This window comes from Homalodisca vitripennis, chromosome 7 (genome assembly GCF_021130785.1).
Source record: "Homalodisca vitripennis isolate AUS2020 chromosome 7, UT_GWSS_2.1, whole genome shotgun sequence".
Classification (NCBI taxonomy): domain Eukaryota; kingdom Metazoa; phylum Arthropoda; class Insecta; order Hemiptera; family Cicadellidae; genus Homalodisca; species Homalodisca vitripennis.
The window spans coordinates 56,517,314-56,589,402 of record NC_060213.1 but is presented as its reverse complement, the minus strand read 5'-3'; the positions used below and the strand labels follow the sequence as shown (position 1 = coordinate 56,589,402).

Genomic DNA, 72,089 nt, shown 5'->3' with positions numbered 1-72,089 from the left:
TAATTCAGTCGATTGAGAAGAAACAGCGCGTATTGCTAGTCAAACATTTAAAATAACAAATTATAACCTCTAACCTGTCATAACAGTGCGACCAAACAAACGAACTAAACCGACCAATCACCACGCGCGGTGTTAGAATTTAACTGTGTTTAGCAAGAATTTCAAATTCCAATTTTAGTAAATGTTTTATTCAACTTTACCATTTACAATAACAAATTTTAATTAATTTCAAATTATGTACAATGTTTTAGTAAACAAAATATATTTCTATAGTTAAAATTTGTGCAATTCTTATTTTCATTCAATTCCTTGTTCCTATTGTGCAATTTAATAATATTCATATCAATAAATATTCTACCGAGAAAAAGACGTTGTCACGTAAAATCTTCACCCGTAAAACCGACTTTACAGGCAACCATAATTTTTGATGACATTTAATATGAAAGTTCTAGTATGAACTCTATGAAACATTCTCGTAATATAACACTAATCGAAAAAGTTTTATAATCGAGGGTATAATCCTTTACCAGAGCAATATATTTGCTATGGGTAAAGTTGTCAGAAGTCGACCAAATATTTTTATTGAATATAAACTAGTTAGAAAGGAACCTTTGCAGATTAATATGCTCCATCCTTAGCTACCAATGTCTCATCCATCAGTTTTTGACCACAGTGTTAAGTTCACTAATGATACATCTTCAAGTTGACAGCCTCATGTGAAATATACCTTTATTCCGAATTAGCCGGAAGGGATATTTTGTATTTTGTGTTTCTATATCTTCATTGAGAAGTATAGTTAGGCATGACTCTATAGACGATATTTTACACGTAAGCAATAGTAATACTTATTGACGTAACCTTGAGATATTTTTGTGAATACCATTGAGATAGTATTCAGTCTGTGGAGCTGTTCCATTGTGCAGATGATCTACGGTACCCGTAATAGTTCGCAATATTAAAAAAATTATAATCTATTTTTTTTACTGCAAATAGTATCAAATAAGTATCGAAGGACATATGTGCTGAAAAATTATTTTGGTTTGTAATAAATGGCAGCTAAAAAACTGCAATTTTCATGCTTCGTATGTTTAGTTCCATACAAAAAAATTTTGAAATGTAGTTATTAAATTAAATATGAAATATTAAATATATTATGTTTCAGTACATATTTAAATGTCAATAAAATAAAATAAGTTTAGTCGTACATACAATATTTGCTAAGTACAACAATTTTTCCCACAGCCATTTAATATTTTACGCAGAGGTGTGTCCTTCTTAGATCAAGTTTTGGGCTATCCGCAAAATTCTGCAAAGAACAATTCTATACTCTAAAACGAACTCTCTTGTCTAAAATACAAGCCTAAATTTAATGCCGGGAAACATCTGCAAGTAAACAAAATTATATTAGTTTTTTAATTTAAAATAATTAAACTTAAAAAAAAACACTCCATTTTCGTGAAGCTATTAAATCAAATAAATAATTTAATTATGGCTTCATATACAAATAACGTAGTTTTAATTATATCCAGAAACATGATCCATTAAGTTTTTACGGTCGGATTAAACTTGCACTGATAATGTTCAGTGAATACCCTTAACTAGACTATCAGTAGATTTTCCATTGAAGGGTACGCCCAATATGCAATGCCTGTACAATAACAATGACACAGCATATACTTGACTAACTGTGTATTACAAACCGCAATTACATTTTACGTTCAGTAATATTCCAAAAATCGTCTTTTATCCTGCTAAAATAACCAAACAACCCTATGTCAAAAAATCAGATAAAAACAGCTTATATTTTCACAAAAATGTATAAATGTACATACAGCATCTTATATTAAAGAGGAAAAATGACAAATGATGGTATTCTTATAGTTGACATGAAAGAAAATAACAATAATAAAATGAATATACAATAATACAAAATATTATATCTCAAAAAAATGAATCTATTAGCTTTAATTATTAATATTAGCTTTCTTAATAATTTCTTAATTATTAAGAAAGCTAATTAAAATTTAAAACAAATAAAAACAGCATTTATCGTTAGTTTTAAATTGCTATCTAATTACTGTATAGTTAAGAAACTTAAGGGAAAAGAGCCTACATGGTCTTTAATGACCTTTGCGTAGAATCAAAGTTGAGAATTTTAAAAGCATTGAAAAAATTAGACAACTCCTTGGAATTGAATGGAGGTCCATTGTCAGTGTGTATAGACACACTATAAATTAAATCTAAAATTAGCAAATAACTGTATCAATTAACGCTCTATAGCTTCCTTGATATTGCACTAGTTTCAAACACTTCAGGCCACTTCTAAAGAGCATCCACTATAATTAAATACATTTTGCCCATAAATGGTCCTATTTAGTCCAAGTGTAAACGTTCCCAAAGAGTAGGCCTACTAGGATAATAGCAATTATAGAGTTCGCTTTTGGCGGTATTAGACCCCACCAGGTCATATGATCTTGGTCTTGCCACAGATATCATTATGCCCAAATGGCTTCTATGTAGCTCATTTAACATATATGTACGTAAAATTGATGGTATTATTACTTTATAACACTACATTAGCACACCTTGTTCAACAGATAATTCGTCCTTCCTCCGAAAAACTGTAACAATTTCCTGGCATGATCAGGTAAATAACAAGGCCATCCATACCACACGTAGCCTATAACTTTGGCTAGCATAGGGTCTTTGAGAGTGTCTGACTTTATATGATCACAAGTTACTACGAACGAACTTTCTTTGAAGCACTGCAAATAAGTACCTGTAACTTACATGATTCATCATCTTCCTCTGGAACTTTTACTTTTAACGGTAACATAGATAACGCATCGGCAATATTAATGCTTACTTGACGTATTCTGTGTCAAAACCATAATCTGACAAAAAACACATATCTCTAAACCAACTTGCTGCAAAGATCGGTGGCCCTTTTTTGGACCAAAAATGCGAATTAGAGGTTAGTAGTCACTGTAAAATATAATGCCCACTATACAAGTACTGATGGTATTCTCTTACTCCATCACTACAGCTACAGCTTCTTTGAATCTGAGAATAGTTCAATGCCGTTGAAGACAGAGTTTGTGAACTGTAAGATCCTGGCTTTTCAACACCGTCTTTAGAAATAGTTCTCAGAACAAAACCTAGATTCATGCTGCTGGCATCCACAGTCAATACTACAGGGACTTGACTGTCATAGTGAGCTAGTACTGGAGCAGTACTTAACAATTTTATTGTTTCACATCATTGAAAACACTCAAGACAGTTCTTATCAAAAACAAAAAGAAACATCTTTCCTTAAACATTGCACAGAGGACATAGAACACTAGACATGTATTTTTACAAATGTACCAAAGTAATTAACTAATACGATAAAGGACAACTTCAGTTACATTCTTCGGAATGGTGCGTCAATAAACGCTTTGACTTAACTACGTTGAAAAACTTACATTTTTGTTTTTTTTTTACTCTGAACCCAGAGTCGCTTAAAAACTTCTCTAAGACGTTCTACATAAGTCTCGTTATTACTCGCAGATAAAAGAACATTGTATAAGAAGATCAAAACACAAGGTAATCTTTGGAGTGTTTGTTTTATTTCCTTTTTAAAAATGCACGGAGCTGAGCAATGCCGTATGACATCCGTACGAAAACAACCCTTTATGAGTGCTTCGGTACACAACTTCTGAGCATTGCAATCTAATTTTAATTGTATTTACGCAAGACTGAGATCAACTTTATTGAATAAATCACCTTTCTGCAACTCCTTAATTAAATCATTCACTCTGGGGATTGGGTGACGATCAATCATGAGATATGGATTTCAAGTAACTTTAAAATCTCCACAAATTCATATACTACCATCTTTTTTCAAAATCAGTACGATTGGTGTGCCCCAATCCGAACTTTTTACTGGACATAAAACATCTTCATCTAGGTACTAGATGTGCTATTTCTTTCTCCAGGTTAGCTTTGATAGTAGAGTAGAGTGTAGGGTTAAAATAATTAAAACACAAGATGCTTTTAGATGTAGCTTAACTTGCTCACACTTGTATTCACCTACTTTGTCTGAGAAACTTCAGGAAAATCTTTAATTAACTGATCTACTTGTTTATAAAAAGAAACAACTGGTTTGCCTACCATCTACACTTTTTGCCACATACAAGATGTTATCTCTAAAGGATATGTGTACATACAAAGCTGATAACCAATCTCGACCATTAAAGGATGAGCTTCATTCTTAATGACCTATAGTTCTAAATATTTACTTATTCCTTGATACTTGACATTCACATTTATTTTGCCAATAGACTCAATCGGTTTGTTTGTGCGAGAACTTAAAATAAGAAATTACTCTGTAACAGATCATTGACTATACACTATAATTACAGCACTTGAAATATCTTAGACAGAAAGTGAATTTAAAAAGATCAAAGTTTACAGTTTTGTATCAAATTATGTTTTTGAAGTATATGTATATATTTTTTTCATTCAACAAAACGGAAAATAAAAACTGATCAGTCAAAATTGTATATAACTTTTGATTCTCTTAACCTTGGATACTGAAATAATACGCATCTGATGTGTGTACTCCTATTTTAAAAATATACGGCTCTATCATATTACATGGTAAATACTAAGAAGGCTACGCCTTTCCATTTTGAGAATTGTGAATAGACTGGACAATTTTCCAGACCATTTTAGAATTTGCATAAATAATGATAATATTTATGTTTCACAATACAATTTTATCTGACATTAAATAGCTATTGACACTTTTAAACCTTCTTTGATGTTTCTCAAAGAGACTGAAACATTTGTTAACATTTTACTTTTGTAAAATATTAAGTACACCAGTAGTGGAATGCAGCACACGTAGACAAATTTACCCTATAACTTTTATTCCAGATTGTGCTAATAGAAAATCTTAAACATCTCATTCATTGGAAACACTGTTTAATTTAAAAAAAAAAAAAACAACACACTATTAAAACAATGTTATAAAACCCACTGGAAATATCTGAGACCGAAAAGAGATTGCAAGAGCTGGACATAGACCCTTTTTGACCAAAGCAGATTTCTGAGACCAACATATTACATATATTTGTATATATTGTCTATCGGACAATAAGACAAATTCAAATTTGACACTGTAAAAATATTATGCTAGAAATGAATTTGAACGGCCTGACATAAACGATTTTTGACAAAAGTAGGCTTCTCAGCCTTATATACGCAATTTCCTGATGAAAAACAGTACACTATATTCACGTATTCTTTTTCTATCACGTTCTAAACACTCCTGAGATAATTGACAGTCTTTCCTTCGTGAACCTCTTGGGCGCAATATGAAGGTATGTACCATATTTCCTGCCTCAATCTTTCGTGGTTTTTGCTAGGTGTTTGTAAGTTATTCAGTACATTTACTTTATATTATGGACGAATCTCAATAAACTAATTTGGTTATAAAGAATCAATATTATTGTGGAATTTGCCTTGTGCTCCGATCAATAAAATGTATCAACAAAAACCAATTTCTATCATAAAGCGTCTTCTTTCGGCTCTTTTCATTTACCTTCGATCTAACCAAATTCGATTACCTTATGTGCAATCATTCACGGCTTTGTAGAATGAGGTGGTTTTTATACCAGTGTTTAATAGTATTTTCATTGCATTAGATAGTTTATTGATCATTGGTGTAATCTAAATTTAAAATTAGGTAATAACTTCGTCTATGCAATCTGTATTACACTACTGATCAAGCACTTTACAATAATAAGTTTCTAAATTTTAAATGTAAACGAATGTTTCTGCCTCTTTGATGAACTTCAGCTGAAAGTGTTAACAGCTGTTAAACATCAGTTCACTTTGTCTTATGTGTTGTAGTGCAGTCTGCCGGATCCAATGTAAAACACTCCAAAATCAACAACTACTTACAAATGAAAAATTAATTAAAAAAACATTTTCCAATGGACCAAATTGTAAATCTAAACCATTCTCGAATTCCACTGAGAAAAAAAAACATTTCATCAAAATCGGTCCAGTCGGTTAGGAGGAGTTCAGTCACATACACACGAACACAAGAAATATATATATATATATATAAAGATATATATATATATGTATGTAGATCACATTATTTCCTAAATCTAACTTGTGATTTATTTTGACCTCCGACCAATGGTTTCGCCGCTATCGACCTCAAAAACAAACTTTTCACGTAAATATTACAAAAAAAATTGCACATAATCACGTTTTTTCGGCCAAACCAATGGAGATAGGGCAAAAGGTCACTGGACCTTTTCTGTAGATCGCGCAATTTGCTAATTTGATGGGTCAATCAGATTTGAGCTACGACCAACGGTTCGGCCGCTATCGGTCTCGAAACAATATTTTTATCGAAAAAATCTCTGGAATTTCAAATGTTCGAGCGTTTTGTCGCTTAACCATGGAAGATACAGCAAAAAGTCACTGGACCTTTTTTGTAGTTCACTTCATTCCTGACAATGAATTTTTCGTCAGATCCGAGCTAGCTCCAACGGTTCGCCCGCTATCGGGCTTACAAAAAATGCCTGCAGGGGTGAAGAATGCATGAATTTTCTCGAATTTTTTTTGAGGGGTTTAAAAGTAAAAAAGTCCGATTTTCAGACTTTTCCTCCGGGTCATATTGCAAAAGGTACCTGCATGCCAAATTTTAAGTTTCCAGCACTTCTAGAACTATGTTAGAATTTGTATCTATATATCAGTGAGTCAGTCAGTTTCACATGCGGCTGTATAGTATATTAGATATATATATATATATATATATATATATATATATATATATATATATATATATATATATTTATCTAGACAACATGGTAAACTGTACTATGGCACTGGAAATATTTTAGACTTTAAGACAATTGCAAGAGCTGGAAGCAGATCCTTTTTTTCTGAGATGTACATCATGACACAAAATGCAAAAGTCTGCCGCTTCCCTGCGCAATGGACGTTAACCGTTCAGCAGCAGTAAAAGACACAGTTACTAATTAATGTCTCAAACTTTGTAGTTGTGTTAAGGAAATATACCCTTATTTTAATAATATTATAAGTGTGAAAGTGCATCTGTTTGTTTGTTACACTTTCACGCGTAAAATATTCAACCGATTGAACTGAAAATTTGACATAGACATTTTTAAGGTTTCTGTATAGCATAAAGGTCTATTCTTATTTTAAATATTCCTTCGGGCTACGCCTCACTGGTATCTACGAAGGGAAAAATCCTATCGTGGTCTCTAAAGTTGCATCACAGCAAAAAAAATATTATTAATTGAAAGAATCTGTGAAATGTAATCAACTGTTCTGTGTAAACATGGTTTCCTGATATTACAACCATATATTTAATTAATTTAACCACTATTTTCAATTTGTTTACATTTTTATAATCTTTAAAGCTAAGAGTAAGCTTGATAGTAACATCACTTCTTATTTTCTGCATCCACTGTTTAACAAAGAGTAAGAAAATTTCAAGTTTTAGTAAAAATATACTTTTAGCTGCACATTTGAGCAAATATTAAGTATGCAGCACTTAGAAAGTACTGTAACAAAGATTAAGGCCAAGGTCAAAACAAAGTTACTTAGCAAAATCATGGAACAAAAAATGCTCAAAAAAGTTACAATGTTAATCTTATAAGAATTCTTTTGCTTAGTTGAAAATAGCAGATTACTAAAAAACAAGCGTTGCTCAGGTCAGGCATTTATTCTTAATCCACTAACCAACTCAAGATCAGCTTATTTCTTTATGATGGTTTACAATCGTGAAATAAATTACATTTTTAACGAGATGCTCCATTATTTTAATTGTTAAATGTTTATTATTAGATTGAATGATTTAATTAATATATATGGAGTTGGAGAATGTTTTGTCAGTGTGGTATACAATAAAATTAAATGTTTTTATGAGTTTTCTTTAAATTTTAATAAACGTAATGTTGAATCTTGGATACACATTTTACACACGTATATCTGGTTCTAATAAATTGGATTACAATTAGAAATGGATAAGTAATAACGTGAAAGTTTTCTTTTAGTTTTATAGTCAGATGTTTTGTTTTAATTTCAAATTGGTGAAATTTAAATGTATGTTTATATTATGAGCGATTATGAGAAGGCAATTTGCTCAGACTTACAATTTATTGTATTTTTTTATTTTCCTTCAATTCGAAATCTTCTCAAAAAATTATGCGATTAGTTTGATTAACTGTGTCTCAGAATATACTACATAATATTAATATACACTTTAAATTAACCGAATATAAAACTGTGCCGATATAAAAAGATATTACAAGTACTGTAATAAAATTTAACTACGTGGAAGGTTGCGTGTCAGCAAGTTGCCACATGTACTTTTTAAGTATGTATATAAAAAAATTTGTTTTCACTTAAAAATAAAATATGTAATAGAGAGGGTGGCCAAATTATTAGACTAGACATTCAAATTTGGTACATTTTAAGTTATCTCATAATTATTATGCTATATAATCCTGAAATATATTGTTATTTTTTCATATATTTGCATTCAATACATTATATTAGAACTTTATATTTCTATTTAAGGTATTGAAGTTGAAGTAATAGTCAGTTGGTAGCACTTCAAGTTCAAACTCATTTATTTAGAAAAAATACAGTAACATTTATGTACTACCCCAAGGCACCTTGCAAGGTGCCTGCAGGAATGCAGTTTACAAGTAAATATGTTTATTCTTTATGTTGGTAGGCCAATAACAATGCAAACTAATTTTTAATAAATAGATACTACTTATAACTAAGAGATATAAAAGATACTAACAAATATAACAATAAATATGACTTACAATAGTAAACAACAATATTTAATTCATTTGTGTACATGAGTGTAAATTAAAACTGCAACAACTAATAAATAAATAATAAAGAAATAACAGTAACAATAATAAATACAACATAGAAATAATTAACAGGCATATGCATAATATAACATAAAGTGTGATAAACATGCAAGAAATAAATAAACAATTTTAATAAATATATCAAATAGAAATAAATTATCAAGGATCAAGGTTTAATATAAACTGTACAGCTTTCATTTTTAATTTGGGTTTACAATCAAGAAATACACTATTACCATATACTCTAATAAACCTGTTAAATAAAGTTAACCCTGCATAACAAAACTGGTGTCTACATTTTTCTTTTGCATAATTTGGCAAATATAGGAGATCATATTGAGCAGCTCTCGCTAATCGAGATGTCTGTCTTTTAGGATAGTCATCTAAATATTTGTAAATATACAGTATACAGTAAATATATATTTGTATATATAAGTATACAGTAAATATATATTAGTAAATATAAAATATATCATCTAAATATTGTAAATATTTATAAAATTATAAATACACATAAACTATACAACCGAGAAAAATTAAGAATATTAATATTATTAAAAAACTGCTTATTCTACCCATACGCCCAATACAAAAACTGTTCTCAATGCATTTCTTTGACACATAAGAGTAATTATAGGATTCAGTACAGTATCATACGTGCCACCATAATGTATGATACCATATCTTATCATGCTTTCAAACCAGGACACATACAAATACTTTAAAAATTGGCTATTAAAAAATCCTCTCATATGGTATAAAGAATGATTAATTTGTCTTAACTTTTTCCCCAAGAACTGCTTGTAGCTTGTTTTTACTTAAATCAGCTGATGCTTTTTAGGCAATTGTAACTGAACATTAACTCAACTTCTGTCTGTATCTAATATTGGTTATTCTTGTCTGCAGTGGTTTTTCCTTGTAATATGAGCTAGTAACAGTGTTAGTTGTGTCTTCAAGGTTGTAAACCGTCAAAATATTGTGTGTTATTAAGACTTATAATATTGTGAGAGTACTTCAAATGTGTGGGCACTTTTTAACGGTCATGGGAACATTTTTTGATTTATCTCCTACGAAAACAGCTTCAGTAAAGATACTTTTGGAAAAAAGGTGTTATTCACAAACTGAAATAACAAAACGGTTTGGTATTTCTAAAAAGTCAGTAAGTAGGATCAAGTTAACCTGTGATTAAAACTTAAGTTATCAGTCCCATCGAGTTGGCAAATGTGGCCACAAGCCCAAAATGAATGATAGATTGGTAAGGAAACTAAAGAATATTGTTTAAACAAACAGGAGACATACTACAAAATAACTCATTGACTAGATAAACGAGTATGGAGCCAATATTTCCCCTAGAAGTGTGAGAAGAGTGTTAAACAGAGAAGGACTCAACGCTCGCAGACCAAGGAAAAAGCAAAAGATCACGTCTACCATGGCAAAGAAGCGATTAGAGTGGGCTAAAGGCTTAAGCAATTGGACTACAGAGGAGTAGGAAAAAGTAAATCATAAATATATAATAATTTTACTCTATTTATTTATAGTTTATCTAAATTATTAAAGCTTGTTCCAAAGGTACTTACCCTTCCATCAATCTTCCATAATCTAACCTTAGTCTGATTATTGAACCAAATTTAGTCTACTATACCTCAGCCTAATGTAACTTTTTGTACAATATTTTATTTTCATTCAGATATGCTTCTCAGATGAATTAATGTTTCAAATCAGCAATAAAAGCTTGCAGTACATTTGCAGAAATGTGGCAGAAGAATTTGATGAAAATTGTATCTAACAATTTGTGAAGTATCCATCTTCAGTTATGGTGTGGAGTATGAGGTCTGCCTATGGCCGTGAAGGCTACGTAGTTGAAAAGACATTAAGGCAAAATCAATACTTGAATGTGCTACAAAGAAGGCTAATTCCACAGGCTCAAGAATGGTTTCCAAATGGGGAGTTTATTTTTATGCATGATGGTGCTCCATGCCATAAGACCAAGACAGTAACAAGATTTCACAGTGAATCAGACATTAATGTGCTTCCTTGGCCAGCTATTAGTCCTAACATAAATCAAATGGAAAATTTGTGGTCAATTGTCAAGAAAACAATGCTAAAGGAGAAAGTAATCACACATCAAGGGCTGATTGAACTTTTAATTAAAGTGTGGCACCACGATGAAGAAATCAAAGAGAACCGTAAAACTTTAGTCCACAGCATGCAAAAAAGACTTAAAATGTTGATAAAGAACAAGGGTATGCACACAAAATATTAGTTATAGGCTACAATTTGATGTACATATACATTTAAAAATGATTTAATAAAATAATTTCCCCTGAAAACTGGTTCTAGTCTAATAATTTGGCCAACCTGTAAAAGAACAACAAGCAAAATGTAACTTGAATTTATAATAGGTGAGTAATTGCATTTATAAATTTAAATGTTTGCATCAGGAAAATACTGCCCAATTGGGTGCAAACTACAACTAAATTAGAATTATTTTGAAAACAAAGTGAGAAAAAGACTAACAGTGTCAAGGTCTTGTGAAGAAATATATGAGAAGAGATGACGAGTTCTCAAGCTGCTAATGTTTCTTTCATGATAATACTACAGAGTTTAAACACTTAAAAACTTAACACGGGTGCAACCCCTCTCCTTAAATATAGATAAATAATAACAGTGTAATGGTATAAGAAAATTGTAGTAACAAGTCGAATATTGAAGGGTACAGAAGTAGTGTTGAATGATGACTCTCACATTATCAGACATTGATAGCCAAAGTGTTAACATCATCAATACGTAGCATAAATTGAAGTCCCCTTTTGTGTTAGACTGTTTGTGCATCAATATTTTCAAAACTACTCAACGACTTTTGATACGGTTTTCACTGCCGGCTTCGTTATGAACTAGGACAGTTTCCTAGGTATAATACATCAATATTTTAATCAAAGAAAGAAGAGAAAAGAACTTTAAGTTAGATTCCAAAACCCACATATATGTTTATTTTCTTGGTCAGTGCAACAAACTCAACTGCAGAATAAATTAGAGTGGAAGTGAATTTAATAGGTTGTACCTGATATTTTTGTACCATAGTAACTTTTCAATTGTGCGTATGTTATATATTTTCATTATTGGAACAAAATAGCAAACCATCACAATGGCACTTGAAAAATCATAGACAGAAAATAAATTAAAGGAGCCAAGAAGAACGCTTTTTAATCAAAGTTCGTTTCTGTTGGTATATATTTCTTGATTGGGACACAAGTCAAAACTCAAGTATGGCACTTGAAATACCTTAGATAGAAAATGAATCTAAACAGACAAAAGTTGACACTTCAAATTAGGTTTCTGAGACTTGTATGCATATATTTACTTGTTCGGCTCACTGGGGGCAATGCCCCCAGGCCCCATTTCAGGTATTGGCAAGTTTGGGGATAAGAGGAATTAGGTTATATTGAATTAGGACATGAGATTTCCAAGTTTTGTGTTTACAACTGTATCCGTTCTTGAGAATTGTGAGATTCGTAATGCTTCGCTGACGCTCAGCCAAATGATGTATGGTATGTAAAAATAATTAATCGATTTTGTAGAAAAATTAAGTTGTGCGTTAGCAAAATTAGGAGACATGTAAATTTGGTTTGCCAGGAAGTGAAAAGTAGACCGTAGTTTAATTTTTTTTATTTAACCAAAGTTTTGAATTTGAGGGCCTTTTGTGGCTTAACCATTAGAGATACGACAAAATGTGACTGGACCTTTCTTGTCGGAAATTTAAAATTGAAAGGTGAGTCTGCTATTGGATTTCAGCTACGATCTAAAATTTAAAATCTATTGTTTAATTTGTTCTTGTAATCACCCTGTATGATAGGCTTTGTTATCAGGAAACCAAATCACAGGAAAGGATATGCATCACAATCAAAATCCATCTTTCCTATGTAGAAGTGAAAGTTGTAGGTCTATAGCTCAATTTTTTCTCGAGATTTGCGGACAGACAGAACAAAATCTCTTTCAGCACTCTGAATGGAAGGCTTCATTGAATATCACACAATTAAAATGAGGGACATCACCATCATCAAACTATCTATGTGTTACCTATGTACAAATGAATTTTCTTGCGCATAGTTTAATTTGATTTTGAGATATCTGTCAGAAGATAAACAACGGATATAACAAAAATCTTTCTAACACCAAGTGATAGATGGCTAAATTTAAAGATCAAATCATTCTCTAGATTTCCTGCGGCCAATTACGCTTCATTAACACTCAGCAAAGGCCCAAAAAGGGGCCCGCACCATCATCAGCTCCATTTTACGTACGTGAAAAGGACTTTTTCTATAGCATTTCAAGTCTATAGATCAATCTGTTCTCAAAATATCTTTAGAAACAGGTTTCACTAATTTTCAGCTAAATCTATGGGGGAATATGCACTACTGGAATATGCTTTACAACTGGAAGTTGCCTATATAGAAATTATGCTTTGTGCCAAATTTCAAGCTCAACTAGGTCTAAAGATATCATGCAGATATGACATATGAAAAAGTTTTCCAAAAGTTTAGCTAACGCTCAGCCAATAATTTTGTATTTATAACTATACAGGTTAAAAGAAGACCATATTCTGTATAACCATATATCATAGGATTTATAGTTCAACTCTTACCATATTTATTATCTGATTGTCGTATACTAATAAACTTTACTCCTTAGCTAACACAACCCTTAAATTTAGTAAACATCATGCAGAGAACTTGGTGAGGCTAAGCATGTTCAATTCTATAATACGAATAACACAAGATTAATAACATTTCAAAATGACTAATTGATGTAACAATGTTAAAACAAATACATTATGTTTATCATCGAAATACCTCTTCATTATATACCTAAGTGAATGGATAAATCAAATAAACATAAATGTTGTATGTTGAAAAGTCAGTTTATTGGCTTCACACAATTATTAACTAAATATTATAAAATAATTCCTACTATTTTTGGTAGCTAAACACAATTTTGAACAAAGTACACTGATTTCTCGTTTGTATGATAAAGCTACATTTTGTGACACAATAAGCTGTGTCTAAGTTTTGGATTACCAAAAACTAGCAATTATGAAATAGTTTTTAGAAAAATCATTAAGAGCTAACTTAGTACAGGACTTATTGACCTCAAAATAAGAAAAACAATTAGGAAAAAGTGCTAAAGAGTTCAAACATGTTACACTGTCAAACCTTATATGTCTTCCCATTTCCCATAAACTAAATTTCATCCCATTTCGAGTAATAAAAAGGTTGCTGCTTAGTGATTTTACAAAAACACATTCCTCAGGTTCATTATTCACTATTAATGATGTAATTAGTAATGTATTTGTATTGAAAATCATATTTAACTTTCGGTCTTCACTGAACAAAATTCTATCACCAATTGAAAAAACATTGAAATTATAATGAGCAGACAATGAGTGAGTTGGTGCGGATGTAGCAACCAACTGTGATGTTAAATAATTGTACACATATATGAAACCACAGAAAGTGATGGCAACGAATCTGTCTTGTAAAACACAATCAAAACTACCCTCAGTCAAGTATAATGACATGTCATGGCTTGCATTGAACTTGGAAAAGTCTAACTCTTTTAGACTATACCCTTTTAAAGAGTATCTAATTTGTTGAATTAATTCCGTTTCAAGAATTATTACAAAATCTAATGACAACTTTTCAGATTTGACTAATCTGTGTATCTTGGTGTGCGAGTCAGATATCATTGTACAATCGATTCTTCTTAATTTCTTTCCCTCTTCAATATTCCAGACATGTAAGACGCCCCTATCCCCATCTTCGTCGTCACAACCCACTAAAATATTTCCTATAATCAACATGTGCCTCAGAAGTAACCAAAGTCTGCTCATCTCACTGTCACTACGTGACAGCATCTCATCTTCGTTGACAAAGAACATATGCTTTAGATCCCACTTATCATCAAAAATAGTGTTGAAGTGGTACACTTGCACACACCGACCTTGGACAACACAAAAAATGTTATCACTGATCATCCCACACCAATTCACGATAAAGTCAAACGGTAAACAAAAAGGATCTCTTAAGTAAACAGGATTGTTTCTCACATCCCACAACATCGCTCTCGTACTAGTAAACTCTATGACATAATCATGAGAAATAAACGTATAAAAAAAGGTGGAAGAGCACTTAATATCTACTTTATTTACTACGTATCTAATCTCTCTCCAGTTCTTGAACAGGTGGTTCTCACGCATGAAGCACATTCTCCAGTGACAGATTGGACTTAACGTTTTGTTCTCCATGACTGGGGATACGAATCCTGGCTGCACTTGACACTCCGCAGTCTCCAGATAATCAGCAATACTTATGTTACAGTGTGGCTTCCACAGACTGTCCTGGTTGAAGATGTTTCTCCAGCTGACACTGACGGCAATGCACGCTGATAAATCCTTGGCTGTCAAATTCTCAGCAATCAACCGCACCATCTCTAGGGGTAACCACTCCATTCTGCACCTGCAAGTAAAAATTCTGAAATGAATAACATCTTCATAAACTAAATGAAATGGCAATTTGGAAGGAAACAACATAATTTAATCTAGGTTTACAAGAGATCATTCACTCTTGGATGAGTAGAGCAGAGTATTCAGAGCGAATAAAAAGTCAGGACCCCCTCTATTTGTTTCTAAAGTTTATATAAGGAGATATCCTTCGGGTAGTGGTTCTATGTGGATCTGGATGAAAGTTTCATTTGATGATTTTTAATATGTATGTCTCCCAAAAATTCAGGACTTTGGGGGTAACTAAAAAATTTCAAATGTAAATCCCTCTGAAGTGATCCCTCGTTGTGAAGAGCATAAACAAACTTATAGAATGGTGAAAATCAGATATCGCTATCCTTTCCAAAATAATAGGTCGTCAAAATTTTAATGAAGTCTACATTTACATGAATTTTCTTTGGTAAAGTTAACAAAGGATATCTCCTTATATAAACTTTAAAAAGAAATAAAGGGAGTGTCCTGACTTTTTATTCACCCCGTTTAACTATCTGTTTAGAGGAAGCTCTGATAGAAAAGTCATTGGTGTTAAAGACTAAAACATTTTTCTTCATATGACCACAAAACTTGTGATGTACTCAGAAAATTAACTTCTACATTAGTATCACACCAGTTAGGTCTGTTTCATAACATAATCAAACTTTGTTATCCCACTAATATTATAAATGCAAAGGTTTGAATGTTAGGATATTTGGATGTTTATCCTCGAATCACGCTGAAACTGCTGTGCGGATTGTGCTGAAATTTGGAACAGGTATACCTTTTGGTCAGAATTAACATTTAGAGTGCTTTTTTACCACCCATAACACATTCATTACATCAAATAAAGTCAAATTCAAATTGAAAAATTAGTTTGTTTACATTCGAATGTTATGATAATAACGAAACGTAATAACGTTTCATAATTTAAATTAAACTGGCACTAAACAGCGGTTGACAGCTATAATTCAACTAACTTTCTGAAACATCTGTTTACATTGCTAATGAAAATAAAAAGATAATAGCGGGCGATTTATTATGCCAAAACACCAGGGGTAAATTTAAACGACAAGAACAAGACCCATATTGACCGCAGCAACTTTTTAGTTGTACAATACACTTTCGTCATTGGGATAAAAAGGCTAACTCTTATTGTTACTAAAGCCACCGAAGAACTTCAATAAATTATCATGGAAATGTGGGGTGGAAGTAATAATCTTATAAAAACTGTTTCACTTTATGACTTCAGGATCCCAAACCTGTGTTCTTTAAACTTAAATCTAAATTGGATCAGGAGATTGGAATAGCTTTGAGTGACTATTGATTATCTCTAGACTGTTTATTATGTCATAGAAAAAGAATACATAGATACATTGTCCAGTTTTTCAACAGAAAATTGTGTGCAAAGCCGCGGGTAACTGCTAGTGTGTTGATAATTATTCTACATAAATATGTTTAACTAAAGACACATAATATTCTTCCAAGTGTTGACATACACACTAGTTATACAAATATATAATTTATACCATTATGCACCCTATGCACACACATTTGGTTTCTAGCACTTTATTTTTGATAACTTAAAACAAATTAATCAGAGTTTTAAGTGCAAGCGAGTATCAGAAAACATTGGAGTACTCAGCATTTAACTTACTATGTTTTCAGAGAAAATTTGACTGACTGCTATGTTATGAGGTGAAAGAGCATATATTGCAAGAAGGTAGCTACAAAAATATTTTGGGGAGTTCCAGACAACTGATATTTTCCTGCAGTGGACAGAGAGTAATGTTCCGTATTTTCCTTAAAAAGTTCTTGACCTGTTTCTTTGTTGAGAACAATCTTTCAGCAGTACATCTCAGTAATATTGAATTACTTAAATAATACTAACCGTTTACTAAAATAACAATTGAACATTTGGGGGGAGACCAGACCACTTGCTGCCTATGTCTTTTAAGGGGCCATTTTAAAGTGTTTTGTAGTTTTTAAGCCGCTGTGGTTTTAATGAAATTTATTAATTTAAAGTACAAGTTGTTATGTGTTGTGATTTAATTTTGAAAAGTACAGTATTTTACTAGTAAAAAATCTATAAGTCTATGTTTTTAACAAATTTTTTAAAGTAATTATTTACAATTAAAAGTGTACTTACATTGTACGCTCTGTAACATATGTTTTGTTTGAGCACATATATTGAACTTGCAGGGAGTGGATGTTTTGTATAGAGCAACTGTCATGAAGAGTTATTCATTTTGAGAAATTTTTACTGACTATAAAATAAATTAAATAAATACAATTGAATAAATAAAATAGAACTACTTTATTCAGCTATAACTGGTTATTCTGCCAACATCAAGCTAAAACTTGCCAAAACAGCTGATTGCCAATATTATTCAATTAGTGATTTAATCTATTTATTTTACAACTGATCACTCTGACTCATCTGGCCATAGACAGGTGACAACAATCAAACCCATATGACATTGACCTTGAACATATAAACAGGTTCATTATTAAATTACTTTCTGACAATATTATCACCAGTTACATTTTTACTAATTAACTTTGCTTGTACATATATTTTATAAAAGGAGAAAATATTATTGAAGAATATTACATATTTTATATAATTAACTGAACATTAATACTACAACTATACTAAAATTAATACTATAACTTATAACTGTATTTGATATAATTGGTAAAATATAATTTTTAAGTTATTGAGTTAACTCCACATACTGGCAATGAATTCTCCATTAAATAGAGTTATAGAAAATAGTGAGTTTTCAGTTGGAAATTTAGTCTTTGCCAAAGTGAAGGGTTACCCTCATTGGCCTGGAAAAATAATACATGTAGATAGTGAAACTTATAAAAATGTCACAAAGTACAAAGTTAAATTTTTTGCTTCAGATAAAACTGCAAATGTTAACAAAAATGACTTGTGTCACTATTACAACAATAGACTTAAGTACCCGGTTGAAAAAATATCTAAATCAAAATCAAAAACTTTATGATAAAGCTCTGGCTGAAATTAAAAACGAGTGGGAACGGAAACCTACATTATCTAGCCCAACAACTCTATCTATAATAAATGCCCAATGCTCAACACTTTAAACATACAAAAAGAAAATCCTTCTATCTCAAAACAAAAGACAAAATCTTTACCTCATACTAAAGATAAGGGGTCTCCTAGACACACAACTCCTATTGCAAGCAAAAAGGATATTGAGTCCAGCAAAGATAAAACTTCTCATACTAACAAAAACTTAGTTCAAACGGAGAAAATGGATGTTAGTTTAAATACGCCCTCAGTTCTAGAGGCACAAACAAGCACTATTTTTCAAACTTCGATGGATGCTTCTGTGAATACTATGATCGATCTTGATCTAGATTACCAACTTCATGCTGTCACAGATAAAAGTATCTCTTTGGGGAAAACCCTAGCTGAATTAAAAACAAATAATAATGATGATGATTTTCACACCCAAATCTTAAAGACAGAGTTAAATAAATATAAAACAGACAATTTAACTCTTTTGGGAGTAATTGAAGCTCTTGAAAATGACAATAAGTTATTAGCAGAGAGAATCACCAAGTTAGAGTCTGAATCAAAAATCATCTTAAATGTCTAAATTGTTACCCTCCAACAATAAAACAACATACTCTAAACCCATTACAGCCTTTAGGTTCATCTATAACCAAACCTAATCACTGCAATACATTTCAAGTTCAGAGACAACCACCTAAAGTTCAAGAAAGAAGGGAATCAGTAAATAAATCTAAACTCATCATACTTGCTGATAGCCATGGTAAATATCTTGGCAATCTCGTTGAACAAAAATCCTCAGTTAATGTTTGCTCCTTTGTAAGACCTGGAGCTAAACATGATAAAGTCACTGAGGATGTAGAGCAGCTGGCAGGAAAACTTACACACAACGACCACCTTCTGATCATTGCTGGTACAAACAATATCCAGAACACAAACATAAATAGGCTCACTGACGGTATTGACAAGTTGATAAATAATACACAACATACTAATCTAATTCTGAGCACAATACCCATCAAATATGACCAGCCAAACCTTGACCTCAAAATTTCCACTGTTAATTCAAAAATTGAAGAAATAGTAGTAAAACTCCCAAATCTAAAACTTCTCCCTCTTCATCTTCTTCCCAAACATCTTTATGCTTCTGATAGAATCCACTTTAACAAAAAAGGAAAAGGCAGAATAGCAGAATTGGTCTCTAAATTGCTACATACCAATAAAGGTCATTTGAAAAAAAAAACAGTTCTTACTACAAAAGATGTATCTGCTAGTCGATCTTCTGTTCTTGAGACTGCTATTACTGTTGTTGAAGACAATATGAGTAAAATCTTTGAACAATACAAGAATAATACAACAGTTGGCTTGGCACATACTGTGTCCCGTGACTTCCATATGTCGGCAGGTGTGGCGGTTAAATTTCGTGATAGATTTGGCCGCCCATGTGAATCTGACCTCATCTACAAAAACTTAGCACACCAGAAAATCAACAATGGCCCATCTGTGTACATCTTGGTGAATAAGGAGGTGTACTGGGGCAAACCAACTAAGGAAGACTATAATAAAGCTTTCCGTCAAATAGAATTGGACTTTCAAACCAAGAACTTAAAAATATTTGTGTGCTCTGCAATGGGCTGTGTTAAGAGACTTAATCCAGCCACATCACTTTGTAGAAAATATAGCTAAGTTTCAGAAAGCCACAGGAGCAAAAGTGTACGTAGTGTCCTATGATCAAACAGCAAGACGGAAGCTCTGGAGTGGACTAACTCACAATGAATTTGTTAGGCTACTAAGGGACCTGATAGCAGCTGCTCAACTCCAACTCCAAGAGCACAGCATAGCAGTACAAGAAACTCGGCAGGAGGACCAGTCAATAAGATCTGACACCTATACCCCCACTACCAGTGTTGAGCTCCAACCACCTGCTGCCCTCTCTGGGTGTGCAGTGTGAAAATGGTCATTCTGTTATCGAAAGTGCTACCCAAGAAAATAGTGTCCAGGAGGAAAGTTTGTCTTTGCATGATTGCCCTAAAAATAATACTAATGTTCAACTATAGGTAACACAACAAAGATCACTTATACGAAATTTAAACTCCAACAAATGTAACCTTAATTTTAATGACCCCAGTTTTTTTAGAATAATAGACAACACAACTGTAAAAAAACCTTTAAAAATCCTTCAACTCAATATACAAAACATTAGAAATAAACTTTTGGAATTAGAACAATTTTGCAACATTGAAAATATTGATATTATTTGTATTTCTGAACACTGGTTGCTTTCTGATGAGGTAGATCTGTACACACCACAGGAATTTGTGTCAGCTAGCTTTTAGTGTAGGAGTAAAAAAAAAAATGGGGGTACAGGGATTTTTATCAGACCAAAAATTAAATATAAAGTAGTACAGTTTGAAAAATTTAGCAGTGAAGTAGATTGTAAAATTTGCTGTATAAAATTGGTGGAACAAAATATTGTTATTGTTAGTTTGTACAGATCACCTCAAGGTAATATTGATAAATTTTTCCAAAAATTTGAACAGGCAATAAAACATGTATCAAGTAATGATACACTGATAACTGTTTCAGATTTTAATATTGAAATGGTTTTAGGGTTAGGGAATAATAAAGCTATAACCTTTTCCAACTTACTTAAGTCACTAAATTTAAAATGTACTGTTCAGGTTCCCACACACTGTACATCTTGTATAGACAATATCTTAGTTAATTTGACAGAGAATTTGTATACAATTAAGTCTTTTGAAGGATGTTTTGATGACCATAACTCTCATGTGCTAGAGGTTTATTCTAATATCACCATAAATCTTCAAATATTAATGCAGGCAATAAAACATTTGTACGCAAGCAGTCAGAAAATGAAATTAATTTATTTATTGATCTTTTAAAAACTGGGAAATGGTTGATGACTTTAACTGTGATAAAATAACAGTCGAAGAACTATGTAACAACTTTTTAAAATGCTATATAAATCTTTGGCATTACTGTTCTCCACCTATTAGTAAAAAAAGTAAAGATACAATTAAAAAAGTGCAATGGTACAACCAGAGTTTAGCAAAAGAGAGAAATTATATGCTTAATTTATACAATATTTATAAAAATTTAAGAAACAATAGCTCAGAGGGTTGGAAATTAGCTTATAGGACCTACCGTCAATGTAAAGGAAATTATAGAAATAATTTAAAAGCATGCCAAGAGACGAGCATGTGAAAGATACATAGAAAAAGCCCCTAATAAATGTAAAGCCGCCTGGGATATCATCAAGCAAGAAAGTAATTCCAGTACACAACACACATTTACACTCGAACCAACAGAATTAAACAACTTTTTCCTAAATTCTGTCTCTGAACTTTCAAACAGCATCCCATCCACTAACGTTTTATCCTCTGACCTTCTAAGAAATAATCCAGTCCCTCCTAACACTTTTTATTGGCAAACCGTTACTACGGACCAGGTAGTAAATGTTGTATCAAATTTCTCCAACTCCAAAAGTACAGATTTAAAAATTCTCACAATTATAAACCTATACATCTTCCATCTATTATTATATGTAAAAACTAATCTGCGCTCATTCACACTTAGACAAGATTTGCATTTGTATAATACTAGAAATCGTGATAAACTTGATATACCCCAGCACAGGCTCGCCAAAACAGGTTCATCTCACATGGTGAACAGCATTGTTTTCTTTAATAAACTTAATGTAACAGCTTGGACTGCCTCAACTGGGGTGTTTAAGAGTAAGGTATTACATTGGTTACAACAAAATCCATTTTATAATCTAGAGGATTTTCTAAATCATGATGTGGATGTAGAATTTTGATTCTGAATAAATAAATAGTACCAGAGTAGTAATTAAACTCACACATTGTAAAACCACAATTGTAAAACTGTACTGTAAAATTTTACATGTCTAATTTTAAAAATATTTTATTCTATTTTCTCTATTATGTCTATTATTATTAATACATGACTATGCCTATTTCATTATATGTAAAATGTGATCAATGGCAATAAAAATTATGATTATGATTATGAAGTTAATCTTATCATTGTTCTTACTACCAATTTCTTTTTACAACCAGCCAAGTCGCTTTCAATTTATTGTCGAGTTACAAATAAATTTACCGTTTGATAAAAGATGACTTATACTTATTTGCCAACTTAACAACACTCTTAAAAATATTTTTATAATTTTGAACATAGTTTAAAAAAATGTTCAACATTACTTCATTTTGTCAATTTGTGTAATGTTCCTTTTTTACCAGCAATCATTTTTTTTACCTTTAGTTACCCAATTAAGTTTATTTATTACATTTCTTTGAATTCATGCAATTTAAGGGAAAATATTCATTCATACACAGCAAACGTTTGTACGGAAAAAGGTTATAGTTTATGTCAAAAGAACTGCAATATTGAAAGTTTTTGATTTCAACTGTTAATTCCAGTAAAACTAAAAATTCCAGGTGATTAACTTCATCATAAATTCTGTCTTGTTCTTACTTTTAGTTAAATAGCACTTTTGTGGTAATGAGATTAAGAGAACATTGTGATCTGACATTGAGATATCCGTATTCGATATTATATACTATTCATAGTTTGAAATATTTCGAATATTGTCAATACAGCTAGCAGAGTTTCTAGTTATTCTTGAAAATTCAAAGTTACCAATGTAAAATCCAAACCGTGCTACACATTCTGAAAGGTTTGTGAATGAGTATAGTTTTTCAAAATATCTATATTAAAGTCAGATGGTATTAGTAAGTTTTTTGCTTTATTCCGTCTCTAATGTTTGTGAAGTGTGATTTTTTATGAAAAAATAAATTTGTATTTTATCCTGGTATTCTGTATATAGTTATAGCAATGCACTTTAAGGCTGTAATTTCAATGAAAGATGCTTCAAAAATATTTAAACAGCAAGATCAGGTCTAAAAATTGTTTGTCAGAGATTCATCTCTGATACAGCCGTCAACCAAATTGTAATCTGAGAGTATATTTTAAAAACTTGTTTTTCATATATTTAAATTGTGCTCATTAAACAAATTATATGGATATTAGGATTACTGTAAACAAAATTTTAGATCATCAAACTTGTTTTTTACACCTTGAATATTATAGTGAAGTAGCAAGGAGAACAAACTTATTCATTATTCAAGATTTTTGAAATTTTCAAATGTTTAGGATTTTTTTTATTCAACTAAGGTTTTTTACAATTAAGTACCATTTTCTTAAAAATAAGTACTTCTAACTTGAATAATGAAGTGTCCTTCTTACCTCTTTCAGCACCACATTCTTAATTTTTTTGGTGTCTTAAATCTGTGAAAGGACGAAGAAACTGAGGAAAACTATTCAGCACAGATGCACCAGTGTTCTACAATATATAATTTAGTGGAGCTTCAGGGAAGACATTTTACAAAGACTTCGGTATCTGGAGTTGATTTGACCTTTACCATGGCTGTCCGCAAAAATTTGAATTGTTTTGGGTTAAAGCTATTTTTTGTTGTTTCTTTATGTTGTTTTTTTTAGAATGAAATATATGAGATTTTGTTTCTTTGGCTTGGTTTTTATTTATTGGGCTATCGTTTAATTTTGTATTGTTTTTATATACAGGTTCTTTAGTTTGTAGGCTTGGTAAAACATGAATCTATTTGTAAGAGAGATCGAGGGAAGGTTGGGTCATTCATTTAAGGATTTCCTGTTTAAATATTTACTTTTCCCAGATACTTCACTGAGGGTTTTTTCTGATTCCCTGGGGTGGGATTCTATATGGGTACTATCTGGTATGATAGCGATTTTCTATCATACCATATTCTAGTAGTTTTGTTATCTTGATTAGTTTTCTGTGGTCAATCATTAATTCTGAGAATAGATTTTCTAATTTTTTTACGTTTGGTTTCTTATATTTTGTTTTCTTCCAATAATGTTTTAAGCTTTTTTTCTTCAGTTAGCTGTTTTCTTAACATTTAATCATTGTTTTGTCAATTTTTCCACTTTATTTTGCCAAATTTTCTCTCTTTTCATTTCAATAAAAAACTGTTCAAACACAGCACTGCCGAAAGCATATCACCACCACTAACATATACGTCATACTTGGAAGAAATAGCACTGAGAGAGCAGCGAGTCTGTTTTGCACTGATGAGAGATACAACACTGATTAGGTTTATACAAATTGACATTATTCCTATACTAAACGAAGGGGAAATGGAATAAAATAGCAAACAGAGATTAGACAGCAAGAAATTGCACTGTATTATGACAGACTTACAGATATGTATACTTTTCCAAAATGAAAGCCAAGGATACAAACAAAGACAATAAGCCGGGTGGAGCGCAATACAGACAAATGTCTCTTTTAGAGATGTAACCTAATTGTAAATAATATAGATGTAATTGTACTAGGTGCAGTGGCGGCTCCTGATAAGTGGTCACGGGGGTGCACACAAGAAAATAACAGTAGGATTAGATAATTAACTTACGTCGCCAACATAGTTATCGTCTCAATATAATAGTAAACAAAATATTTCAGTCCTTTTAGGCTCTTTATAACACCAAATTGATTTGTTTGTAAAAAGTGTACAAGACTGTGAGTTATTTCGTGCTGTGGAATGAATAATTCGTAAAAAGAAACTCCTTAAAATTTGCAACGAATTTGACTACTTGCATTTTAATAATTGCTTATAGCCCAGAAAGTAATTAGCAAATATAACTGATTTATTGGTTTATTTGGCTAACAAAATGTTTATGAAAATGCAAATAAAAGAAAGAGAATGTGAATACAATCTTATTTTTATTGATACAAAGAAAAATGTAAGGTTATAAGTAACTGTGAAAATAGGTTAAATAGGCTAATTGAAAATTAACTAAATGTTTCATGAAATCATAGTTCAGCATTTTATACACAGTTTTTCTCCAAAAACACTCTTTGTAAGATGATTAGTTCATGTACAGTTTTTAAAGTTGAAGTCCATCCTTCTTTCTTTTTGCCTAGCAAAAACATCGATTACACGCTCATTAAAGTTAGGTATACTCCTGATCATACCCTTTTCCACAGACAACATAGCCAATGCTGTTAGTCTTTCTTGCCCCATGGTACTTCTCAAAAATGTCTTGATGCGTTTTAAGGTCGAAAAGCACCGTTCCGCCTCCGCAGTAGTCATAGGGATGGTAGAAACATTGGTTAAAAGTTTTGTGAGTTTCTGAAAATGAAGTCTGTAAGCCATTCTCAATAACAAACTGTAACAATGGCACAGTCCCATTCATGACTTGAAAATCTTTTCGTTTGTAGATCACTGAAAGTTCTGTTTTCAATCGTTCTTTGTCTAAAAATGAATACACCTGCACTGTTTCTTCCAAAAGTTGAATGGGAAACGTTTTCTCATAGTGCGTGAACTTTTTTGAATCAAACAGAGAAACCGCTAAATGGTGTGTCAAAAAAGAGTATCTCTCTTTTATTTGATTGGAAATAACATCACACACCTCTTTTGCGGCAATTGTCCTCGTCACATGAATATTTTCATCACGTCGGGCTCTTTTCACAGGCATAGGTAGTTGATCAACATCAATTTTGACACTATCCATGTTTTGCCTTTCTTTTTCGACGCATTCAATAAATGTTTCGACATTTTTCTTTGTTCGCACAGCATCGGTGTATGTAAGCTGTAGTTGATTATACAAAATGTCAACATGGGGCATGATTTTATGGAACACTGCGAGCCAAAATATAAAGTTGGGATCCTCTAACATACGTCTGATTGCCCCTGCTTTGGTGATAGTGATTGCTTGATGTGATGAGGCCTCTATTTCCTCCATGCAAGCAATTAAATCTTCTCTGTATTCATACACAGTGTTGACTGTACGGCTCTTGAAGTTCCATCTAGTTGCGGAAGCACGAGGGATTCTTCTGCCAACCATTGTGTCTAAAACTGCAACTCTTTGTGGAGAATTGCTAAAGAAGTTGGTCAAATCACTCAAATTTGAAAAAAAAATTCTCACTTGTTGGTTTTGGCTTGTAGCCTGTCCAACTACCAAATTCAGTTGGTGTGCATAGCAATGAATATAAAATGCGTGGGGATACATTTGCTTAACAAGAGTCTGTACCCCTGCATGATGTCCACTCATTACACTAGCGCCATCATAGCTTTGTGATATAAGTTTGCTTGGATCGTCTACAACACTTTGTATTGCACTTTTAATACATCTAGCTATTGAGTCAGCATCGTGACCAGTGGGTTGAACAAACTGCCAAAATCGTTCTACAGGTTGGCCATCAGGCAAGACATAGCGGAAAACTATGACTAATTGAAATGTTGATGAAATGTCAGTAGTTTCATCAGCGATCAACGATAAAAACCTAGTAGTTTTTATCTCTTGTTTTATGTTGTCCTGGCAAACGGCAAGCATGCAATCAAGCAATTCGTTTTGGATACTTTTAGATGTACCTTTAAACACTGTTGCATTGTCCAGATGTTCTTTCAATGAAGCATCAAATTCTGCTGAGAAATTTACTAGTCCCCTAAAAACGCCAGGATTTGAAGAATCATCTTGCTCACGATGGCCTCTGAGTGCTAACTCAAACCCCCCACAAAAATTAATACAATCAATTAGTTTGGAAAGCACATAACGATTTTTAGTAACCTGTTTGTTGTGCTTTTTAATATTTTCCCTGTAAGCACAGTCTAGCTGCTGTCGAATGTCTAACTTGCCCAAAATATTAAATTCCAAAACTGAGTTTAAGTGTGACTGAGAACATTCATGTTTTCTGATTTTTGATTGCAAATGGGAAAGATCAGCAACTAGGTGTAATAGATGTTAGTGTTCCTGTCAAGTAAAAACTGCTAGCTTATGAACAATAGTGTACAAATCTTGAAATAATATATTCCTCAAATATATCTATGTATGTTTCAAAATTACCATAGGACTCCTTTATATTACATCATAAAATGATTTCACTAAGGTACTCTTACTGTATCTCTGTGCCGTAAGGCGTACGCTACAGCCATAATACATGTAGTTAAAACCTTCACTATGACATTACACTTATTTACAGGAGTACTCTCACTGTATCTTTGTGCCGTAAGGCGTATGCTACAGCCATAATACATGTAGTTAAAACCTTCACTATGACATTACACTTATTGATCTGGAGTACTATTACTGTATCTCTGTGCCGTAAGGCGTATGCTACAGCCATAATACATGTAGTTAAAACCTTCACTATGACATTATACTTATTGATCTGGAGTACTCTCACTGTATCTTTGTGCCGTAATGGGTATGCTACAGCCATAATACATGTAGTTAAAACCTTCACTACGACATTATACTTATTGACAGGAGTATTCTCACTGTATCTTTGTGCCGTAAGGGGTATGCTACAGCCATAATACATGTAGTTAAAACCTTCACTATGACATTATACTTATTGACAGGAGTACTCTCACTGTACTGTACTTTGTGCCGTAAGGGGTATGCTACAGCCATAATACATGTAGTTAAAACCTTCACTACGACATTATACTTATTGACAGGAGTATTCTCACTGTATCTTTGTGCCGTAAGGGGTATGCTACAGCCATAATACATGTAGTTAAAACCTTCACTATGACATTATACTTATTGACAGGAGTACTCTCACTGTACCTTTGTGCCGTAAGGCGTATGCCATAGCCAATGTGTTTAACTATGGTACAATAACCAGGTAGCTAGAATAAACGTAGTTATCACCTTCACTAGAATATTATACAGAGTGATCTGGAGTACTCTCACTGTACCTCTGTACCGTAAGGCGTATGTCATTAGCTAATGTGTTTAACTACTGTACAATGACGGGTAGCTAAAATACACGTAGTTATCACCTTCACTACGATATTATACAGAGTGATCTGCAATACTCTCACTGCATCTCTGTACCGTAAGGCGTATGCCAATAGCCAATGTGTTTAACTATGGTACAATAACCGGGTAGCTAGAATACACGTAGTTATCACCTTCACTACGATATTATACAGAGTGATCTGGAGTACTCTCACTGTACCTCTGTACCGTAAGGCGTATGCCAATAGCCAATGTGTTTAACTATGGTACAATAACCGGGTAGCTAGAATACACGTAGTTATCACCTTCACTTCGATATTATACAGAGTGATCTGGAGTACTCTCACTGCATCTCTGTACCGTAAGGCGTATGCCAATAGCCAATGTGTTTAACTATGGTACAATAACCGGGTAGCTAGAATACACGTAGTTATCACATTCACTTCGATATTATACAGAGTGATCTGGAGTACTCTCACTGTACCTCTGTACCGTAAGGTGTATGCCAATAGCCAATGTGTTTAACTATGGTACAATAACCGGGTAGCTAGAATACACGTAGTTATCACATTCACTTCGATATTATACAGAGTGATCTGGAGTACTTTCACTGTACCTCTGTACCGTAAGGTGTATGCAAATAGCCAATGTGTTTAACTATGGTACAATAACCGGGTAGCTAAAATACACGTAATTATCACCTTCACTTCGATATTATACAGAGTGATCTGGAGTACTCTCACTGCATCTCTGTACCGTAAGGCGTATGCCAATAGCCAATGTGTTTAACTATGGTACAATAACCGGGTAGCTAGAATACACGTAGTTATCACCTTCACTACGATATTATATAGAGTGATCTGGAGTACTCTCATTGTACCTCTGTACCGTAAGGCGTATGCCAATAGCCAATGTGTGTACCTATGGTACAATAACCGGGTAGCTAGAATACACGTAGTTATCACGTTCACTTCGATATTATACAGAGTGATCTGGAGTACTCTCATTGTACCTCTGTACCGTAAGGCGTATGCCAATAGCCAATGTGTGTACCTATGGTACAATAACCGGGTAGCTAGAATACACGTAGTTATCACGTTCACTTCGATATTATACAGAGTGATCTGGAGTACTCTCACTGCATCTCTGTACCGTAAGGCGTATGCCAATAGCCAATGTGTGTACCTATGGTACAATAACCGGGTAGCTAGAATACACGTAGTTATCACCTTCACTTCGATATTATATAGAGTGATCTGGAGTACTCTCACTGTACCTGTGTGCCATAAGGCGCATGCCATAGCCAATGTGTTAACTGTAATACATATCCATGTACCTATAAACCAGCCATAAGGATGACCTAAAATTACTTATTGAAGACAAAAATCTAAAAGACCCTCAGAAAACTGCTGACTACCTAAATGAATACTTCACAAACGTAGCAGATAACACCTAAAAACATCAGACAAATGAATACACAAGACAAAGACCAACTACATTAACATCCGTTACAAACAGCAGTCTTGAAGAACTCCATGCAATGACAGTAGATGAGGTACAGAAAGTAATCAAACCCTTTAAATCCAATCATTCAGCTGGACTCGACGAAACATCATCGAAAATCTTAAAATTCTGCTGTGAGGAGCTGTCTACACCGCTGACATACATAATAAATAAGTCCTTTTGTCAAGGATAATTTCCTTTACAGCTAAAACCAAAACATAAGAGTGGTAACAAAATGGAAGTCAATAATTACAGACCTATATCAGTGATCTCAACAATATCCAAATTGATAGAGAAAATAGTCCTCAAAAGATTATTGGACCATTGTATAGAAAATGAGCTGATGATCCCTAACCAGCATGGTTTCAGAAAACAAAAATCTACAACAACAGCCTTAATAAGTCTAGTTGAGGAAACCATCAACAATATTGAAACTGGCAGAAGGGCAGCAGGTATAATGCTGGACTACAGTAAAGCCTTTGATTGCCTCAGTCATACTCTTATCCTCAACAAGCTACAATCACTCGGTGTAGTGGCAAAAGCCACAAAATGGTTTTTGAACTATAATAAATAAATAAACGCCTTTACCAGTAAAAAGAGGGGTGCCCCAGGGGTCTGTCTTGGGCCCAGTTCTTTTCATTCTAATAGTCAATGACCTAACAGCCTATCTAGGAGACAGTTGCATAGCCATCATGTACGCAGATGACACCACCCTGGTGATGGGTAATGACAACCTTGAACAACTTCAACTGAATGCAACAAACCTAGCCACTCAGTACTGCCACGAGAATGACCTAGTTATAAATGCACAAAAAACAAAGCAACTCATGTTTGGCAGAAGAGGAAGGGAGGAAACAGCTTTGCCTGAGATAAAAGTGGAGGACAGTGCATGTTTCCTAGGAGTTACCATTGACAACTGCTTTCTTAGATAGTCCATATTTCCTGCATATGCAAGAAATTAAACAGTGGCATATATTTAATACAACGAATTATGCTAATTGGCACACCTGATAAATTGTAATTTCTGTAAAATAATTTATCATGCTTTTTGTGAAACTCATATAATGTATAGTATTGCAGCATGGGATGGTACTTCTAAGAAAACATGGATAGGATTCTAATATTATAAAAGAGAGCAATAAGAACTATAGCAGAACTCTCCATATAAATCATATGGAGAGCTGCTGTGAGCACTTTAAAAACCTTCACATATTGACTGTTTATGCATTATACATCTGTGAGGTGGGACAATACGCATCTCTGAAACAACCTGCCCGAGGAACTGCCTTGCACAACTATAATATTATGAGACATGTCAACCTTTTCAACCTACCAGCTCACCGAACTTCTCTATTTGCAAGAAGATCAATATATGACGGTATTAAAGTTCTCAACCACCTACCTCAAGATCTCAGGGAAGAAACTGGTGCTACATTAAAGAAGAAATGAAGAATCTCTTAATGGACAATCCAATTTACTCTATGGATGAATTTTATCAATTGACCTGGACTTAATGTTATACATTTTATTGTGTATTTCATAAAATATAATTTTGTACATATGACACTATTACATTTCTTGAAGAAATTTTTAATGAAGAATATTCTGATTCTGAAATAGTTAGCCTCTTCACTACAACATTATACACAGTGATCTGGAGTACTCTTCACTGGAAGTACAGCATTGTGGGCTCAACCAATGTGTTATACCAGGGGTGACCAAAATGGGTTACCAAATGTCCGGATCTGAACCTCCAATGTATTTTGTGCGGATTTTGTGTTACCAATACAAAATATTTTACATATGTAACTTGAGTACGTTATTTGATTTTTCCCATACTTCATCTTTCCTACCGTCGTCCTACACCTCGTGCACTAAATAAGTTTGGCTGGCTACGCTACGAGTTAAGGTACCTGATTATGTTATACAATGGAACCGAAAAGAGAAAGGTGGAAGTCGAAAATATACATTTTTAGCTAGAATGGACCAATTTGTATTGTTTTACTCTGCCAAATTATGCTGGAAGCAGTACCGATGTGCTTTATTTGTCAACAAACAGTTGTGTTAGTTAAGTTTGAATATAAAAGAACATTTTAAAACAAAACACAATTTATTTGCCGACAATTTTCCACTAGGCATTAAATCTAAAATTGTGAGTTTTCGTCAAGCTAAGTATCTTCGACTCAAAATCGTGAGTCGTTCAATGACTGAGCAGGAGAAATAATGTGGTGAGGCTTCTTTACGTATCATGGACTCTTGCTAAGCTTATGAAACCATTCACCAATGCTGACATAGTTAAGGAGTACATGCTCGAGGCAGGCAATGTTTTGTTTTTTGATAACAAAAAAAGTTGTTGAAACTATTCGACGGATTCTGTTATCTGCGAGTACTCACTCAAGAAATTTTGAGCACATTTTGGCAGAAGAAAATCATTGTGTTGTGAAAGGGCATTTAAATAATTCCGACTATTATGCCTAGACTATGGATGAATCGTGTAACATTACTGATAAAGCACAATTTGTTATATTTGTACGTTTCTTGGATTAAATGAAAGAAACTATGGTTGAGGAGCTAGATTGGTTATTTTACCGTTATAGGAAGAATCCAGGGAAAAGCTATGATCGAAGTGGTGATAGCTTATTTAATTAAATATGAGTTAGATTAAAAAACCTTTCATCAGTAATTACCAACAGTACACCAGCGATGGTTGAATAAAAAAAAACAATTGATTTACATATTGAGAACCAATGCAAAATGACATGAAAATTTGATTTCCTGCCACTGTACCATTCATCAAACTGTGCTTTGTTGCAAACTCAATTCTAATCTTGAGATAGTAATGCAAGAAATCATGAAAATAATAAACTTTTTTCATGCAAAATCAGCACTGAATCATAGTGAATTTGAAATATTTCTTGACAAAGTGGATGCTCAATATGACAATCTGTTGTTGCGTAATAACTAATAAAGACATCTTGAACCTTGTACGTTATTTGATTTTTCCCGTACATCATCTTTCCTACCGTTGTCCTACACCTCGTGCACTAAACAATAATGTGAGATGGCTAGGCAAAGGCTGTGTTTTACAACCATTTTTCACATTTTATAAGACTTTACGACATTAATTTTTAACATAGATCATACATCAAACAACACATATTAATGTTTTATTAACAATACAGAAAATGTAACTTCCATTGCTTTCTTATAAGACATTTTTAAAAACATCAATGATCTGAACCTTAAACTTTAAGGCAAAGAAAAGCTTGTACGGGAGCTCCTCACAGAAGTAAAAAGCTTTTTGCGCAAACTAGATCTTTTCAACATCGATCTTGCACTCTGTACTTAAAAAAGAAATCAGCAGCTACATCGAGCTTGACGTCGGCCAATACAACACACTCATTAAGGATCTAAAATTGAAATTTGAAAACAGATTCACAGATTTTTAAATAATATTGAGGATGTCGTCGACATCCTCAGTAACATTTACTCTTTGGATCCTGCTGATGAATGGAGCAATCAAGTTGCAAATATTTTCGGGAGTAATAAAGCTTATTGCTTTATTGTTCAAGGAATATCTCCTGACTGTATGCAACTTGAAAAAACTTTGCTATACGGATAGATAAATTAATTTGACATAAATAGATCTGTTAATAAGGCTGAAAATAAATAAAACTTATTATAGTTTAATACTTAAGTACTCATTACAATAGGAATTATTGCACATATACTTTAAGTTAATTTATTGTTTCCACCCACCTTCTTTACACTTGGTCCTATGAAGATAATTTATGGATTAGAATCTATAATTAAGTTAGTTATAAAACATTCAATAAAGTTATATTATATTTACTGTACCAGATACTTTCTTTAACTTATTGTTTGAGTAAGAGGGTAATAAGTACACCAATACAGTGCTAGTACTTATTATTGTAAATAAAAATAATAAGGCAGATTTTTACAGCAAAAACATAAAAGTAGCAACACATTTAGTATGCCAAATACATAGTGAATCATAATAAGTATATTAACTTTACATAAAAATAGCACACACCAAATATATAAAATCAGATTATTTTATCAGAAAATTTTAAAAGAAAATTTTACATAAAAAGTAACATATATTTATATTTGTTTAGTACACATTTTCTAAAAAATAATTAATTATCTTAGAAATACAAATATTTTATAACAAAAGATTTAAAACGCTTATTTATAAAAACCTCTTTAATAAAGGCACTATATCATTAAATTTTTTTCTAACTTGATTGCAGGCATAGGGCACATGATAATTCTTCTGTTATTTTGTGAGATTAGCAACGGTTTTATTTAAACAGCTTCCAGGAAGTTGGTTTTACTCAAAATATATTTAATACATGTGGTTATTTGCAGGACTAAATGAAGAGTTTACTTAGTTAACCTATATTATAAAAGAAAAGAAATTTGTCTTATAAAGAGAAAAATAATAATAACTAGTTATTTGTCTATAATATTTGGTTGCAAAAGAAAATAAGAAAAAAACTTTAGATCTTTCTGGATTCTATAAAAACTTGGTTTTAATTTACTTTAGCCACATAGCTACGAGGATCTTGAAATACTTTTTTTTAATTTCTTACAATATGTTTTTATTTCCAGGGAGAATTTTTAGGCAGTCTCGATCCATAATAGCACAATAATTGACATGTTTGAAATTTTAGGTTAAATCTCAAATAGTCCATCAATCTAGGGGACCAAGAGGAATCAGGGTTTCTGGGTGGGGGGAGATAAGCTAAGGATGGATAGGCATTGATGGAGGGGTTAAATGGGATAACAACGTTCAGGTGAAAACAAGTTCAAGGAATTTTAGAGGTCAGTGAATTATTTGCAACAGGTTCTAGCAATATGGTGATGTTTTTTCTCTGTACTCTTGGTCTTATTCCTCTTTCTCGACATTTGTGCTATATTTTCTACTAATGTGCATCTTGTTATAACAAATTTGCATCTCATTAAAAAAGTTACTTTTTCCTGTTTCAATCTGATTTCTTTGTGTAATACATTTTAAAATAAAGACTTTTTTTTGTAGAAGCCATTAGACATTCAAGTTTTCTGTTACCTTTAGTGGGATTTCTATGAAGTCGATTGCGTTCTCAGTGAACATTTTGTCGTTTTTAGTTTGACATGAAGTTTTAAACACGTTTTCCTTGTGTATACAATTTGACGGGCATTGTCTGCTAGCTAAGGATACAATGTTGTTTGGTTGTTATATACGCTGGACTGGCTTCAAACTTTTTCAGTGCAGCCACCAAGTTATATTCTCTTCTTCATTTAATATAATCTGTAAGTGTCTATAATTATTATTTCTTTATTATTTTTTCATTTTAATTATGTTTGAAATGTTATTACTTTGATTCTTGTGTTGGATGATTAGCTCCCGTATAGGCCACTTTTATAAGTCAGATCATGTTGAACGAACTTTGCGTACAGTGAAACGAGCACTAACGTGATCTGACCTTGAATTTAGTTACTATCTTGAAGATGTTTTTTTTTTACCTGAATGGCAGAGTAGCACCACCCCCAATGATGGCCAGGGGCAATTCCGACATAATTTAAGTTATTATTTAAGATTTACTCTCTTTTATTTATATTGTACTACTTTCCTATACATATATTTTCTCATTTTAAATCGAAATATTGAAAAATAGTGTGAAATGGCTAAAGTAAATATTTACAAAGAACTTTCCTTAGCACACACAAGACAGTAAAAAACACAGAATACATCTATAAACAAGAAATGATAAAATATTTTATATGTATATCTAAAAACCGGTTAGACTGAAAAACTAAAGCTACAAATTGACAAAAAAATGCATGACTCTTCCAACTCAAAATATTATAACTTCCAAACAAAATGTAATTATATCAGTCACAACTTCACACAACCACTTGAATTTTGGTGTAGTAATAATCCACTTTTAAGGCATTTTGTTTCTTGATCACTTGTAAAATGAGGTTATGAATTTATATTTAGACTATCTTAAATTAAGAATTGTTGGATTGCTAAATAATCCATCACTATACAGTACATAATCATCACAGTGGGCTACTGTTTGAAATTGTATTTGTCTTTTCTTCTTATACAGATTCTTCAAAACCTATTGCTTTGATATTTTGTTATAGCTTATGCAGTATTCAATAATTTGCTTCACTTGTTATAGTAATAGAACATTTGCGATAAGCACACAATTTTAGTCCTTAAATTTTTATTCCTGGTTTGATTGTTTTCTTAAATTCAACATGTTATCTTCATTAGAACAGTTTGTATTTCTTCCTTCTGTAAATCTTTGCAGGGTCCGTACCCCTGGCAATTCAAAATATGTACAAAGTAACTTGTACGCTTGTGAACTACAAAAAAAACATTTTCTGAGCAAATATTTTTGTATTTTCATCCCATCTATTACCTTCTTTACTCTTTGTAGGTATTTTAATCTGACTTAAAATAAGTTTTACACTTTCTTTCTTCATATATTTTGACAAAATTTTATTTACAGTTGTTCTATCCAAAGTTGCATACAGTTTTGATTTTGTTTTGTTTTTACCCAAAACTTTGTGGTTACATGCAACATTTTTTAAGCTCTTAATTTTCAATCGTAATTTATAAATTTCTTTGTTCTTTCTCTTACACAAACACCTCAACTTCTCTATTACTTTTTTTAATTTACAAGCTTCAATTCCCTGTTTTATTTTTATAGGCTGTGTGGGTGTATTTGAGAAGGAAGAGTTAGACATATTCACTACTTTGATGATGGAACTTGAAGCTGTTTCCTCATTTACAGATGGAGCCACATTATCTGAAGAAAGTAAAGTGTTAGAACTATTCATAGCATTTTCAGTATTAACATTTGTTCCAATCACATCTCTTGATGAAGAAGTTTGGTTGAGCACGGTTTCAGTACACGTAATAAAAGCTCTGTGTTCTACTAATGATTCAGAATTTGAAGGTTCAAGTATAGGTTTAGGTCTTCGTGGAGAACATGCTATTTGTGACTTGGGTAATGTTTCAATCTCTACAGGACCCAATTTGCTGGAGTTATCAAACATTGTCGGAATTGCATTCCAATTTAACTTCTTTTTTTCTGCATTTGAAAACTGAGAATCTTCAAAATGAAGGGAACAAAATCTAATATTATTATACAAATAGTCTACATCTTTATTCAGCAAATCTTCACGTCTACTATTAATCACCCATTTCCTGCACCTTATTTCCTCTTTAGGACACCTATAGAATGACAAATCTGGTCTCTTCTGTTTATTATTTGAACAATTTTTTGCACTGCAAACGTCACCTCTATAGTATGGCATGTTTTACATCACACAATAATATTTCAACAAAGAAAATAATAACGTAATTACTAAATTCAAACACCAATGTACTCTACCATCATAGCGGTGGGAATCTTAATCACAAACATAACCTAGAAGGCTTTGTTTATTTTACCAGAATACTATACTCAAAAATGCTACATACGTGAATGAAACTTTCTTGTTTTCTTCTTAGAACAAACGCGGCCACAATAAAATCTTCAATCTACTCAATCTCTACCAAAATACAGAAACAAACCCTCCCATCTAAGCAGTATACTTTCAAGCTAGATAGTATAGTAACAACAAAACAAACAATTGCTCAACATTCAACTATTTGACACATCAGAATAACATCTCATATGATCGTGCCACGCTTATGTTTTTTTCTATTTCCAAACTTCAAAGAAGGAGCAAGGAGGCTCTAGTTATTTACCACACTGCCTAAATCAATGTTCTCTATTTTGTTACTGCTGATATATTATAATTGTAACATGTTATTTTTTTAACATACAAAATTAAATTTAAATTAAAAATATTCATTAGTAAAATTGAAAAATTAGAACAGACAATTTTTTAAATATTACGAATAACGACTTGATTTTTAGGAATTATCATAAAAAGGAGCGAAATAATTATTTTAACTGACGATGAGTCCAGACGCTATCTGGCAGTCCGTGCCCGCACGGATATCGCCGCTTCCCCTTCCGATCACGGCGAGAGGAGAAGGCTTCCCCCACCCCCGCGATCGCGCGAACCTATATAATGACGGCCGATTGAAGACACGGAGAGACAGCCAGTGACCGCGACACCGCCGACGACCGCTGCTCACCACTACTTCGTCGACCCCTTCCCCCGACCCCCGCTCGCTGAACGACTACATCGCGACTCGACGCCCGCCGCCGATATCCAGCACCAGGTAAGGAACAACGACCCTGTTCCTTACTAAAGTTTTTTATCTCCGCCATCAACAATTCTTCCAAATTTTTTTATGTGAAACAGAATTTAATATTTTATTTGTCATTTATGAAACTTAATCGATCTGAAATATATTAGTAATGTTTGATGGTTATAGATTTATTTTGATTAAGATAATTGTTTGATTTTAAATATACTCTTAATAATTTTATTTGATATTTAAGGGTATCATTTAAATTTAAATAGAATATATTTGACTTTCTCAATTTACTGAAACTTTTAATTACTTTTTCAACTTGAATACTAAAGTTATTCTTTTCTTCAATTTAACTTATATTTAGAATTTCAATTACTCAGATTATTTTTTTTTGTCATTTCGACTAAATTTTAATTACTGTGTTAAAATTTTTCCTTTCTAAATTTTTCAGATCTCGCATTTCTTTTCCTGGCGATCGATCTGACACCTCATCCCGAGTTTCCTTTACGAACTTTCCTACCGATTATCACCTACCCGAAAAAAAAACTATAACAGTCGGGACTCGCCCTTACCACTGCTTTCTTCCGGCGATAGTACTGGCATCCTATACCCACGACTTCCTTTTATAAATACTTTCTTCCCACCGACCCTTCCTTATAAACTAAATCTTATGTTCAATCGATGTAAATTTTTATATTAGGTATAAAGTTTTCTCGACCATCATTCTGTTGTCTGATTATTATCACACTTCATGGCGAATCTCTAATCTACTCGGAAATATTTTTCTTTCTTATTGAAGTTCAATCTAATTTTCATTTTATTAATTATTTATATTTTTGTAAGTGATTATTTTTATTTTTTCTCCTTTATCTATTTCGGGACTCGCAACCCTTTCTTTTTATTTTTTTGCGAACGTCCTGACACCCTCACCCCGATAACCTCCATCAAAATATTTATTTAACGATATTTTTAGTTTATTTTTTCTGGTGAACTGTGCAGATAGGGTGAGTGTTCAATTTTTCTTTGATATTCATAGAGCCCTAATATTTATAGTAATTTACTTAGCTTAGTAGCCTTATTGCATGGTTTAAATCATTTACCTTTATCTTAGCTTGCATATGGTAGGGTAATTCTGCATGGTGTGTTATAAGTGATTATTTTGTTTTTCTTTTCCCAAAATTATATGCCTGAAGAAAGTAAACTCGATATTTTATTTTTGGAGCTATACAATTGCTTACAGAATAAATATAGTTTAGTCTATTTTTATGTTATCATTTCATCTAGCTTTTTGCATCCCGTAGAAATATTTTTTTTTTTAAATGGTTAGTGCTTGCTTTATGTATATAGTAGTTGCACTGTGATATTGGTGCATGGCTAATCTTTAATTTGTAAGATTGTATATTTGCTATTGGTGTTATTTAAATATTGCTTTTGTTTGCCATTGCTATTCATATTTTGCTTTGATTTTGTATTTTGCTTCTACTAACCATCATTATTTAACCGATTAATTATTCCAACCCCGGGCTCTTACAATAATTACTGTATACGACTACCCGACCAAGTTATCAGTGGAGACTACTCAGCTTACTTGTAATTCCTCACTGACCGACGTATCAAAAAAAAAATATAGTTGTTTTCTAAAATCGAACTCGCTTGAACAATAACTTTCCTAGAACAAGACATTTTTATTTTTCTGAGCAAGATTATTTTTTATTTTTTACGTCTTCAAAATATTATTGGAGTTGACGTGATGAAGTAAGCCCCAACGTTATTTTGGAAGTATCAATTTTCTTCCGCAGGGCCCTCTGATTCGACTCCTAACAATAAATAATAGTTATATGAAATTCTCGAACCCTGGAATTTTTCTAACCCAGCTCGACTGGCTATCTGGCAAGTTGCGAATATTTTCGCTTGCCCCGAAAATAACATCGCAAAGTGGCGCCCGAACAGGGACAGTAATATACGTTAATCTACGAACTTTTACGATTTACTTTACACTTTTTTGTGAATATACTTTACAATTTACGACTAAAAAAATTGTTAAAGTTTTTACAATAACTTTTTGTTTAAGAAAATTTGATACGTACAATAATGATGTACTTACTAAACCTCTTTCTCCGCCCTTATCAAATTTTATTCTTCATGTATGTAAACGGAAATGATGGACAAGGGGGACACAAACAAACGAAAAACAACTACGACTACTACGACTTCAACTCGGGTTACGACACCACAGGCTTCTCTTGGTAACATTACCAAAAACTTTGTCCCCCTACAGTCGCACCGATTACTACTACGCCTACTGCTACTATTACCACCACCACTACTACTAGTACTACTGCTACTACAATGGGCCTACCGATCCCTCCTACAACTATTCCCAATCCCCAAATTATGCTTCCTTCCCCTTCGGAGAATGATCCTCGTGTGGGCTGGATTTATAAACTACAAAAGAACGACCTTCAGGAAGAGTTGAGAAAATTTAATCTGAATCCGGATGGTAATGTGGCTGAACTACGAAAGCGACTTGTAACTTTTCTTAGGTCTGGAAAAACACCTCCTGAACCTCTTCCACTAAGAACAGAATTATTGTCATACGGACAAAACCTCGCGACCAATGTAGTTTCCTCAGCATTAGGACCGATTAGTGCCTCTCATGTTGACGGTCATATACAACATGAGGAAGTTAGCATTCGAGAAATGTTAAACCTCCCTCCTACAGCTAGTTTTAGACTAGTACAGGAACGATTAGCCCTTTTAATGCACGAAAAATCTGTAAATTCCATAGCCCAAACAAACACACCAAACATAACAACACCTCACTCGTTTAGAATGCCGATAGCAAGATCCCTCACAGGTGATGAGCCTTGTGACCCGAATTTTGGATTGGACAGTGACGCTAACATGGCAAGCAGGCCTACATCTGAACTTAGACAACCGGATATCTCTCATATCTGCAATCAAGTTCGGAAATGGAATTGGAGATTCGATGGGGATGGAGACCCAGTCTCTTTCCATTGAGCGTCAATGAACTTGCCGAATCTTATGAAATACCTCCCGATCGGCTACTAAAAGCACTACCGGAACTTTTTTAAGGGAAACGCTCTTTTCTGGTACCGAAATAATAAGTCATTTTGGACAAACTATGACGACTTTATAATCAGCTTCGAAGAGCAGTATCTTCCTCCAGATTACCGACGTAACTTGGATGAGGAAATAACTCGAAGAACTCAGGGCGAGAGTGAGCCAATGCGAAAATTTATTGTAGCCCTTACGACTCTAATTCGACGACGTGGTGGCTTCTCTGTAAACCAAACACTAAACCGATTATATTCAAACATGAGACCTGAATACAAATTAACGATCAGAAGGGAAAGTTTTCACTCGATTAGTGAATTAATTCATCTTGCCGAAGGTTTATGAAAGTTATTTGCGAGAGAAGAATAGTTACCGACCTCCTCCAAATCCCGGCCTCAATCCATGGTACCTGAGACGGCATACGACTCAAAACGTAGAGTTTTTAAGTCATACCCAGTTCAGATGATAGATAAGCCAGAACTGTATCACGATAAACCCAAATCTTTATCCCGATAAGCGAAGGTTCGAGCCCTCTACAACTGTCCCGACTAACACTACTCAGCCAAGGCATCTTACTACAGATACAACGACTGCCATTCCTATTTGTTGGAATTGCGAAACTAAAGGGCATAAATATCACCAGTGTCCTCTCCCTAAAACCATTCGCTGTTTTAACTTGTAAGAAAGTAGGAGTTCGAACCGTCCAGTGTCCTTGCAGGCAGGGAAACATTTCCGGAGCCCGGAGCGTCAGAGGTGTCCCGGGACTCTGGGGCAACAAATCACCTCAATCGAATGGCCCAAGTGGCTCAACCAAATAAAAGAATTTAACAAAAGCAGCTGTGCAGAAGTTAAATCGAACGATCCTAGACCATTTGTATCCATTAAGATTCAAGAAACTACCTTTTGTGCACTGCTTGACACGGGATCGATGGTGACTATTATAGGGGAAAGAGTAAGCTCATCATCTATTACAGTTAGGCGTTAGGCCTAAGAACGTAAATGTTAATGTTAATATGGCCGATAGCAACAAATAGCCAGATATCTCAGGCCTTCGAATTTAACTGCGAAATAGCCGATATTACAACTAAGGTACGTGCCCTGTTTCTACCAGGCTTAACTACGCCGATGATTTTGGGTATGGACGTCATAACGCCTTTAAAACTTATCGATATCACTTCTCATGAAAGTACTGCAGAAACAGTGACTAGATGCGATAATTCAAAGACTATTCATACTGATGCCGTTATGACACTAACAGAAGTAGAAAGTAAAAAACTGAAAGAATTCCTTGATTATCAGTTGAATTTGTTCGATGGTTTTATTGGTCGCACGAAATTAGTGGAACATAAAATTCGCCTTTAAAACTGATACACCCATTAAACAGAGGTATTATTATCGCAACCCGGCAATGCAGGCGATCATTGACAAAGAAGTTGACAAGATGCTGGAGTCAGGCATCATTGAACCATCATCTAGTCCTTGGAGCTCTCCACTAATGCTGGTTAAGAAATCGAATGGAAAAGTAAGGTGTTGCATCGACTTAAGGCGAGTTAATGCGGTCAGTGAGAAGGATGCATATCCCCTTCCCCAAATAAGTGCGATACTCGACAAACTGAGAAATGCTTGCTATATATCCACGATCGACCTAAAGGATGGCTATTGGCAGGTACCTCTCGAAAGTTAACAAGTAGACCAATTACGGCTTTCACCGTTCCCGGCAGAGGGTTATTCCAATTCAAGGTCATGCCATTTGCTTACACTCTGCTCCGGCTACCTTTCAGAGATTGCTAGACCAAGTGATAGGACCTGAGTTTGAGCCTTACGCTTTTGCCTATTTAGACGATTTGGTGCTGGTATCCCGAACTTTCGAAGAACATTTTAAAACTTCTGAAAGAAGTGTTTGAACGCCTTAGAAATGCAGGATTATTACCAAATATGGAAAAATGTAACTTTTGTAAAAAGGAGTTTGAAATACCTTGGCCACGTAATAAACGAGAAAGGAATCCAGACGGATCCAGAAAAGGTTAAATCAATTGTAGATTTTCCAGCACCTAAAACTGTAAAACAAGTACGGAGTTTCTTGGGACTTGCGTCTTGGTACAGACGATTTATCGAAAACTTTGCAAACATATCTAAGCCATTGACGAAACTCTTAAGAAAAGGGGAATAGATGGGAATGGACAGATTCTCAAGAACGAGCATTCAATTCCCTTAAAGCAAAACTTTCTACCGCACCGGTCTTAGCCTGCCCTGACTTCAAGGAAACTTTTACGGTCCACGTGGATGCCTCCAATGAAGGTTTTAGGGGCTTCGCTTACCCAAACTAATTGGCAAGCGGGAGAAGGTTATTGCATATGCGAGTCGACTTTTACACGAGAATGAAAAGAAATTTTCCGTAACCGAGAAAGAATGCCTAGCTCTGGTATGGGCCGTTCAAAAATTTCATCCGTACCTCGAAGGGTACAAGTTTTATTGCAATAACTGACCATCAAGCTTTAAAGTGGTTTGATGAGTTTGGAGAAACCATCTGGAAGACTTGCTCGCTGGATGCTGGAACTACAGCAACATGACTTCGAAGTCCAATACCGCAGGGGAGTCCTGAACCGAGTAGCAGACGCACTCTCCCGGTATCCGATCGACACGTCAAGCTGTGATCCCTGTAGTCGGTTCAACCGTTGGTTTGTAGCACCGCCAACGAGAGTTCGAATAACTCTCGGAGGCAACTATCGCTCAAAAACCAAGGAACCAAGGCTAGAAAAAGCTTCAGGCGAACTTATGCCCGATTGGCACTCGAAATGCTTCGGAAGGTATCTGCAAGTCCGAATAAATATGCAGATTACACCATTCGAGGAAATAAACTATACCGAAAAATCGATAAATCATCTACCGACCCAAAAACAAATTGGAAACTTTGCCGTACCAGATTCTCTAAAAATCCGATGTACTGAGAGAAAATCATGACAGCACAACAGCTGGCCATTTAGGTGTAAACAAAACGATCCAGAAAATCAGCGCCAGATACTTTTTGGCCTGATGGAGAAAACGATATTCGAAAATATGTAAGAAATTGCGACACTTGCCAGAGATGGAACAATGTAAACCGGTGGGGAAAATGCATTTCAGACGCCCCCAAGGACCTTGGTTCACAGTAACCAGCGATCTGATGGGACCTTTACCTCGATCTCGTAAAGGAAAACAGATTTATCCTGGTGTTCCAAGATACCTTTACAAATGGGTAGAAATTGTAGCATTACCATCAGCAACTTGCTAAGAAGGTGGCAGAAAAGTTCGAAGACCTTATATTGATGCGATATGGTGCTCCAGAAGTAGTACTGACAGATAACGGAACGCAGTACCTCTCGAAAATCTTCCAAAAAACTTACAAGTGATTGGGGAATAATTCACAAAACAACCGCACCTTATAGTCCGCAGAGTAATCCAACAGAGCGAACGAACCGCGTATTAAAAACTATGATTTCTCAGTTCGTGCGAAATGATCATCGTAGTTGGGATCAACATTTAAATGAATTTAGATTTGCGTTGAATACATGTTGTAGCGAATCAACAAAATTTACTCCGGCCATGCTCAATTTTTGGCAGAGAACTTAAAACTCCAAACTGTATCTACGGTCAGGTATTAGAGAATGCCACTCAAGGTGCTGTTAAACCTAGCGAAATCGATATACATGAATCTCGAATGAACTTCATGCTAAAAAATAAGGGAAAAATGTAAGGCTAAACATGGAAAAAGCACACCACTCGCCAAGCTCATTACTATAAATCTCAGAAGAAGAGATAACAGTTTTGTAATAGGCCAACAAGTTTTGAGGCGCAGCCATACACTTTCCTCAGCGGCTGAGAATATAGCAGGAAAATTGGCACCAAAGTTTGAAGGACCATACATCCTATATAAAAAAATAGGATGGAATATATTCGAACTTCGAGATCTCCAAGGAAAAGACGTAGGCCGAGCCCATACGAAGGATCTGAAGGCGTTACTCTTCCTTGGAGGCACACTAGATCCCTGTGTTGCCCCGTAGTGTGCCCATAGTTTCCTTTCGACTAATCTGTTTTATTGTATGATTTCTTGGTTGCCCGATGTGTTTATTGTTTTGGCGCCAAGAGTTGCTTTAGTAGACTAGTATTTCCTACAACAAATCACCTTTCTATCCCAAATTCTTCCTTGTAAGACTGCCACTCTCTCTGTACCCGGCGTGTCTAATAATCCTTCCCTTAGAGATTTTATATATTTTCGAGTTCGATTTTTGTTTATTTTTATTAGTAAAGCGAGATCTGATTTTGTTTTCTAGCAATTATATGTATTGTGAAAGACTGTGCCCGTAATATATTTTAGTGTAAATTTTAGTTTTGTTAAATAATTTTTTTTTGGTTATACAGATTGCAATTTGTTTTTAGTTATATTTTCTTACCAGAATATGTTTATCATTTTATTTTGTTTGTTGATTAAAACATTAATTTTCGTACGAAAAGAGTCTTTAGTTTGTTTCATTTCATTTCAGAAACTTTCAAAAACGAATACAAGAGGAGGTTTAAACTACGGTAACCTTTTTTGTTTATCTATATAAAAATACCACATTTTAATTTTTTTTCTTCTTTTTTTGTTTAAGAAAATTTGATACGTACAATAATGATGTACTTACTAAACCTCTTTCTCCGCCCTTATCAAATTTTATTCTTCATGTATGTAAACGGAAATGATGGACAAGGGGACACAAACAAACGAAAAACAACTACGACTACTACGACTTCAACTCGGGTTACGACACCACAGGCTTCTCTTGGTACATTACCAAAACTTTGTCCCCCTACAGTCCGCACGGATTACTACTACGCCTACTGCTACTATTACCACCACCACTACTACTAGTACTACTGCTACTACAATGGGCCTACCGATCCCTCCTACAACTATTCCCAATCCCCCAAATTATGCTTCCTTCCCCTTCGGAGAATGATCCTCGTGTGGGCTGGATTTATAAACTACAAAAGAACGACCTTCAGGAAGAGTTGAGAAAATTTAATCTGAATCCGGATGGTAATGTGGCTGAACTACGAAAGCGACTTGTAACTTTTCTTAGGTTCTGGAAAAACACCTCCTGAACCTCTTCCACTAAGAACAGAATTATTGTCATACGGACAAAACCTCGCGACCAATGTAGTTTCCTCAGCATTAGGACCGATTAGTGCCTCTCATGTTGACGGTCATATACAACATGAGGAAGTAAGCATTCGAGAAATGTTAAACCTCCCTCCTACAGCTAGTTTTAGACTAGTACAGGAACGATTAGCCCTTTTAATGCACGAAAAATCTGTAAATTCCATAGCCCAAACAAACACACCAGACATAACAACACCTCACTCGTTTAGAATGCCGATAGCAAGATCCCTCACAGGTGATGAGCCTTGTGACCCGAATTTTGGATTATTATTTTTTGGAATTTTGGAATATTGGTTCTTTTGTTTTACAGTTATATGAAACAGATAATTTAAGTTACATTACTTCTGAATTTAAATTTGATTAGATCTATTTAATTGTGCTAGTTACACTCGTATCTTTACATTTTAGATTAGTCACAAATTAGGATGTACATACAGTACAACTTGTATTAATGGAGGGCCAAGAGGGTCAGGCAGCTGTTTATTTGTGGTGTGTGTTAGTCTTTAAATGTGATTTTGTGGCTATCTTATTTAAACTATAACTATTTCTCTATAAACTTCTTGAAAATTAGTATTCTTGAATTTAATTATATGTATAATTTTATTTAAATATTGATTATTCTCTATTAAGAATTGGTTTCTAAAATATTCATTTCTATGCCATTCTAGAATTAAGTGTTCCATGGTTTCTTGTTTTCCAGTGGTGCCAGTGATTTGTACCAAAGAGTAAGTATAATAGGTGATGGAGCAAATTTATGTAAAATATATACTCCTCTTAAATTAGTATTTATTTACTAAAATATTGCTTGTCCTGACCTAAAAAAGTCTAGTATCTAGCATGCCCGTTGCGGCTTCGCCCACTGCGTAGGATTGGCAATAACATTTATGTAGACGTCGACATATTCCCAATCATTGCTAAAACGGTGATGGTCGTTAGAATAAGACCAGTTTTGTACTTTAACACTCCTCACTAAACCATTAAGAAATAGTCAGTCCTAAGATTCTTACCAGCCAATTTCTAACCTGCCCCTCTAATTTACTGATAGTCATGGTGAAAACTCAGTTATTGGAAACTACATGTTGTAGGCGAGTCACGATACGATTCCTAGCCTAATTGCTTACCTTCAAATTGAAGGCGCTGACCACCTCTATACAGACTAACTGTAATCGCACGCTCTAATGTTGCAGAGGTCTTTTGCTAATCCAGACTTCGTCATAACGATTACACATTTGGTTGCCATTGCGTGATTTTTCAAACATTACGTAGTTTAATGTTTTGTAGTACTTAAAAAGGGCTTTAACTAAAATAACATTTTATTAGCGATCGCATAGAAAATTAAATTCTAAAACTGAACCAAACATTACGTTATTAGTAGTTAACCATAAACAGTAGTCATTTAATAACTTTTTAAATTAAATAAGTTATGGACAAGAAATTATAGTTTATGCAATTTGAAACCCTAGAAAAGCATTACATAACTCTATAGTGTTAAACTGAACAAAGTTATTCTCTCAGTTATTTTAGTTAAACGATTATTACGCTAAAGTCTTTATTAAATCACATTTCGTCGTAAACAAATGTCGCATTGAATAGATTAATAACGTTGTTTTAGTTCAACCACATTTATTTGAAACCCATTGAATATAAACATAACAAAAACTACAACTGCATACGTTCACAGTTAAAGTTTAGATTGTTGGAATGAATGAGAGGAATCCATAGCATAAAAACAGCTATAGGAAAATTGTGGCTAAGATAACGCGCTTCTTAAGAGTCTTCATTGTAGTCTGGTAACATTATATTAACATGAATTACAGGGGTTGCCTTTAGACTCAGCACGATTGGAGCACCAACCTTGAGGTAAAGGACATACGGTCGTACCCCTGTCGAATCGAATGTATGCAAAAATTCCACAGCGTATTGTGCAGTATTCTCAACCTAAGCTACAAAATCCACAAGACTCATGAGAATCGTTAGAAGCCTCTCCAACAAAGAATAGTTAACGCAGTTGGCTGAGTAGTTTGTAAATGTGGAGAGACTTTCCCACAGCCATGAAGGGCAATACCTAACAGCGTGTTTAAATTTTTGATATAATCTTTCCATAAAATTGACAAATCGCTCACAACATCCCAAAGGGTACCAGGAATATATTATTCTATATTCTTTCAAAAGGTTACAGTCATCAATACTGATCAATAAGCTCGAAAACCACTCTGCCTTCAAGTCATGTAGGAACTGGATACACATGTTCACTCTCAAATATATAACTTTAACTTGATGCCATAAGTAGAACTACTTGAGACGTGTGTTAAAACTTTTATTGTGAATAATGGTGCTTTAATTCCACACGTTCACTTTGGTTTCTCAAAGCTGCACCTGAGCTATATCAGTCTGCTTAGGCATGTTTAACACATAGAGAGGTAACTTGAATGCAAAGTGAGCCGTTTTCCTTCATTAATCAATGTAGCTGCATTGGCTGAGGAATAGTTATTTTCCTTTTGCTTTTAATTGTAGACAAACAAATATAATGGCGAACGCTCAGTATTAGAATCAATACTGTCCATGAGTATTTGAGTACGTTTAAAACTTTGTTCTGTTCTTTTTTCAGTGGCGTGTGGTAGGATGAAGCTAATGAAGCACTGCTTCATCAGGTGGATGTTTTTTGCGCTGAAAAGGATAAAGACTTACTCGAGAAATTCCACTGGTCAACAGAGACTCTCTCACGTAGATCTCGTATCCATTGAATGTGAATTGCTGGCAGAAGTAAAATCAAAGGAAAGTCTTTTTGACGAAGTGTAAATACATTGCTTTTAAGGACAGAAGAATGGAGTTCAATTTCCGTTAGTTGGCTTAAAAACAATTACGAGTTTTCAACTCTGAAGTGTCTGCTTTAAGTAACCTATTATTGATTGAGCTTCAATGTCAATGTTTAACATTTTATGTACATTTGTAAATTTGTCCTTGATATTTTTTAATAAAAATACATACAACTCTTCAGTTGTACTAATATAAACATTTTTAGGTTAATCACATCATGTAACTTAAATGCGAAATCATAATCAATGTTATCTTAGTTCATACAAATAAATCTATGGTTACTCATTAAAAATAAGTCTAATTTAAAAGCTACTTTTTGTATAAATTTTCATAAGTTGTACTATTTGCCGCGTACGATTCCTAAGGCGTTTGTGTATAGCCCAATCTTGCGTAGACTTGACGTCTAGACTTTACCTCCTCAAGATCAACATTAAACTTGCTGTTATTTGAAAGTATACTATCAGCCTTCAAGGCAGGAAACAGCTGAATGCAATCTTTGTTGACTTTGCCAATGTCTTCGACATAGTAGACCACTCCACTCTTATATGTAAACTGGAGGCTTTTGAGATCCAAAACCCACTACTTTCTGGCTCATTGACTACCTGCAGGGCCGGTGCCTAAGAATGAAATTGTCAGGATCGCCATCCAATAAGTCCCATAAAATATCGTGCATTCTTTAAGGTTCCTTATTGAGCCCATTCTTATTTATTGTTTTCAACAATGACATACCTTCCATCTTGCCAGTGGAAGCTTTACTCCTCGCCAATGACCTTATGATTTTTACAACAATCTCAAATCAAGAGAACTTTGTCCGGCTGCAGTCTGGCCTTAACAATGTCAACCACTAAATAGGGTCTCAACCATAAAGGATTTGGTTATTACCTTTTTTGCTGATCTCTCCTTCAATGAGCATGGTTATGATTTTTGCTCATAGAATGTTAGGATTAATCGCAAGGTCAACTAGGGGCATGATCGAGTCCTGTTTTAAAAACATTCTATTCATCCTTTGTATGTCAGCTCCTGGAATATGCTAGTCCTGTTTGGTTCCCATACCAGCTTGGTCTGATTAATATGCTTGAAGCTATCCAGAGGAAGTCTTTAAGATTGGCGAGGATACGTCAGGGACTGCGTTTTAGAGATGCGTCACTTGATGAATTTCAGACCGAGCTTCTCCTTTCGGATCTTCAAGTCAGGCGTAAAGTTGCCTTTATCTTATTTCATGCCAAATTGATGAACGGCTTACTCGACTGTCCAATGCTACTTTCCCAAGTTGATTTCCGTATTACATCAAGGACTCGGTCCCTAGAACTGTTTGGCAGATGTCACTACTTACGTAGTAATGACTTCTATTGCCTACTTGCGAGAATGATGAGGCTACGAAACAGTTTCTGCCATACCATTGATCACTTCAAGGAAGTGCTTTAACAATTCGAAGAGGAAACGGGTTGTGTTCCAATATGCTTCTGAATACAGATTTAAATTAAATTTACGGTATATTATTTTTTATCTCATTGAGTGTTAACCATGTAATATATTAATTCGTAGTTTATAGTTTGTTATTTATTGTTTGTATACTTAATGGTTTTGCCGTTGGAATGAAAAAAAAAAAAAAAAACTGGAACTGTAATAACATGGTTTCTGAGCTAATTATTGGTGCTGTAAACAATTAGATGATTAAGAAGTTATTTTAAAAACAATTTCGCAATAGATTATCTAGGACTATGCTATTAGGAGGGTTTTCACATTAGATAATGAGGTTAATTGACATCTAGAGAAATTTTGGTTTTGTAATAACAACAACTAAGACAAAACTAATGTAGGCACTCGTTGTCATAGACTAAAGAATACACGCCACAACTATGTACTAAGCTCACTCAAATAAACTAACATTTTTGTTTGTTTTGGTATTAGTCACTAGGTTTCCTTTATACGCTTTGGTCATTTGTGATTCTTTATCACTATCAGTAACGTATTAATTTCTAAAATGAGTTATAATCAGTAAACAAATGTATTAAAAACATTGACAGGCCTAAAGTATTAAATACAATATTGTTGTTTTCTTCGGTTTTTGTGATTCTGTTTCTTAATTTTATATGGTGAATGTTGGGGTTCTTGAGTAATACATTTTCTTTAGTTTGGTTATTTGTTACGATGTTGAGGCATTCAGAATAGGCTTGTATTATAGTATTAATCTGTTGATGTGGGTAAGTATATGGAGTTAATTTTGTTTTCAGATTGTGTTATTTATTTAAAATGTTAGTAATTATTTATTTTAGCCATTTCACAATATTGTCCAAATTTCAACTTTAAATAAGAAAATAAATCTATAGGGTGTTAGTTCAATAGCTGATTTGACACTGGCCATAGATTCCATCCATAGGAAGAATGAGTACTTGGACCTAGTTCCTAACTCAACTCCAACCTAGTTCATCAACTTAACCTAGGCTATACGAAATATATATTAATTTCATAAAGTGAAGATAAATACTACAAATACAGATTTTAAATGAACAAAGATCACTTTTATGATAATAATCGCCATTTATAGTGGCCATTTTCAGGACTATACTCATTTAACAAGACAGGTTCTGATAAACCCTTTAGATGGTCTCTTACCTCAAAAACGTACGAGCCGATTTTGATAACACTTTCTGTGCACATTCATCACATGTTCAACTATCCTACAATATAACCCTCACTCTTAGACTACGCCTATTTTTGGAGCCATACCGGTTTAACAGGTTATGTGCTGACAAGACCAATCTATGGATGTCCGTACCACAAAAATGTACGAGCCGATTTAGATAAAATCGTCTATACACATGCATTACATGGCCTACTATACTACAATACAATCCCCATTCTTAGGCTGCGCATATTTTTGGAGATATATTGATTTTACATGTAAAATACTGAAAAATGTAATATATGGATGGCCGTACCTCAAAAACGTACAAACCGATTTTGATAAAACTTTATATGGTACTTTGGGATTATACCGACCACACCCAGACATGAGTCGTTATTTGACATTTTGCTTCTACTGATTACTAGATTAGCGTAGAACTATATTTCGTCAATATAAAACAGGAATTGTCTTATCGCAAACCCCTCCCCATCCCCAGACAGAGGTCAAAGTCGAGCGGTCTAGTAGATAACGTGATTGCATAGTCTCGCCGTGCGTTCAGCTGGTGTGTCGCTTCCGTGTCAACATTTCTACAAACACAAAAATTCAACAAATACAAACATTACCAAACAAAAACTAAACTCTTTATTGTAAAAAACACACAAAACTTGTTTTTATTCTTGATCACTCCGCCACCCAAAATGCGAGTGCCTCTGGCCATCAGCGCGGGCCTCGGCAGGTTCGGTGCTGCCCCGCGTTGATGTCAACGAAAGAAAAATATCCCTCGAGATAGTACCTATCAGTAAAATATCAAATTCTAGAGGGGCTGATCAGAAATATAAATTGAATTGTAATGGAAAGGCAATTATGTACCATGCAAAAAACTTAAATAATCATGTGATGCCGCGCAGCCTGCCGTAATCGGGATTCTCGAGAAAGATAAGATAACAGCGACAACAATACCGATCACAATACCTGGAAATGCTTGTTGATTGATGGAATGTTAGTTCTGTTACTCAACTAACTTACATCGATTTATAACGTTCTAAGTTCATTGAAAAAAGTTTAAGCGTTGGGGGCATTTAACGGAATCTGACCCCATTAACAATTGATAATCGTTGTAAGTTTGTAATTTTGTAACTAAAGAGTTGTTTTTTCGTTCTATCATGTTTGTTTCTATAAATTTATATTTTTGTGTTCTTCATACTGGTGTGGTCGGTATAATCCCAAAGTACCCTTTATATAAACATTTGAGACACAGTCTACCATACTACAATATAAGTCTCATTCTTGGCCGCACCTACTTTCTTAAGTTAATGCCAACATGAAATAGCTGCTCATTGATTGCATGAAATCATCTGTGACGTAAAGTGTCAAGTATCAGAATCAGAATCAGAAAAATCTTTATTCGATTGTTACACATGGTGTACATGAATGGCGTCACATGATTAAGAAAGTAAATGGTTAAGTTTACTAAATATGATTTACATTAGTATCTAACTAAATATAATACAATGTAATTTTAATGATTGTAAAAACTATTGTGAATTGTATAAAATTCAGAAAAGGAGTACAACGGCATTTCAGTCAGATAGCTTTTAAGTTTATTTTAAAATAATTTATTATTATCTATTAATTTTATATTGCTTTGCAGCAAATTAAAAAATTTAGCTCCTATGTATATTGGTTTTTTACAGAAAAAGTGTAAGTTATGTTGAGCTATTGCCATATTATTTCTATTTCTTGTATTATAATTATGGGTCTCACCACTCTTGCCTAAGCTATGAGTACGGTTCATCACTGACATTATAGTTTCATATATATATATGCACTGTAAACCGTCATCATACCCAGTTGAGGAAAGTGATCCTTCACACTTTCATTCCATTTAAGTTTTAAAATGACACGAATTGCTTTTTTTTGTATCACTAAAATTGAGTTTAAATTTTTTATTGATGTGGATCCATATAATGAGATACCAAATATAATATGTGAATGGATATGTGAAAAATAAATCATTTTTAGAATTTCTTGTGAGCATAATTTTGACATTCTGCGAAGAGCATATAAACTAGAGTTAATTTTTGAAACTATTTTTTCTGAATGTTTATTCCATGTCAGCGAACTGTCTAACGTTAAAGCCAAAAACTTTACTTCTTCTTCTTTAACTTTAGCCACTTCATCTATTTCTATATGAGGATTAATTTTATTTCTGCATCATTGGTTGGTACAAAATTCCATATAGATTGTTTTTGTTGGATTTAACAGTAAGCGCCAACATGTAATGGATACTCCTTGAACCAAGAGTCAAATATTGTAGAAGGTGGGTAAAAATTCAAATCCTAAAGATAATGGGAGGTAAATTTGTTGCCGTCCGTGTAATGGTAAACATTCATTAAAGGTTCTTGATCGTACGACGAAGTTTTCTATGTTTTACAATGTCACTTTGAAGAAAGTAATTATGATATTCTCATTTCAATAATTAAATTTATTTACCACTACACACATGCCTCCTAGGTAAATGCCAAATGAACAACAGAGTGCCTACATATATAAAGTTGCAGGTATATATTATCAAGAATACCAGTAGGAATGAAAAACACAGCTACTGTCCATTATGTACATGTGATGTATGGCTCACTATTTGACGTGTAAAATTTATATATCTCCAAATAAAGAATGAGGGCTGTATTGTAGTATAGTAAACCATGTATTGAATGTGTATATAAAGTTTAATTAAAATCAGCTTGTATGTTTTTGAGGTACAGCCATCCATATGTTTTTCTAGTATCTGACATATAAAATCGAAAATAGGCGTGGCCTAAAAATGAGGCTTGTATTGTAGTATGGTAGACCTTGTAATGAATGTGTATAGAAAGTTTTATCAAAATCGGCTTGTACGTTTTTGAGGTACGGCCATCCATAGATCATGTTTTTAGTATTTGACATGTACGAGGTCTGTCCAAAAACTATCCGATTGCCGACCAGTAGGCGGTCGCAGCGTAACTGACCGGCTAGAACCGGTTATTGGAGGGGAGGGGCGAGCCTGCTCCTTCACATATTAGGCATTGAATACGATCCATTCACTCAGTGAGTCACAGCGCTCTGTTCTGTACAGTACTGCCGTGTGTGTGCGTCGCATTTCAATATGAATAAACGTGTTGAGCAGTTCATTTGCATTAAATTTTTCCAAAAATTTGGCCATTCAGCATCAGAGATGATTAATATGATACGGAAAGTTTATGGTGACATGTCTATGGGCGGTACACAAATAAAAGAGTGGTTTAGGCGGTTTAAAAATGGCCGCATATATGTGGAGAGTGATGACCGATCTGGCAGGCCTTCAACGGCCAGAAACGCTGAAAATGTTGAACGTGTTCGTGCAGCAATTAATGAAAACCGTCGATTGACTGTGCGAGAGCTGGAAGAAGATTTAGGAATACCAAAATCGCCAGTTTGTAACATTTTACACGAAGATTTAAAAATAAACCGTGTTTCGGCAAAATTTGTTCCTCAGCTGCTGACAGAAGACCAAAAGAACTGTCGACTTGAAATCGCACAGAAAAATCTGGATTTGATAAAATGTGTCCCAGGGCTATTTAAAAAAGTTATTACTGGTGATGAGTCATGGGTTTATGGCTACGACCCTAAAACAAAGGCTCAATCTTCACAGTGGAAAACTCGCGAAGAGCAACGGCCAAAAAAAGCAAGACAAAGTCGAAGCAATGTCACAACAATGCTGACAGTTTTTTTTTATCAGGACGGCGTTGTTCATCATGAATATATGCTCCAAGAGGCCAGATAGTGAATAAGGGGTATTATCTTGAGGTCCTAAGGCGGCTACGAGATGCAGTGCGAAGGAAACGACCTGAACTGTGGACAAGCCGCGACTGGATCCTGCCCTGCACAACGCTCCAGCTCATTCTTAAAATCTTATTCAGCGTTTTTTGGTCAAACACAACATCAACCAACTACGATAGGCTCCCTACAGTCCTAACATAGCTCCTTGTGACTTCTGGCTATTTCCGAAATTAAAAATTCCTTTGAAAGGAAAAAGATTTGACGATGTTGAACAAATAAAGCAAAATGCGACGAAGGACCTGTTAGCCATTCCGCAAAATGAATTTAAGGATTGTTTCCGGAAGTGGGAGGAGCATTGGAATAAGGTAGTGGCTTGTGGAGGGGAGTACTTTGAAGGTGACCAGATTGCCGTTGCCGCCGAGTAACACTAGTTCATGCCAGACGTCAAGGTCGGATACTTTTTGGACACACCTCTTAAAATCGATAAATCTCTGAAAATAGATGTGGCCTAAGAATAAGGCATATATTGTAGTATAATAGATCATGTAATGAATGGGTATAGAAAGTTTTATCAAAATCGGCTCGTACGTTTGAGGTACAGCCATCCATAGATTTCGTTTTTAGTATTTGACATGTAAAATCGATAAATCTCTGAAATTAGGCGTGGCCTAAAAATGAGGGTTATATTGTAGTATAATAGACCATGTATTTGAATGTGTATATAAAATTTGATCAAAATTGGCTCATATGTTTTTGAGGTACGGCCATCCATAGATTATGTTTTTCAATACTTGACATGTAAAATCGATAAATCTCTGAAAATAGGCGTGGCCTAAGAATGAGGCTTATATTTTACTATAGTAGACCATGTAATGAATCTGTATAGAAAGTTTTATTGAAATCTTCACATCAGTTTTTGAGGTATGGTCAGTTATAGATATGTTTTTTTTCTGCATTTGGCCTGTGAAATTAAGTACACTTTGTTCATGAAAACCGGTATTTTTAGTTTTAGAATGCCTGTTAAGTAGATTCTATAATTTTTTTTGTATTTGTCCTTTTTGTTTTCAAATTATAAAATTTATATTTGTTAATTAAACTGGTACAGGAACTAGGTTAGCGGTAATTCAGAAACTAGGTCAGGAGTAGTTCATGAACCTGGTTAGGATTCGTGTTTGTGGATTAGCTCTTTATGGATGGTATCTATGGGCAGTTTCACACTGCTAGTACAATAGATATAGCCTATAAGGTAGGAAGGCCTAAATAATAAAGAAATTATAAGAAACTCCCCTGGCCGTTAGTGCTGGCTACGGTGGTGCCTTCCACATTGCGCTAGCAAAAAAAAGAAAAACATCCTCAAGACTGTACTTAAATTCAAGCTCAGATCATGTAGAAAGGCTAAACCGAAATGCCCCTGGCCATCAGTGCGGGCTTCGGGGGCGCCTGCACAGAATATACTGTTATTTGTCAATACCTATTACAAAATAACGTGTTGAGTTATTACGCTAGTGTGACCTGTTACCGTGTAGCACGTTATTGTACAAACATTCTCACTAGAAATGTAACATAGATTAATAAACTAGTTAATTTATAAACGGGTTACTTTAAATTTGACTATACAACACAATTATTGAGTACTAAGAAGTTCTCATCTAATACTTGTTATAGGCTATACATACGTATGTATTATAAATATAAAAATTTAAAGATAACCTTAACAAGCGCTCACATAATCTGAGCTTGAATTCGGGTATTATCTCGAGGGATGTGTTTCTCGTTTCGCCAGAAGTGTGAGGTGAAGCCCACGCCAGGAGCTTTTCTGATCGGTATTTTTCCGACTTCAGATCACGTCCCACATTATCCAACTTCTCAGCGAAGGTCAGATCTAATATTTAGGACGAGATCCAGGTTAAAAGGCTGTGATCGCATTTGTTGTGTTTTGAAAAATGAGCCAAGAAAATGTGACACTGTTAAGAAAAGCTCTCACAAAATTGCGTTGAAAGCGAGAAAGAAGTAACTGTACAAAAAAATTATTGCATTTTGAAAATTAGTTTACAGCGTTAAAAATATTGTTTTCAATGATACTATAAGATCATACATTTACTTATCTCATTTAATTTCATATTTAAAATATTAGACTGTGCGGGGCCGCCGATCGACCAACTGTCCAATTGGTGGAAGACGCTTGCCTATGGGAGCTAAATTAAATTTAAGCTTGTTTATTTCTGTGTATAATGCAAATTATTTACAAAACCAAATTTTGTGTCAGTAAGAATGAAAAAGAAGTACTGGTTTGGCGCTTTACTAAACTGCTATATTTGAAAGTTAACTTATTCATTGTTAAACCTGCCATTAGAGGCCCAGCGATTACATGAGAAAAGCTGATGGGAAATGATCTAATATATTAAAACAATATTAAATTTATTACGGCACCTTCTTGCACTTAAGAGTGCGAGTGGACCACGCATGATCGTTGCAGCACAGCGCCTTCAACAGTCTGATGGCTCTTGCATTCCAATGAGCAGGCGCCAGCCACGGCAAATTAACAAAATCTGTTGAAATAAGTTAAAGTAGTGTTAATACTTTGTTTTAAATTGTGTTTACAAAAATAAATTGCCATTAAAACAAAAATAATTACTATAAGCTCAATAATGTGACCAATGCTGAGTTTATTTAAACCGAACTTGGTTGAGAATGAAAGCTAAAATGATTTACAAGCAACTGGTTCGACAACAGCTTTTATCTATATGATTCCAAAATTGTATACTCTTAAGTTAGTACTCTTGTACATATCTTGTATAAAACTTTGGTCTTAATAGGATTACAAGTTTTCCTGGTTATGAATGTTCAAAATTGTAATTTGGTTGAAAATCACCAAAAGAGGTTTCATTTTTTGTTTTTACCAACATAAAAACTTAAATTAAATTTATGTATAGGCACAAAAATAAACAAGCTAAATTTTAATTTAACTCCCGTAATTTTTGCTGAACTAGTTTGTGGTTAACGTTTACACTAGGTTATCTATACTTTTTGATGCGAGAGTAGTATCCAACAAACGGCCATGCTTGTTGTTATGACAGCAGTGCTGATGCACCATGGCTGACACAAATACAAATAAAATGAACGTTGTACACTTCTATGTACAAGGCATCTGTAACTAGTACTGGATATTTTTTGAGGTTGATATAGTCTGATTTTATTTAGAAATAACAAACATTCGTTAAAAGGTTAAGTATAACCAACTTAAACAATTTGTTAATGATTTTTATTGAAGGAACTAATAAAAAGCAAATCATTATTTCAATGAGGTTCAAACAATTATTGTGTTTACAAAACAAAGAATGCTAGTGATTGAATGATGTTGGTAGTGCCTAACCACATCATCTTTTTTAGTTTTTTAAAAGATAAATTGATGTTAAAAGTAACTTTTTATATAAATAATTTTAATAATTTTAATTTAATTTTGTTTTTGAAATTAAGGAGGTGTATGTATTTTAATTGAAGATGGCTTAGCCTTCCAGACTATTCATGTAGGAAAATGTTGTTCTGAGGACATATTATGTGAAATGTCAACTATTAGTTATAATTTGGAAGGTATTGCATATTTTCTACTTGCCGTCTACTGACCTTCACGTAACTCTAGTAGATAGTATGGATATATTTATTGAATATTTTAATTAATGTCTGGAGTTCTCTGGTTTGCGAAACCAAACCAGAGAACTATTGTCGTTGGAGACTTTAATATTGATATGTCTGTTTGTGATACTAATTCAAGAACAAATTGTCTAATTTAATGTCATCATTTGAGTTGCACAGCACTGTTGTCATACCAGAAAGTTTAATGGCTCAGAGTCCGATATCACAATGTATTTTGTAACATCAGTCCATCAATCTTAAAAACTGAAGTATTTGTTTCTGACATTCAATCATCATGCTCAGGTTTCAAAAATTTCATTGGAGGGGCCTTCATTTGTGGAGCTCCTTAAGTTCAGAATTAAGAGGTGTTTTCGCAATGAGAACATTAAAGTCTTTAAAATGTGTCTAACAAATTAACAATGGATAGACGTTTTCTTGGATGATGGTGTCAATAGTAAGTTTGATTGTTTCCTTTCTACCATGGAAAATTATTTTGAAGTAGCATTTTCATATAAAACATTAAAAATATGTAAAAAAAAAGTATTTCACACAAATAAAATTCGATAATTTCCTTTCAAAGCTTCGTGACGATCTAATTAGTATTAACTTTGCTACAAAATATCTTGGCCGCTACAATTTTGCGTAAAAAGTGTTTAACAGCAGGCAGGTTTTACACCTATCGGTCAGCACAGCAGGATCTCCAATCAGTGATTTGGCAGTATGTATCTGTACTGTAGGGGTCTCAGTTGGTATATCCCTATCAGTCAGCACAGCAGGATCTCCAATCAGTGATTTGGCAGTATGTATCTGTACTGTAGGGGTCTCAGTTGGTATATCCCTATCGGTCAGCACAGCAGGATCTCCAATCAGTGATTTGGCAGTATGTATCTGTACTGTAGGGGTCTCAGTTGGTATATCCCTATCAGTCAGCACAGCAGGATCTCCAATCAGTGATTTGGCAGTATGTATCTGTACTGTAGGGGTCTCAGTTGGTATATATCCTTATCGGTCAGCACAGCAGGATCTCCAATCAGTGATTTGGCAGTATGTATCTGTACTGTAGGGGTCTCAGTTGATATGTTCCCATCAGTCCACACAGCAGAACCTGCTTTTGGTGACATGGTAATATTCATTGGTATGGTAGGGGTGCCAGTTGATACGAGTATATCACCATCAGTCAGCACAGCAGCATCCCCAGTCAGCGATTTGATAGTATGCATCTGTACTTTAGGTGTCTCAGTCAATACATTCCCATTGGTCAGCATAACAGAACTCGTGTTCGGCGACATGGTAATTTCCATTAGTGCTGTAGGAGTGTCAGCTGGTGTATCCCTTTCAGTCAACACAGTAACATCCACGGACAGCATCGTGATCAGTGCGGTGGTAGCCTTACTCGAAGCAGATACATTATCATGCAGGTGCTGGTGTTCAGTAGCTGTTTGACTGAGCTATTTGATGATATACGATTAGGTTTTATATCTCTCACTTCATCTGCAATAATCTTTCCTAAGGCTTTTTTTTCCTGTTTTGATAGATGCATACCATGCTTTGTATACATATTCCGCTCGAAAAGATGTGTCTATTATTTTTACATTACTTCTATCACTGAAGATCTTCCAGATATAGTTATTTATTGTTACTAACACTAATACTGCAGATCTGTAATGGCTGCAAGTGCAGTGGTTATGCACATGTTTTATTTGTGTCAGAAATGTTTATCCTTCAAAATAGTATAAAGTAAGTAAATCCTGTTATCCTGTTTTGTTTGTTATATTTTTATAAATACATATCCTAAATTATATTTTATTCACCATAAAATTATTACTTTTTGTACTGTAAATTGAAATGCAATGTATGTAAAATATAAAGTAATTTGGTATAAGTAGTTGTAAGCAAGGATTCTTTACTCACAAATATTGATGATTCGATATTATCAATCACTCGTGTGTGTGACGTTTACTATACAGCAGCCCAAAGCACAACGTCTTTATTTTGGACTGTCTAATGTAGAAACGTCTGACCAATAACGTAATAGCTAAAAATAATAATTTAATAACGAGATGCATATTTGTAAATAGTATACAGTTCTTATGTAAATTATTTTTTTTATTTGTGTAAAATCTTGGAAGTATTAAAAAAGTGACCAGTTAAAATAATAATTGTACAAATAAGATGGACTGAGTGGTAGTCAATTTTGTTTCTTTATTGGTAAATGGAAGGTTTTGTTGATGTGTTATAAATTTGTTTCTATGCCAAAATATAGGTTAAAGTTAGTTTATTGTTTTCAAGAGTTAAAGCCATGTACTACATAAGCTACTTAATTTTCAGGATCCTTTATTTTATCTTTACTAGAGATTATTCCATTTAAAACCAACCAATGGACAAATAATTTGGTATCTTGTCGTCTCAGATTTAAAAAATATTTCTGTTTTGAAATTATACTTACCGAGGGTAGTTAAAATGTAAAATTCTACATTTTTCTGCCTTTTAGTTCTTGAGTGATAAGCTTTTAAAAATCTACAAAGCGACAGACTGAAATAAACTACATTATTAGAAAGAACAGTCTTTATTTTACGTACTTTGAAAATTATACGTTATTATAACGATCAGTTATCTTTTTCCGTCTCCCAAAGGGAAGCAATATCGGCATGAAGTCCACTCTGTCCCTATCTACTATTTATTGTTAGGCTATAAAAGTAGGTTTAGATTGTGTTATAAATATGTAACTGGTGGTACTAAAGTTAAATATAGGGCTCACAATTGTCCAAATTTTCCGATATCACATCACATTGGATGATGGACCTTTCAGACCTTTGATGTCACTTTGCATTTCTGGAAAATGAAAAACCTCGGGATAGTACCTAAATTCAAGCTCAGATCACGTGAGCACTTGTTAACCTTTTATTTTTTTATAATACTTATATATGTAGCCTAATTACCTACTTATACCGTAGTACTGTATTTTTTAAATAATGTAGCTAAAAAACTATGGAAGATAAAGTGCCCAAATTATTGGCATTCTTTTTTACTTGAAATTTTTAAATTGTGTATATACACATATACAGGGTGTAACAAATGTCCCACAAGGGCTTTATAATTCCCAAACAATTAAATGCAAAGCAATAAAACTTGGTACATCATTGCTGCACTTATAAATCTACTTTTTTAAGTAACTACTATTTTTTTGTCTTGTCAGGGGGATGGCCTGTTAAGAGTCGGAAGAAAATCTTAAATTAGAGCATAGGTTGAGTAGTACATCAAATTAAAGGTCTATATTAGTATAGTAATGTTTAATGTACTTAAGCCTGAGATATATTGTTTTAGCTTCGCATGAGTAATAGAAGATAAGTTTATTTACATTTCTTTTCATTAATAATAAAAAAAAGCCAAAACGGCCAGGCTTACAATAATTTCTCTCATTGTCTTTTCAATTTTTAGTTCTTTTTTTTTGAGGATTTAACTAATTTTAGACTTTTTTGTACTTTGTTATCTGTTGCTTTTCTTTATATTTTCTAACTCTTTTCCATTTGAAAAATCAGTAAATAAAGTTAATTGGATAAAGTAAATTAAAAGAACTCACAAATTACGTAGCCTAATAGTCAGTATATGAATTAATATAATCATAATACATTTGTTTAATAACTTCTGTATTACATGGAGGAGCTCTTTTTCTAGTTGTATATAATTCAAAATTTATTTTATTCAGAACAAAATTTTAATAGTTGCATGATTTAAGTTGCAGTCAATTTTTATTCTAAAAAATGTTACATCATCTGCACTGTCAGTTTTTGAATTTTATTTATTCTAAGATACATGTTGTTTTCCTTTAACTAAACCTAAATTTCTTTAATTTTGAAAGCAATTGTGAGTTGATCAACTCAGTTGAAGAGATAGTTTCTTTTTCTTTCCGGTATTTCTTAGACAAATGCAAATTGGATTCATCTGCATATAAACAGAATCTGATAAAATTTAAAGTATTTTCATAATTTAGTATATATATTTTTATAACATGAATAGAAATGGTCCAAGGTTAGAGCCTTATGGTGTCTCACTTATACTTTGGAGTATGACTATAATAGCGTTAAACTCAACGTACGTAACTATTTAAAAATATTGTATTTCTTTTCAAGTTTGTTAACAGTCAAAGTTTTAAAAACGTATCTTAAAATAAGTGACATCTTTCTTACTAGTGTAGTGCTCTTTGTTTTGTATTGTGAAGAAGCATATGGCAAGTCAACATGGTTTACATGTTTTGTTTTGTAATAAATAAAAAAACCTATATAATATGCTAAATAGGTATATACATTACTCAAAAGAGTGAAGTGACAACTGCATGTACTTTGTCAAAGATAAATAATCATTAGCGTTGCCTACCTGAAATATGCATACTAATGTTTTGTGTATTTGTATTTAGGAGAGGATTGACACCAGATGACAGTGCAGAGCAAAATTCTGATTTAATTCAAAGCACCCTTTTTGTTTGAGACACTGCAGAGTACACTGGCAACAGAAAGTCAACTCATATTGAGAAGGGTGAGCTGGTTTGGGTATATATATTATGTGCATGTGTGCTTATGAATATATATACAAAATTTTGAAATGACATCAATAAAATAAATTATACTGTCCTATAGTCACATAATGGATAAAAAATAATCACAAATCATATAAATGGTTAGTCAACTTGATTAACTCTTTTAGGGTGTGAAGCCCTCTCCGGGTTGTATGGTTTTGTTGCTTGAGTGCTTCAGCGTCCAGAGAGGTTTCCATGGGTTTTTTTTTAAGGAGAAGGTGATCGCTTTTTGAGCCTTATCCTCCTGTCCTCATGTAAGGATCTCATCTAACAGAATAAGGTCGAAATAAGAGAGTCAATACAATACAAGGTCGATAGAAACCTACTGATAAATAGTGCTATGGTGACTGACAGAATTTGAAACTGCATTATCTCTAACTCAGATCCAAAATCTGACGTCTAGATCCCTTAGCCATCAGCACTCCCATTACCAGACGTGACAGTTGGATGTTACAGGCTTCTTGGCATTTTATTTGTTATAGCTGTATTTCACGTTTATTGTTGAAAATTTACAAATACCATTTTACGTTTATTGATGAAACTTTACAAATGCCAATTTAGTAACTGTTTGTAGACAATTTAGTCTTCTCCATGTGTGTGTAGATGTAATCTTTAAAAGTGGTTGAACAGGAGTACTTTCAGCTGAGATGTAAGTACGGAGCTAGCAGCCATTTGTATACAGGTGTTATTTGTAGTTTTTTTGTCAGTTTTATATATATATATATATATATATATATATATATATATAAATTGTATATATTTTAAAATTAAATATACTTTATAATATATAAATAAATAATATATTTTTATTTGATTATTTTAAGCTGTTTCAATGCTTTAAACTTTTATTAAAAAATGCTAGATAGTCTTATAGGACAACTGTTACAAAATGACAGTATTAATTTACTAGACATTACATAAAATTAGATTATTATTATTATTGTCATAAAATAAAACATAATGAAATATAAAATGAAATTTATGTAAAAATATTTGTCACATTTTATAGAAAGTCTTAAACATTTCCTATTATATTTTTAATTTTATTAGATTATTCTAAACAAAAATTCAAACCAGAGTTTTTAAAGTGTAGATGTTCAATATTAAGTATGTAATGATTTTCTCCTTAATTCTTTTATTACTATTGAAAAAGCCAAGTTACTTCTTGCGTGTAAACTCAGGTTTGACAGTCCACATTTTGCAAGTAGTAATTTTGTGAACAGTTTCATGCAAGAATACATTTAAATATAGTGTTAAGTTGATACAGGCTATAAATAGTACATCATCAACCCTGTAAGGTAACTCATGTAATTAAATAGTACATCAGCAACCCTGTAAGGTAACTCATGTAATTAAATATTACATCAGCAACCCTGTAAGGTAACTCATGTAATTAAATAGTACATCAGCAACCCTGTAAGGTAACTCATGTAATTAAATGAATGAATAATTGCACTTACCTATACACATCACTAGTTCTCCCAAAACGTCTTGAAAAATAAATTGTTCAAAAAAGTCCTGAGGACTAGTGAAGTCATTTGTTTATGTATATGTGGAGGTTTATAATGAGTATGTAGATGTAAACATATCAACGTGTAAAGTGAGTTTTCATTTTCAACTGAAATGTCATCAGCAAGCTGAGGCGACGGTGTTTTAAATGATTTGAACAATGAAAAAATTGAGGATTCACTGTTTGATTTTGATAGTGACAATGATGATATTGATCGTGATTTTGATATTTCTGAAGACGAAAGTGATCGTGATTTAGATGATGTTAGTAATAGTGGAGGGTTAACAACAACCTCCAGCACCAGGTAGGGTAAGGCCTAGAATATTACTTGATGCACTAGTAGACAATGAATGGGAATATAGGGATAGTAATAGGCCTGATTTCCAACTTAATGAAATTTGCCTAAGCCTATAAGCATAGCTGTGGGGTGATGTGTATATTTTGGAAATAGATCCAGACAGCAAATTTTATTTTTGGTCATTTTTAATTTTATGCACAGTTTATAAGCCATTGTTATAGTAACTACTTATTTATAAAAAAAATATATTGATATAATATTCAGTGTACAAGTGATTAGAACCCAAGTAAATTATGGAGGCTTAACTATGTTTCAAGTAGCCTACTTTGTTTAATAGGGCACACAAACTAATTCACTTTTACAGTTTACCAATCTAAATACTACAAACTTTCTTTAGTTAAAATGTGGGTATCAAATATGCTCTATATTTAGTACAATATTCATTTTTATTTTCAAATGACGTGTTTCCTAAACTATGAACTTAATTATGTAAATGGCCAACACTTATGATGGGTACTTCCTTACAGTTTTGACTCAGAACACAAAAATGTTTCTCTCAGAAAAAAAATGTATTTCTACTTTATTTTAAAACTAAAAAAATAAATGAAGAATAAAAATCACAATCATCTTTGTAAACATATGCAATGTGCTTCAAATAAATCTAGTGTTTTTGGCTGGAGGGTATAAATGGCAGTTTAAAAATCACCAAGCCATTTTATGACTTCTAAGGAGTTATCAATTATATAGTGATTAAAAGGATATGGATTAGAATATTATGTGAATATAAAGGATTAAATGCAAGATTTGTTTTCAGGTCTGAAAATGATGCAGCCAGCTGACATGCAATCACTACCAGAGGAGTTGGTGGAGATGATAGCACATCGATTGTCAGTGAGGGACCTGACACGATGTTGTACAGTTAGTCGTAGTTGGCGGGAGATTTTTGGACAAGACCGACTATGGCAGCCCCACTGTGAGGTGGACCTGGCAGATTACCTTGCAGGCTGTAAAAGCAGGGTGAAGCCTCGCTTCGTATCTCCGGAGACCAATGAGTCCACTCTGAGTGAGATTGGAACGTGGCGGCTCTGCTACATGCGGCAGACCCATCTGCGTAATAACTGGAACAAGGGTAACTACCAAGAATGTAGAGGATTTTACAATGATTCGGACCTTGATTACGTCTTCAAGCGTATATTCTACAAAAAAAATTATATTCTAGAGTTCAAAGAAGAGAAGATTGTGGTCTGGGATGTCCGAAGGATTCCGGTAGTATATGGAGATATCCCTTATCAATTGAGTGCCAACCCGGAAATTGGTGTTTTTGAAGTGATTGGCAGTAATAAAATTGTGGTTCTCCAAGACACATTAGTAGTTGTTTACAGCTTGAATTTGAAAAGAAAATCTTTGCGGGTTGTGCACATGTTTTTATTCCAGACTTCTGAAAAATTAGCTGGCACAGATGAAGAGTTGTATGATTTAATTGTAGAAGAACGGAAATATGTCCGTGTTGAATGTACGGTTGTCCGTAACATTCTTGTGGGAATTGTCAAAGAGGAGAAGCCTCTAAGGGTGCACATTTGGAATGTTGAGACAGGAGAAAAATTGAAGGAACAAAGTTTTCCTTGTAGTGACAGTTTAACAATTTCTTCCTTCAGCCAAAACAACAAAACATTAAATATACTTTTTGACTTGGGAGAGGAGATTGATGAGCAAACAATTGTACATCATTATGTTTACAACCTCACCATGCTTGCATTCTACCCTTTCCACATAAAACACCAAATCCGCAATGTTTATAGAACATACCTGAGCCAAGAATTTTACAGCATTTTATGTGACAAGTTTGTCGCCATATGGGTGAACAACACGTTATACGTGTATAATCTTTTGTCTGAATTGATATATACCCATGATTACCCATGTGAAGCCTCATTATATAGATCTTTATGGTGCAGTCAGGATAATATTATTGTTAAAATGGATAGTGTAATCTCAGTTGTCAACCCCCATTCCAAATCAGTTGAGGCACAGTTTTGTTTGAGGAAATACAACCAACCTTTGACAAATGTAATTAATGGGCGTGCTATTGCTGTATATAAGATTAATAAAACTAAAGTTTATATTGGTCTGGAACAGGAAGGTGGAGACAAGGACAAAGGGTGCGTTTCAATCCCATTATACTACTTTACCACAGCCATCCTCTTGTTGGTAAACAACTATGGTACTAAAGTCATGCTGAAGGAAGATAAAAACATGGTTGTTGTGAACTTCTGGTAAGGTGAAACGATCTGATAGTAGAACTCAACCAAGTTGTTATTTATTTGTTTTTTTAATTTTGACAACTCTTGTACGAAGAAAATTCTGGGAGGGATAATTGATTGATGTAAAGCTGTGTTTTAAAAACATTATCAATGAATTCGTATACCTATTTTCTGGGTGCACAATTCATTTGTATTAGGTTTATAAATCAGTATTTAATTTTTATGCATACCTACTTGCATAGCAGTGGAAACGGACACTTTTGGAATTTTTAAATGCCACAACTGTATCTCCAAAAATTTGTTTTTATCTCAGAAATCTAGATCAGAAACATTTTTAACAAGGTTCAGATAAGATATCACGTTATTCTTACTAATCTACTATAGATTAAGAAATTACACAAATGTGTATATGCTGACATTTAATGCAGTTTTATATTGAAATTTAATGCAGTCAACTTACACTCAACATTTACTTTGGAATGTTACACATTTGAAGATCAATTATTACCAAGTATTACCTTGTTAAGGTGAAAACTATTCAGCAAGTATATTGTAGCAGCTAAAGATTTTATACAGGTCCCTGCCTTTGAAAGTATTTTTATTAATGACTATTAAAATAGTCACCATTTTCTTTAAACAGTATTTGTAAACTATTATTGTGAATGTATTTCTGAACCTTTCTATTTATATTACTGCACTGGATTATTTAAATGTTACTTTTTGGAAATATCTCTAATTTATATTATTTTAAATTGAATTTATTTATCAATGGATAAAGCACATTTTTCTGGAAGAGCAGCTATGTAAACTGATCAAGTTTATGTTTTAGTAAAGGAGGAAAAATGTGTTGCCGTCCATGAACTTGTTACAGAGGTTGGAATAAGTTTATTCACTTTTATTGGCTTAGGAAAATGCGTCTTTACTTTTTGCCCAAACTAGAACCATCTTGTTATTTCAGGTTTTAAAGCTATCTGAAACAGCACCACGTTGTTTCCAATCATGCTCTCACTTGAATTACTTGCAAGACTTGCTCCCAAAAGTAGTTGATAAACTAGCCTATTTTGTCCTTTCCCTACCATATAACTTACTTACCTCATGAGCCAGGCTCTTGGGTGGTTGCTCAGCCGCCAATCCATGTTTAGACATTTTACAGTGTTTTACATAACGACAGCAGAATACTGATTTACATTTAGCGATATGAGGCATTTTGTGTATCAGCTGTGAAAGGGTGAAGAGGGTCTCTGGTTAAAATACGAGTAAGCTATTTTTACATGAAAAAATAAAGTTTTAAATACAATAAACAGATACCTTTTGAGTAGACAGTATTTCCAACTAACAAAACAAGTGATGAAATAAGATTTTAGGGTCTTTTGGTTTAAGGGTTACTTTCTGTTGATTTAATATTTCAGTGCCTTCCAACTGTTCTAATAGATAATTTGTTACGATTTTTTCTATGCTACAATAGAATTTCATTGTTAAATAATCAAGAAATCTTTCATTTTCCAATCATGTTTTGGCTGTGGATGCTATTCATCAAAGTTATGTGCTTTTCAACTTTTATTTAGTAATGGTGTGCGCACCACTTATACTCAGATTTTAATATTCAGTTTTCTGCAGAAGTGAGAGATGAACTACAATAATTTATCACTACAAATAGTCCAGTTTGTGGCTACTTTACGTTGTTGTTGAGCTGCCCTTATAGTGGCTTAGCACCAGCTTGTACTGTAACCATCACTTTGTTTTGGATTGCATTTATTCACATTGCACAGTAATGTTCCTTCATTCATTAGAAGAACAAAATAGGTCTTTCTATCCTGTATTTTTTCTGGCAATGGTACATTGTCTGTAGAGCATAGCAGAAGTAAAAAATGTTAATTTTCATTGTTATGTCCAACCGAATTCGTTTGTCTTTACTGAAATGCCGTTATAATCTGGGAGCCTAGAAACAATGTGCATTGCATAAGCAAACAACCTGGTTTTTCTTGAAACCTGTAGACGATTTTTTTTAAAGAAATTGATTGCCAGCCGCTCTAATTTAGGTGGAGGTCAAAGTGGGGGGGGGGGGGGGGTACAAAAAGAGTTAAAAGTATTAAACACATTTTTTTTCAGATTATATTTTTTCTACGTTGATAAACTTAAAACTGGCCATCAGACGTATAAATATTGTAGTTGTATCATTGTCAGGCAACTAGATAAAGACTGAAAGTCACCAGTAACTATAAGAGCCTGTTTATAGTTATTTACATATCTGACGGTTGGTTTTAACTGTGTCAAAAAAAGAAAACTATCTGAGAAAAAAATTATCATTTCATATTTTATAAACCTTTTGATTTCCACCATAACTAGCGTAGCTGACAACCGATTTCTTTCTTGACAGAAATTTCTCTACCGATTCAGATAAAAACCAGATTGTGTGCCTATACAATTCATATTGGCTCTCAGCTCCTGTAGTATAATATATTTTGGTGTATTTTCACCCCTAATTTCTTTTGTTAGTTCTTGTTTAGATTGCATTTTTATTGCAATTCCTTAGTAAATAAAAATAAATATGGAAAATCATGTACGTAAGTTTTGTGATGGTCACATTATTACTCATACACATATAAAATTTGTTAGTGTTATATTTGTATCTTTGAACATTAACTAGATTTTCTGTTTAGTTCCTTATATTCAGCTGGCTGTAATAAACTTTTTATTGGTAATATAAGCTTATAATATTGTAAACGTAGTAACTTTTGTTACTATCTAATACTATATGAGTTTTTGGTTCAGAATTAAAAGCTTTTAATTTATCTCGTAAGGAATAAACAATCGAGTAAAAACTAGAAATTGCTTTCATAAGGGAAATTATGTATTGCTCTGTCAAGATGCACAGTTAAGTTCTGTTTGAGAACAATTATGTGTGTATGTAACAAAGAAGTTATGTATAACTATTTACATAAAGCTACCTGTTGTAGAATTTAAAATGATAAGTTGTTCAAAACCAATAATACATTTAATATTTAATGTAATATTATTACATCATAGTATAAAGTGAATGTTATAATTAAATAAAAAGTAGAGCATTATTTTATTGTAGATGATACAATATAAAGTATTAGCCACCAGATTGGGCGGGTGGCTTGCATGTTACAGTTTTGAATTGGTACATTTGCTGTGAGTAGAAATAATACTGGAATTTGGTGAATATCAGAACTCCAAGTTGTTTCTGTTCTGAGTTTCCAACTCCATCTAGACAAATTATGGATGACCATCCAACCATGTAGATGCTAAAAACAGAGAGCAAATTAATTGTGCAAGCAGACGGCTTACTTTAAAAATTACTTTCTACGGTCCACTGATTTGAAAGAACACTTAAAAATACTCATATTTTACATATATTTAGAAATTTTTTATTTCATCTCAACCTGTAAAGATCATTCCACTTGTCTGTCCACTCTGGATTGCAGAGTTAATGTGGGAAGCAGATGTACCAATCCACTTTTCACTTTGTTCTAGACACTGTTACCACTGTAATGAAATAAGTTATTTAGGTACTTATAATGAAATGAGCTATAGGCATGAAATATTGCATGCGACATCAGGGAAGGCTTGTTATGTGACGCATGGTGTGGTATATTCCTCTACCTTGTCAATATTGAGTTGTACTTCATTTATTCGTCAGTAGGTCATGAGCAAAATAGAAATTAATATGGTTTAGGAAGCAGCAATATGACATATATCAAACAGGTATTGTGTAGCAAATCTTTGTTTTGATGGGAGGTGAGTGTACATGGTCACAATTATTTAGCCTACATTGATGTCCATCTGGAATGCTAACACCTCCTCCTCCTCACATCGTTGTCTTGTGAGTTGCTGCTGGATCAGATTTTAATTATTGTAACCTCGATGTAGCTGTGTATCTAATAATCTGATGTGTATTATACAATGTGTTTGAGCACGTCTTGTATTATTTATATACTCATTTCATTTAAAAAGGCTCATCTTGAGATATATTTGACATATTATATTCAGTGTATTTGTGTTGGCTACAGTGTCTATACAAAGCATCTGAAAAAGCATGAATGAGGTGTTTGTTAGTAATTATACAATTGCTGCATTTGTTAATAGGTTGTCCTCATATAGTAAATCAGACTTTTGTGTGTAAATGTATTTAATTTATTTTTGATCCAAGACAAGAATACAATCTAACTTAAATATGATAGATTGAGGTTATTCTTTTCTAAAGGTACTTTTGTTTCTCTTATCCACCT

General features: G+C 33.5%; 3 protein-coding genes across 4 annotated transcripts; 1 reads left to right on the top strand and 2 right to left on the bottom strand.

Annotated features, from left to right (window-relative positions):
* Positions 1-13,820: 13,820 nt before the first annotated feature.
* LOC124365829 lies at positions 13,821-37,511 on the bottom strand. Of its 2 annotated transcripts, none has more exons than XM_046821880.1 (2): positions 37,332-37,511; positions 13,821-15,433 (listed from the first exon to the last, which is right to left on the bottom strand). In XM_046821880.1, the coding sequence occupies exon 2, from the start codon at positions 15,424-15,426 to the stop codon at positions 13,993-13,995; it is 1,434 nt and encodes a 477-aa protein (XP_046677836.1). In that variant the 5' UTR covers positions 15,427-15,433; positions 37,332-37,511; the 3' UTR covers positions 13,821-13,992. The 2 variants fall into 2 exon arrangements, with proteins under 2 accessions (XP_046677836.1, XP_046677834.1); XM_046821878.1 differs by lacking the exon at positions 37,332-37,511 and adding an exon at positions 17,600-17,843.
* LOC124365830 lies at positions 33,738-37,335 on the bottom strand. The gene has a single exon (XM_046821881.1). It carries the CDS (start codon positions 37,163-37,165, stop codon positions 36,209-36,211), a length of 957 nt encoding a protein of 318 aa, XP_046677837.1. The 5' UTR covers positions 37,166-37,335; the 3' UTR covers positions 33,738-36,208.
* Positions 37,512-51,013: 13,502 nt separating the features above from the next.
* On the top strand, positions 51,014-69,890 carry LOC124365828. Its single transcript, XM_046821877.1, has 3 exons — positions 51,014-51,338; positions 63,609-63,727; positions 66,390-69,890. The coding sequence occupies exon 3, from the start codon at positions 66,398-66,400 to the stop codon at positions 67,850-67,852; it is 1,455 nt and encodes a 484-aa protein (XP_046677833.1). The 5' UTR covers positions 51,014-51,338; positions 63,609-63,727; positions 66,390-66,397; the 3' UTR covers positions 67,853-69,890.
* The last annotated feature ends 2,199 nt before the right edge of the window (positions 69,891-72,089 follow it).

What these genes read in the sequence shown, in the direction of transcription:
- LOC124365829 (XM_046821878.1), bottom strand. Translation starts at nt 17,637, where the DNA reads ATGTGCTCAAACAAAACATATGTTACAGAGCGTACAAT. An exon ending in TATGTTACAGAGCGTACAAT is followed by an intron (nt 15,434 to 17,599) that starts GTAAGTACACTT and finishes TTTTACTTGCAG; the next exon opens with GTGCAGAATGGAGTGGTTAC.
- LOC124365830 (XM_046821881.1), bottom strand. Translation starts at nt 37,165, where the DNA reads ATGCCATACTATAGAGGTGACGTTTGCAGTGCAAAAAATTGTTCAAAT.
- LOC124365828 (XM_046821877.1), top strand. Translation starts at nt 66,398, where the DNA reads ATGATGCAGCCAGCTGACATGCAATCACTACCAGAGGAGTTGGTGGAG.